A 72089-nucleotide genomic window follows, 5' to 3' on the forward strand; every position below is an offset into this window, starting at 1 on the left:
AATGATATAATGCCTGTGACAAACTTTGCTGTGCTCCTCCTGCAGAAGAAGCAGGAAGTCTGAAGCAGGAAGCATTTTTTCACTCTCATGGCTTATAATGTCACTAGAAGCCCTTGATAAAGATATAGTTGCATCTGTTAGTCAAGGACATTGTCAGCACTAAAGTCTGATGTTAGCAGAACGATGGGCCCGATCTGCTTTCCAATAATACCAATAGCTGTTGCGTTACACAGTAGACACACAATACTTTTTATTTTTTTCCCCTGTAAGTATGCATGCACAAGTACTTTCCAGGTATTATATATAATCCAACTTTGGTGCCTTTGAATTGGATATTTTTTATAAATGACTTGCCTTCCTAGAGACAGTCACAGTCACAAGAACTGTGTGAATATAATACTGACTGACTTTTACATTATAACTATTTCTGTCCTGAAAGTCAATGCAGTTTTCTCTCAGGACACTCCACCATTTATGTGATATTTTCAGTTAAGCAACTGCAAGAGAAGTGTAGAGAAAAACAAATGCCACTGTACATAGCCTTCTTCAATCTCACAAAGGCCTTCAATGTGGTTAACAGAGAGGGCCTTTTTATTGTTCTGAAGAAATGGGGTTGTCCTCCACAAACTGTTGAACATCATTTGTTCCTTACATCAAGGTATGAGGGCAACTGTAGTGTATGGAAATATAGAACCAAATGCCTTTGAGATTAACAATGGGGTGAAAAAGGGATGTGTCTTAGCTCCCGGGCTCTTTGACATCTACCTTTCATTCCTGCTTCTTCATGCATTTAAGGACAGCAGTGATGGCATTCATCTTCGAACCACACTAGATGGAGGCTTGTTCAATATTGCAAGGTTCAGAGTGAAAACCAAGGGGAAAGAGCTGGTTATGAGAGATTTCCTGTTTGCGGATGACGTGGCCTTGATTGCCCACAGTGAATCTTCCCTGCAAAATCTCTTGGGTAGATTTTCTGCATCATGCAAAAGCTTCAGGTTAACAATTAGTTTCAAGAAGACTATGATCATGTACCAAGGAGTGGAAAAACCAGTGCCTGATGTCACTCTGGAAGGTAAATCTCTTGCCATTGTTGACAGCTTTTGCTACTTGCTTTATACGATCAGAAGGAATCTTAAGCTTCAGACTGAACTGACTAATAGAATCGGAAAAGCAGCTAAGAATTTCAGGCTATTACACAACCGTGCATGGAGTAACAGCAAATTATAGACAAAGGTGAAGATGTGAATCTATGAGACGTGTGCAGTCATCCCTGCTTTATGGTTCAAAAACCATGACTACATATCATTGCCACATCAGCAAACTGAACAGCTTCTACATGAAATAGCTGTGTAAGATTCTGAAAATAAAGTGAGACGACAAAATACCAAACACAGGTATCCCCAAGAATATTTTGTACAGTGAGATTTGGGATGGCTCTTTATGGCAGTACTACTACGTGTAAAAATGATATGAAGTCGTTCAACATCAATACAGAAAGCTGCGAGGAGCGCACAGAATCCCATCCAATTTGGAGGGAATAGGTGGCACTGGGCGCAGCTCAACATGAAGTGGCTTTGTTCCAGACGATGGAAGCAAAGTGAGAAAGAAGAAAGTAGTGTTCTGCAATCTTGGACTCTAACTCAGACAACACACGGAGCTGTGAAATTTGTAACATGCTGTGTCACTCCTGAATTGTCAACCTTGGGGGTGGAGAGATAGCTCACTGGTTTGAGCATAGGCCTGCTAAATCCAGGTTTGTAAGCTCAATCCTTGAGGAGTCCATTTAGGGAGCTGGAGCAAAAATTGGGGATTGGTCCTGCTTAGAGCAGGGGGTTGGACTAGATGACCCCCTGAGGTCCCTTCCAACCCTGATATTCTATGAAATAAGAAGGTTCATCAGACACCTGATTAGACCTCTTACGCATATACCATTATCCAGTTTGGATTGACTGTGATATTGGAGGGATAAATATGATGTCAAAACCTCAAAGGAACACTTGTGGGCTAAAAAAAACCCATTTAGAAACATTTAAAATCCCTATGTAAGCTGTGACTAACAATATTTTAGATGAATAAACTGAAATAAGTTTGCATTTTAAATTAATTTTTCTCCGTATATTCTGTATGCAGTGTTGTTCCTCGGATATTAAAGAGACAAGGTGGGTGAGGTCATATATTTTATTGTACCAATTTCTGTTGGTGAGAGAGACAAGCTTTCAAGCTTACACAGAGCTCTTCAGACAAGCTCTTCAGAAGTTGGTTCAATATAATATATTACCTCACTCACAGTACATGCTGTTTATTTATTTATTTTCATTTATCACCAGTTAGACAGGAAAATGTGTCACCTTCATCTTTGTTTATAGTCAAAAATACATAATCCCTAGTATAAGTTTCACCTTTCTGGCTCTCACATATTAGTATAACACCTCAAGGTCTTCTCTGAAAAATTTTCTTCTTCCTGGTTTTTTTTTTTTGTTGTTTTTTTTTAAATCATGGAAATATTTCTAATGTTGGGAAGTTTTGGAGAAAACCTATCTTAGGAAAAACCTGAATCTGGGATAATATTTGACATGGGTGTCCATTTAAAAATATGTTCATTTAACAGAAAAGGCTAAAAGAAGGCAAATCTACCCAGGGATTGTTCTGAATAACAGCCTAACGTGAGTAGGCTGAGGGCAGAATGTCATCCTATTCAGTATACCTACCAGATTTGCAGAAAATCCCTAAGAGCCCAATCCTGAAGCATTATTTACCTGACTGGAGACCACCCTTGTTGAAACATTCTAAGCCTCAGTCCCGGAATAAACTCCCCCTTGGAGGATCTCTGACTCCAGTAAGCCTCCATGCAATGGGATTCTGCCCAACATTGCAGGACTGGGGCTCCCAACAACAGACACAGGTTTATGTTCACAAGAAAAAAAAATCTCTCTAAGCATGCTAGAACCTGGAGTTAGATTCACAGCTGCTATAAATTAGTGTAGCTCCACGAAAGTCAATGGCACTGCGCTGATTTGCAACAGCTGAAAATCTGGTCCATGCATATAATTAAAATGTTTCTTGCTGGCACCACTGCAACCATGTTTACACTAACATTTCCCTTCAAATTTCCCAGCCTTGGTCTCATGCTGACCCCGCTGCTGATAGCAATAGTGGGAACAGATAAGTGTAGACAAGTTTCTGGTGGCGTCTAGAGTTTTAAAGCCAGCAGTCAATCTACACTATTGTTCCTACTGTTTGTCTATACTAGAGTTCCTATTGTTGACACTACTGGTAGTCTTCTGCCAGTGGCAGTGTAACAGTGAGAAGTTAGAAGACAAATACTAGCGAAGACATAGCTATTATGTAAAGAGGAACTAGTATTATGCTATACTTACTGTAATTTGGCAAGTTTTTCCTGTGCTATCTTTCTCTCATAAAGTATCTGCATATGATCTGGGGTAATAGAAATCAGCTGGGACCATTAACAACATCTGTGCAGATTTTGCCTCAAATCTGTGCAATTGTGTGAGAGATTTGGGCCCATATCTGTGAGATTTTGTCAGGCATTATGGCTAAAATCTGCAATTTCGGCCAAGAAACTGCAAGTAGAACCTAATCTTTCAAGTTGCTGAGAGCTTCCTGGAGCAGCTAAGTGTGTTCAGAGCCCAAATAAAGTAATTTGATCTAAATGGCATTGCCGATGCTCAGCACTACTCAGACTCTTTATTGGAGATCTCTAGCTGTACAGCATTGCACATGCATGCCAGAGCATTATTCCTACAACTACAGGAAAGGGGAAAAAAAATCAAATAAACACAACAAAAGTACAGGAAAAGGTTCAGGTCACTAGTCAATCACCAAAGAAAACAACCCGTAATGTTCAGAAGCAAAGGGATGTGTGCCTAAGGTATATGAACATATATACAATCTTTTCAAAATGTGACATACATTCAATGTCTATGTGAAGTATATTTGAAGCAACTATCTCTGACTCTGATCAAGGAATACTTGTTCTCATTAACGAGCATTAGAAGCCAGTGGGATCCAACAATATACCATGCCTTTGTCAACTGTCATGCTAATGCCCCATTTTAAACAGTCACTCATCTCTTTATATCCTTTCAAATGCACATTTTTATCATATCAACTGCAAGGCATTCAAAATGTTCAGAAGCACCAGGATTTTTGCTGCATTGGAGATCTGAGACAGAAGTGCTGATGAAGGGACAGCAGCGGCTGTAAGAAGAAAAATAATAATAATAATGAAAGATAGAGCTCAGGGAATTCTTTCTGCTATGAGACTATGGGGAGAAAGAATGTTGAAGGCCTATGAGATGATGTGAGCTGTAGCTCACGAAAGCTTATGCTCAAATAAATTGGTTAGTCTCTAAGATGCCACAAGTCCTCCTTTTCTTTTTGCGAATACAGACTAATACGGCTGTTACTCTGAAACCTATGAGAATTATCGTGCCTCTTCAGGACTGATCAATACCATCTTACATTTATATAGTATCTTTCATTCTGTAGGATCTCAGTGCAGTTTACAAATTAACACACGATAGGTGCTTCTAGTTTATGAAAGACAGATGATTCATTTTTTTATATTGTGAAAGTTATTATTATTTTGGGTTTTTTTTTGGTAAAAGTGCCTCTTGCATCCCATCCTCTTTGACCTAGAATCCTATCAATAAATACTGCAGTGGCACTTCAATTGAGCAAGAGGGCAGCTTCTAAGGTAAATATTTTTCTAGAGTAAGACTAAAAACCTCACCACATTGTGTCTAACGCTAAGGATTGCATCTCATATGGCCTTGTGTAATCTTACACCTAAAGAACCTTTACAAAATGAATACTTTCTTTACTCTAAATTAATATGCACACATAATCTTAAAAAGAAAAGGAGTCCTTGTGGCACCTTAGAGACTAACAAATTTATTTGAGCATAAGCTTTCGTAAGCTACAGCTCACTTCATCGGATGCGCTATTTTAAAGTAGGTATATATTTGTTGCTTGTTTGAATTGGTGTCCTTGGTCCAGTTCCTAAAGATCTCACCCATATCACAAAAATACAATCACAATTAGCAATAATTGTTGCTTTTCTTTTCTTTTTTTTTTCTTGGGCAGTTTCAGCCTTTGAATGTAGAGTGAATGTACCATGAAATATAACTACAGCACCTTTTCATTTTCAGAGGTGGTTCCCCCAGAACTGGGGAGTTTTGTGAAATTTTGTGTGAATATTTCCATCATTTCTTCTTTTATGTTGTACATATTCTTGTAGATGTCGATGAAATTTTGACCAAAAAAAAAAAAATCTCTTTTTAACATCAAAGCATGCAAACAAAGCAAATTTTCACTTTTGCAGTGTAAGCCGTCAGTGCCCCAAAGGGAATCCAGTTTAAAAAAAGTTTAACTCAACAGGTTTTTTGGTGGAAACAAATCCATTTTCCAGTACATAATAAGAGAGGAAAAAAAGAACTGATTTTAAGTAGTTTTATATTTCACTTAGAGAATGATATGAGCTGCAAAATTCAGATGTGGATCCAGATGCAAACTTCCCCATTATTCAGGGTTGTTCAGATCTGGAATTTTGGTATGGACTTCTTCACTACTACTCTTGTTGTGAATATTACACATATATTGGTGGGATGTCATGAAGAACTCTGCACTGTGCTGTCTCTGTTCTGCAGACAAATAAAGAACTTCAGTGTACAGGCCCCTGAAACCAGTAACGTGTTAGGCCCTGTCATAAATATAAAGGGAAGGGTAAACCCCTTTGAAATCCCTCCTGGCCAGGGGAAAGCTCCTCTCACCTGTAAAGGGTTAAGAAGCTAAAGGTAACCTCGCTGGCACCTGACCAAAATGACCAATGAGGAGACAAGATACTTTCAAAAGCTGGGAGGAGGGAGAGAAACAAAGGGTTTGTGTGTCTGTCTGTAGTCGTCTTGGCCGGGGACAGAACAGGAATGGAGTCTTAGAACTTTTAGTAAGTAATCTAGCTAGGTATGTGTTAGATTATGATTTCTTTAAATGGCTGAGAAAAGAATTGTGCTGAATAGAATAACTATTTCTGTCTGTGTATCCTTTTTGTAACTTAAGGTTTTGCCTAGAGGGGTTCTCTATGTTTTTGAATCTAATTACCCTGTAAGATATCTACCATCCTGATTTTACAGGGGGGATTTCTTTATTTCTATTTACTTCTATTTTTTATTAAAAGTCTTCTTGTAAAACACTGAATGCTTTTTCATTGTTCTCAGATCCAAGGGTTTGGGTTTGTGGTCACCTATGCAAATTGGTGAGGCTTTTTATCCAACATTTCCCAGGAAAGGGGGGGTGCAAGTGTTGGGAGGATTGTTCATTGTTCTTAAGATCCAAGGGTCTGGGTCTGTAGTCACCTAGACAAATTGGTGAGGCTTTTTACCAAACCTTGTCCAGGAAGTGGGGTGCAAGGTTTTGGGAAGTATTTTGGGGGGAAGGACGCGTCCAAACAGCTCTTCCCCAGTAACCAGTATTAGTTTGGTGGTGGTAGCGGCCTGTCCAAGGGGTAATATTTTGTACCTTGGGGAAGTTTTGACCTAAGCTGGTAAAGATAAGCTTAGGAGGTTTTTCATGCAGGTCCCCACATCTGTACCCTAGAGTTCAGAGTGGGGGAGGAACCTTGACATGGTGGCAGCGGTGGGATTAACCTGAAATCATTTTGAGATCCAGTTGAGATTTTTTGAACTAGAAATACAGATTTTAAAAAGGAATTTTTAGGAAGTCCAGAAGGCAGCTTTGAAACTGAAAGCAGCTTGGTTTCTCTCTGCTTTGTGGCCAAGCAGAGACAAAAGGGGATTATCTTGTGAATTGCAGGTTTTCTTTGCCTGGAGGCAGGGTACTTAACTCCTGCAGGGAAATTCACAGTCTTCCAACCCAGAGGTTTTTTTTTTTTTTTTCTCTTTTCTTCCTAAAAGTAAATAGGGGGTGTGTGCTCTACCCATTTGCCTGGAGACAAAAGTGGCAGGGTTTTTTTTAGGATTTTGATTTTTTTTTTTTGTTTTACAAGGAGCACAGGTTTGAAAAGAAATTTTTTTCTTCTTTGGGCTGGGTAAGCAGGTTTCCAAGTAGTTGGAGGTTTTTTGCTTTAATTTGGGCCCAGAGCAGAGACAAGGGAATTGTCTTTTTCTGTAGGCTGACAATCACTATCAGAGAATAGGTATTCTATTCCAGCACAGCAAAATTTTACAGCCAAGTTTTGTTTGTTTATTTCTAAACCTCGGGTGTAAAGTTAGTTAAAAACAGAGAGGTTAGAATGGCCAAATCCTCAGCTTGACTACAGCTGGAATTAGCCAAATTTCAGGCTGAGGAAAAACAAAGGGAACATGAAAGACAGATAGAACTCATGCAGCTGAAGAAGGAACAAGAAAGGGAGGCAGAACAACACCAAGAGGCTGCCCACAAGAGGGAAATGGAGGCAAGGAAGCATGTGGAGGAGGAGAGGGAAAAAGAGAGGAAGCATGTGGAGGAGATGGAGAGGATAAAGGCCCAGCAGAATATACCAACAAACCCTAGCAATCCTTCTCCAGGTACCACTTCCCATCCCAGAAAGTTCCCCACCTACAAGGCAGGTGATGATACTGAGGCCTTCTTAGAAAACTTCGAAAGGGCCTGCCTTGGGTACAACATCTCTACTGACCAATACATGGTAGAGCTGAGGCCGCAGCTCAGTGGACCCTTAGCTGAGGTGGCAGCTGAAATGCCTAAAGAACACATGAACAAGTATGAACTGTTTAAATCCAAGGCGAGAGTCAGAATGGGGATAACACCCGAGCAGTCTCGTCGGAGGTTCAGAGCCCTAAGGTGGAAACCAGACATGTCATTTACCCGACATGCCTACCACATTGTAAAACATTGGGATGCCTGGATATCAGGAGCAAGTGTTGAATCTCCAGTAAATTTGCCCTTCCTAATGCAAATGGAACAATTCTTAGAGGGTGTTCCTGAGGAAATAGAAAGATACATCCTAGATGGGAAACCCAAAACTGTAATCGAGGCGGGAGAGATTGGAGCCAGATGGGTGGAGGTGGCAGAGAAGAAGAAAACTGGTCGCAGTTGGAGCGGAGACCAGAAGGGACCACCCCAGACCACACCCTATTAACGGGGGCCGCCCAAAGCCCCACCTACCTCCCAAAGAACCCTCCAGACCCCTTATCGTCCCACCACCCCGTTCTCCAGCAACCCTCCTCGCCCCAGTGACCCGTCAGCTGGACGATGTTTTAAGTGTAACGAGCTGGGGCATGTAAAGGCCAACTGCCCCAAGAACCCCAACAGATTACAGTTCATTGCACCGGAATCACACCAGAGGTCCACAGGCCCAGATACCTCCCAGATACCCTTGGAGCGGAGGGAAACTGTGAGTGTGGGTGGGAAGAAGGTCACCGCGTGGAGGGACACCGGAGCACAAGTGTCAGCTATCCATGCTTCCTTAGTGGACCCCAATTTAATCAACCCAGAGATCCAAGTGACGATTCAACCCTTCAAGTCCAACTCTTTCAATTTGCCTACAGCCAAGTTGCCTGTCCAGTACAAGGGCTGGTCAGGAATGTGGACTTTTGCAGTCTATGATGATTATCCCATCCCCATGCTGTTGGGGGAAGACTTGGCCAATCATGTGAAGCAGGCCAAGAGGGTGGGAATGGTCACCCGCAACCAGGCTAAACAAGCCGTGAGGCCTAGCTCTGTTCCGGAAACTTCTATCAGGACCCAGTCAGAGGTGATGGACCTGGACCCCAGGCCAATGTCTGCAACAGCAGTAGTGGATCCAGTCCCGGAGACCCAGACGGAACCAGTCCCAGAACCGGAACCAGCCGAACAACCAACACCAGACCCCGTGTCAGCACTGAATCCAGTACTTGCAACCTCAACACCAGAGGGCCCCACCGAACCTGAACTGGCAGCAGCCGATAACCCTACACAAGAGGCTCAGCCGGAGCCTGAATCCCAACATAGTGCACCAGCGGAGAGCGGTTCACAGTCAACAGAAACAGCTCCATCCCCTATATCGCTTCCAGAGGGACCAAGCCTAGGTCCACAATCCCATGAGGAACTGATGTCTCCAGCATCAAGGGAACAGTTCCAGACCGAACAGGAAGCAGATGAAAGCCTCCAGAGAGCTTGGACGGCGGCACGGAGCAACCCACCGCCTCTCAGCTCTTCTAATAGATCCAGGTTTGTTGTAGAAAGAGGACTTTTATACAAGGAAACTCTTTCTGGGGGACACCAGGAAGACTGGCATCCTCAGAGACAGTTGGTAGTTCCAACTAAATACCGGGCCAAGCTCTTGAGCTTAGCCCATGATCACCCTAGTGGCCATGCTGGTGTGAACAGGACCAAAGACCGTTTGGGGGGGTCATTCCACTGGGAGGGAATGGGCAAGGATGTTTCTACCTATGTCCAGTCTTGTGAGGTGTGCCAAAGAGTGGGAAAACCCCAAGACCAGGTCAAAGCTCCTCTCCAGCCACTCCCCATCATTGAAGTTCCATTTCAGCGAGTAGCTGTGGATATTCTGGGTCCTTTTCCGAAAAAGACACCCAGAGGAAAGCAGTACATACTGACTTTCATGGATTTTGCCACCCGATGGCCAGAAGCAGTAGCTCTAAGCAACACCAGGGCTAAAAGTGTGTGCCAGGCACTAGCAGACATTTTTGCCAGGGTAGGTTGGCCCTCCGACATCCTCACAGATGCAGGGACTAATTTCCTGGCAGGAACTATGAAAAACCTTTGGGAAGCTCATGGGGTAAATCACTTGGTTGCCACTCCTTACCATCATCAAACAAATGGCATGGTGGAGAAGTTTAATGGAACTTTGGGGGCCATGATACGTAAATTCGTAAATGAGCACTCCAATGATTGGGACCTAGTATTGCAGCAGTTGCTCTTTGCCTACAGAGCTGTACCACATCCCAGTTTAGGGTTTTCTCCATTTGAACTTGTATATGGCCGTGAGGTTAAGGGGCCATTGCAGTTGGTGAAGCAGCAATGGGAGGGATTTACACCTTCTCCAGGAACTAACATTCTGGACTTTGTAACCAACCTACAAAACACCCTCCGAACCTCTTTAGCCCTTGCTAGAGAAAACTTACAGGATGCTCAAAAAGAGCAAAAAGCCTGGTATGATAAACATGCCAGAGAGCGTTCCTTCAAAGTAGGAGACCAGGTCATGGTCTTAAAGGCGCTCCAGGCCCATAAAATGGAAGCATCGTGGGAAGGGCCATTCGTGGTCCAGGAGCGCCTGGGAGCTGTTAATTATCTCATAGCATTCCCCACCTCCAACCGAAAGCCTAAGGTGTATCATATTAATTCTCTAAAGCCCTTTTATTCCAGAGAATTAAAGGTTTGTCAGTTTACAGCCCAGGGAGGAGACGACGCTGAGTGGCCTGAAGGTGTCTACTACGAAGGGAAATGTGCTGGTGGTGTGGAAGAGGTGAACCTCTCCATGACCCTTGGGCGTATGCAGCGACAGCAGATCCAGGAGCTGTGCACTAGCTACGCGCCAACGTTCTCAGCCACCCCAGGACTGACTGAACGGGCATACCACTCCATTGACACAGGTAATGCTCACCCAATTAGGGTCCAACCTTACCGGGTGTCTCCTCAAGCTAAAACTGCTATAGAACGGGAGATCCAGGATATGTTACAGATGGGTGTAATCCGCCCCTCTGAAAGTGCATGGGCATCTCCAGTGGTTCTAGTTCCCAAACCAGATGGGGAAATACGTTTTTGCGTGGACTACCGTAAGCTAAATGCTGTAACTCGCCCAGACAACTATCCCATGCCACGCACAGATGAACTATTAGAGAAACTGGGAAGGGCCCAGTTCAGCTCTACCTTGGACTTAACCAAGGGGTACTGGCAGGTACCGCTAGATGAATCTGCCAAGGAAAGGTCAGCCTTCATCACACATCTCGGGCTGTATGAATTTAATGTACTCCCTTTCGGGCTGCGAAATGCACCCGCCACTTTCCAAAGACTTGTAGATGGTCTCCTAGCGGGATTAGGAGAATATGCAGTCGCCTACCTTGACGATGTGGCCATATTTTCGGATTCCTGGGCAGACCACCTGGAACATCTACAAAAAGTCCTTGAGCGCATAAGGGAGGCAGGACTAACTGTTAAGGCTAAGAAGTGTCAAATAGGCCTAAACAGAGTGACTTACCTTGGACACCAGGTGGGTCAAGGAACTATCAGCCCCCTACAGGCCAAAGTGGATGCTATCCAAAAGTGGCCTGTCCCAAAGTCAAAGAAACAGGTTCAATCCTTCTTAGGCTTGGCCGGTTATTACAGACGATTTGTACCGCACTACAGCCAAATCGCTGCCCCACTGACAGACCTAACCAAAAAGAAACAGCCAGATGCTGTTCAGTGGACCGGAAAGTGTCAGAAGGCCTGTAACAAGCTTAAAGCGACACTCATGTCTGACCCTGTACTAAGGGCCCCAGACTTTGACAAACCGTTCCTAGTAACCACAGATGCATCCGAGCGTGGTGTGGGAGCAGTTTTAATGCAGAAAGGACCTGATCAAGAATTCCACCCTGTAGTGTTTCTCAGCAAAAAACTGTCTGAGAGGGAAAGCAACTGGTCAGTCACTGAAAAAGAATGTTATGCCATTGTCTACGCTCTGGAAAAGCTACGCCCATATGTTTGGGGACGGCGTTTCCACCTGCAAACCGACCATGCTGCACTAAAGTGGCTTCACACCGTCAAAGAAACTAACAGAAAACTTCTTCGGTGGAGTTTAGCTCTCCAAGATTTTGATTTCGACATCCAACACATCTCAGGAGCTTCTAACAAAGTGGCTGATGCACTCTCCCGTGAAAGTTTCCCAGAATCAACTGGTTAAAATCGTCCTTGAGATGTGGAAAATATTGTTAGTCTTTATGTACTTGGTAGTATATTTAGAGATGCATGTGTCTTATTAACTCTGTTTTCCTAGAGCTCCAGGAAGAAATCCCAGCCAGTGTTTCACCCTAGCTGAGATTTGGGGGGCGTGTCATAAATATAAAGGGAAGGGTAAACCCCTTTGAAATCCCTCCTGGCCAGGGGAAAGCTCCTCTCACCTGTAAAGGGTTAAGAAGCTAAAGGTAACCTCGCTGGCACCTGACCAAAATGACCAATGAGGAGACAAGATACTTTCAAAAGCTGGGAGGAGGGAGAGAAACAAAGGGTTTGTGTGTCTGTCTGTAGTCGTCTTGGCCGGGGACAGAACAGGAATGGAGTCTTAGAACTTTTAGTAAGTAATCTAGCTAGGTATGTGTTAGATTATGATTTCTTTAAATGGCTGAGAAAAGAATTGTGCTGAATAGAATAACTATTTCTGTCTGTGTATCCTTTTTGTAACTTAAGGTTTTGCCTAGAGGGGTTCTCTATGTTTTTGAATCTAATTACCCTGTAAGATATCTACCATCCTGATTTTACAGGGGGGATTTCTTTATTTCTATTTACTTCTATTTTTTATTAAAAGTCTTCTTGTAAAACACTGAATGCTTTTTCATTGTTCTCAGATCCAAGGGTTTGGGTTTGTGGTCACCTATGCAAATTGGTGAGGCTTTTTATCCAACATTTCCCAGGAAAGGGGGGGTGCAAGTGTTGGGAGGATTGTTCATTGTTCTTAAGATCCAAGGGTCTGGGTCTGTAGTCACCTAGACAAATTGGTGAGGCTTTTTACCAAACCTTGTCCAGGAAGTGGGGTGCAAGGTTTTGGGAAGTATTTTGGGGGGAAGGACGCGTCCAAACAGCTCTTCCCCAGTAACCAGTATTAGTTTGGTGGTGGTAGCGGCCTGTCCAAGGGGTAATATTTTGTACCTTGGGGAAGTTTTGACCTAAGCTGGTAAAGATAAGCTTAGGAGGTTTTTCATGCAGGTCCCCACATCTGTACCCTAGAGTTCAGAGTGGGGGAGGAACCTTGACAGGCCCTGATCCCATAACAACTTACACATGTGCTTACCTTTACGCATGTGAGTAGTCCCATAGTTACGCATGTGTTTTCAGGAATCGGGCCTTAATATTAAAAGAAAAGAAATGGAGATATGTAATCATAAACATGTTTATGTTCTTGCTTTTCTATAGACAAAAGAAAGGATTTTATAAACTAACAGCAAGAGTATTGTAAACCCCAAACTAATCAGACAAAAAGGAAGAGCCGGAATTAATAGTCTGTTCCCAGATCTGACTCTTGATATCCAGAGTAAAGGCCATGTGATACTAGGAAAGAAAAGTCGGAACCTGACCAATAACAAAAGTTATCAGTGTCTCAGGTACTGATAGCTGAATGCATTCTGGGAAATAGCTGTGGTTTTATAATCTCCATTTAGCATATTTCATCAGGCAGACTTTTTTGCATAATTTACATTTTACCAATTTATTTGTATTAATTGCACAGGTGAATAAATAACAGACTCCTGACCCCAAATATCTTACAGTTTAAAAACACAACTCAGCAGAAAACAGAACATATGCAGACACGGTGGAGTGCTGCCATCACAGAAAGAAAGCTTTGGGGGATAGGTGGGTGGTCAAAAGCTTGAGTTTGCAAGAATAGCAAGTTTGATAGCTTGTAAATGTCTCAAAGTAAACATGTTTATCAAAGCTCTGCTTGCATTTGCTATATCATACGTCATGTACATTGTGATAAGTAAACAAGGAAGTTAGAGGACACTTAATATTTCAATCTGTTAAATAAAATTCATCAGAAAAAAATATCAAAGACAAATGTAAAGCTTCAGATATACAGTAAAGGTATTATAAACATACCTGCCTATACTTGAAATTATGCATTTTCATTCACAGCGTGTGTATATCACTGAAAGAAACACTACCGTTTATTTTGCATGATAAAAATAAGATGATTCATGTTAAATTCACTACACAATGTAATTGAACCCACACATTCTGGACAAGTATTAAAATACCTACAAAGTGCATTTTTAAAGACTGCAGTCCTTTTAGTCTACTAGAATGCCAAAAAAAAAAAAAAAAAAAAAAAAAAGCTGCTCCTGATTATAGAGCGAGACTGGTAACTGAATATGTGTTGAAGAGATAGTTACTAATGCAGCAGGGAGGCACATTCTTGGTGGGGGAGGGGACGTGTAACCTCATGCATGGTTACCGATCAGTAAAGAGGTACAGCATAAAATCGCTTCTTGGATTAATTGATGTTGCAAAAGCCTGATTGCTTGCAAGTCTCTCATCACTGTGTCATTTGGGTCTTCACTTAGTAAACCTAATCATGTAAGCATGTTAGTCAAATCTGACACCACCTCTCTGTACAAAACTGACTCTGTAGCAGGCATTTCCTGTAAACATAGTACTGTGTGAGGCAAAAACATAGAAGTCAGCTGACACATGATTGGCTTTTCTTTTACTCCTTGCTGAAATAAAAAAGCAATTTGTATAAGAGAGAGGTCAAAGACAAGTAAACAAAACATTGCAAAAGCCTTCATCACAAGAGTCTATGTATTTATACGGTCCCAATCATTATAGTATCTATCTGAGCACCTCACAAACTTAAGTGAATTTCAACACTAATGGGAAGTAGGGAAGTATTATTATCCAATTTTACAAATGGGATGCACAGAGATGAAGAGCTGTCTTGCCAACCCCAAATGATCAAAAACATGAAGAAGGCCCCCAAAATCATGATTTTTTAAAAAATACATGTCTTATTTTTTATTTGCCTTCTGATGTTTGAGCCTTTAAATTACATGAGTCACGTCTTCAAGCTTTTCTCCACAACCATGAGAGCTAGAAACAATACACTTTTTAAAAAAATGAAAGCTGAGATTCTCATCACTTGCCTCCAAGAGCAGGGGCTTTAGGAAAACCACCAAATTGTGCGAGACTCACAATAACGTTGTAAGAATTGGCAACACTAACAACACATGTCTAATATCATACAGGAAGTCTGTGGCAGAGTTGGGACTAAGCTCAAGTCTCCTAAATCAGTGTTTATCAAACTTTTGTACTGGTGACTCCTTTCACATAGCAAGCCTCTGAGTGTGACCCCTCTTATAAATTAAAAATACTTTTTTATATATTTAACACCATTATATATGCTGGAGACAAAGCAGGGTTTGGGGTAGAGGCTGACAGTTTGCGATCCCCACGTAATAACTTCGCGACCCCCTGAGGGGTCCCAACCCCCAGTTTGAGAACCCCTGTCCTAAATCCATTCCACTTTATCAGGCACAAGATAGTACAGCTGCCCACATATGAATCTAAAGTAAGGGAGTTCCCATCCAAAAGAGTGATCAGGCAGGTTTCCTACTCTGAGGTACAGAGTGGATAATTTAATTAACCTATGACAGACTTAAGTTTGGGTAAAGGCTTCCTGTTGCTCAAGCAGCTCTGATGTCAAGTGTCTCTCGGACAGTGTTTTCCCTTTGATGCACACACCCAGATCTTTACCAAAAGCTTTAAAAAGTGTTGCAATGCATTTTTTAAAATAAATTTAAAAATTATTTGTAGGGGGTGGGAAGTGGAACATTGAGGGAGGGAAAGCAACTTTATTTTATTTCTCTGTTCTCTTCTGGGTTTGCTGCAGTTTTTCTAGTTTGTGACTAAACTGAATTTTGTGAGCCTATATATCAACAAATAGCATGACACTACAAAGATTGTCCTATCAGTCCTCCCTGTGCATTAGACTAGAAGTTTTCACTTCACACATAACACATAAATGAAATGGTTGCAGTGATTGCAGAAAGACAGCAAATATCGTCAACATAAGACAAAACGAAGGGAAGAAAATATGATTTTTACAAGTTGCCCCTTGCCTGATATCAAACATTTCCAGACCCACAAGTAAAAATCATAGAGGCCATAGTGGCTAATCTGTAAAAATAAATATTTTCATTTCAGATTTCTAATGTAATATTATATGTTGCATTTAACAAAAGTGTTAACTTGTTCTGGGCTTCTTGATTTTCCTGAAACAATCTTTCTGTTTTCTTACTCATCACTATCTGCTGATGACCTGATCTCTCTGACCTGCATTTATTTCTATTTGTAATATTGATTAGCATGCTACAGTTTAGCCAGTCTCAAAAAAAAACCAAACCAAAACAAACAAAAAACAGGCCAAGTTGTGCCAGAAGATACATGGACCCAAATCCACTGATTTGGCACTTATTTGTATTTACATTGACTTCAAATGCTCACATATCTCAAGGGCAGAAGTTGACCATACATTTTCATTCTGTGGTGCTCTTCCACACATGTAGTAAAATTTGTTTCTTCAGCCTCGGGTTCTGTTCACATCAGCAGGAAGTGCATCTGCTTTACTGGACAGCTGAATGTGGTCCATAGTGGTATTCAAAATGTTAGGCCCCAATTCTGCAAACACATATATACAACTGCACAACTCATGTGAGTAGTGGCATTCATTTACAGAGGACTACTCACACCAACAAGTTATGCATGTGGTTGTAGGATCAGAGCACAGGTCTGAAATTTATATAGAAACAAATATTGCACTGCAACAACACAACCTTTTCCCCAATTATCACATATCATAATGGACACAAATATATGCAGCTTCTGCATTTCCTCTTAAGTCATATTTACAGTCACTATAGGTGAAATCCTGATCCCAGTGAAGTCAATTGCAACATCCCCCTTCACGTCAATAAGGCAAGATTTCATCCCAAAAGAGTTAAAGCTTAAAAAAAAATAAAAGAAAAAAGAAAGAAATAAAAAACCCAACACGTGTTCATATGTCTCTAGTGCAAGCAATGTTGCCAACTTTCGCAATTTTATTGTGTCTCATGACATATGGTATTTTCCTGAAACTTGCAAATATGAATGCGAAAAGCTTTAAAACATTTGGAGTTGGCACCACTGACATGTCACACACACAGCTTAAGGCTATTGTATGCTACTTAATGCTTTGCCATGCTTCTGCCATATTGAAGTACAAGCAACATGCTACAAAATTCTACAAAGATGCACAAACACCTACCTCAGGCACATCACAAAATAAATAAGAGTTAAAAAAACCCCTAACATGCTGATCCAGCAATTAAGTCTGAATGGGTCAACCACTGCACCCACACAGAACTTCCAGTGAGACTCCTCACAAAGTCAATAGCAAGATTGAAGCTTAAAGTTGCAAAAAACACATAAACAAAACCCTGAATTAACAACCCAAAGGGCCTAAATCCTGTAAACTGATACACATGGGGAAATTTTGACTTCAAGGGGCTCCATGTGGGCACGTGGGGTCCACCTATCTGACCAGTTTACAGGGCCAGGCTATAGGGATATAAATAAACTTTAAAGTTAGCCCTTGTTATCAAGTTATTGCCTTGGTTACACTAGAGGTCCTTCCCAGCTAGTGGCTAATGGAATATAGAACACAAGTAAGGAAAGTATGGTTCTTTAAGGATCATCCAGTAGTATAGCTCTCTGTTTGCCAGTGACCATCATTCCCTTTGCTCAGAGACACCTATGAGGTAAAAATCCAGGGAGGTGAGACAGCACATAAAACTTTGAAAAAGGTTTTTGCTTGATCCCATGTTTGTTTAATTTGCCCAATTGTCAACTTTCCATTTCCAGTTGAATATTGGGGCCCAGTTTAGACTAGGAAAACAAATTGTGGTTTAAAAACTGTTAGCTAACACACCAGTTTAAGTGCCTCCACATTAGGGATTTCCTCTGTTTAAACCAGAATAATTTTAAAATTGATTTAATTTAAAATGATGCAGACAGGGCCTAATAGTATCATGAGTCTGATCCAAAGCCCACTGAAGTGTGGGACTGACTTCAAAGAGCTGCAGCTCAAGTCTCTTAAACTGTCTCGAGGAAAACAAGAGAAGCAACATAACTGGGAACTCACCCCTCCCTTACACCATTCACTTCAATAAGGTGCTAACTTCAGGGTCTAACTGAGACTGCTAACTGCTTTGCTAACAGTATTATGCATTCTATTTAATTATAGCATCTAAACCACTCAGTTGGAGCTGAGACACTTAAAAATATTATTTTAAACTCCCCATTACTTGCTACTTTGCTGAGTTCATTCCGTTTTGGCATACATGCTAATATCTTTTTAAAGAAATGTAACAACCCACCAACTTCAGCAACTGAGCAAATATGTGAGCTACCATCACAACATGTTGCAAGAGTATGGAATAAGCTCATGTTCTCCCTCTCTCTTTTTTTAAGTGTTACCATTTCTTTCCACTAGGTATGTTCCAAAATCTTCTTTCATTAATTTTTCATTAATTTTCCTAAGTAAGGCTATGACTGGCAACACATTGTCTATCTGCTGCCTTTTTTATGTATGTGTGTTTCTCTATTGTGGAAAATGTGAGTTTGTTCTAAACTTTTATTTATGTAAACTATTCTGCAGTAGCTAGTGGTCAACTGGAGCGTACTAGCAAGACAGAAAAAATATCTCTAGCTGTTTTCCCAGAATGATCACAACAGGAAACTAATGAAAAATACTCATATGTATGTTATTTACATTTGCTAACTTCCATTAAAATATACCATAGTAATAGTCCAAAACAATGTGCTTTATAATACAGTTATTGTGGACTATTAGTCTAGAATATTGTGAGTGCATATTATACATAAAGCCTCACAGTATTCTAGAATAATAGTTCCTTTATATGTTTTGTAATTCAGGAAGTTAGCTATCTATCTTCCTGAATTACAAAACACATAAAAGAATGAAAACTAATTTGCTCTTGATTTCTTAGCTGTTTAAGAGAAATATAAAAGGAAGTAATCCCATTCTTACACAGCTCCTTCAAAATGGAGTTACTTGGTAGCACAAAGGAAACAACTCAAATGGTGTTAATGGTCCCCATTCATAGCAACATTAAAGACAATTGGTCTGATTTTTCAGAGGTGCTGAGCAGCACCCGTTGAAGTCAACAAGACTTGTAGCAGCTCAGCATCTCTGGGAATCAGGCCAAAAAGGAGCAATTAGATATTCCTTAGCACTTTAATGGTCTCAGGTCTGTTTCCATTGCCTCCTATTATTCAGTGTATTTACAATTTAAAAAAACATTCCACTCTGCATCTGCTCCCGCCTGCTCTCCCTCTTCTACTTCCTCCCTTTCCTGTGCCCCTGCATCCCTACTGTTCCCCATTTTACCCCCTCCACCTCCTCTGCTCCCCCCCCAATCGACCCCCGCAGCTCCTTCATCTCCCCTGCTCTATCTGTTCTGCCCCTGCTCGTTCCCTCTTCTGCCCCCTCCAGCTCACTCCCTGCTCTCCCCCCTACTCCAACACTTAGTGCCTTGGTTTTGACACCTCCCACTTGTCCAGCACGTTTCCCTAGCTCCGCCTCTGTTCGAGCGCTGCAAGGGGGCGGGTTCGGGGCCCCTGAGTGGGCGGGGCCATCGGGAGGGGGCGTGGCTCTAGGGGAGGGGGGAGCACGGCACAACAGCTGCAGACGGAGGGGAGTAATTTATTACAAACAGTGGCCCGAGCGCGCTGGCTCAGCGGAGTCCGGGCTCCTTTCAGCAGCACCACAGCGGGGCGGCTAGACCCCCCCTCCCCCTCAGGATGCCGGCTGGGGAGGCAGCTCGCTCCCAGGTGAGGGCGGGAGTTCAGCTGAGGGCACCCCCAGAGGGGTCAGAGCTGCTCGGTTGCCTGGAGGAGACACAGCCCTTACCCCCCCCCCATGAGGAGAAGGGGGGGAGGGGCTCAGCCCATCTTGAGGGGGGGGCGAGCGTTTTGGAGGGGGACTAACCGCCCCTTGAGACGGGGACAGAGCCCCCACCGTGAGAAGAGGCAGGTGGGGAGGGGGGGTGTTTTGCATCTTAAATCAGCAAGGTGGCCCATCACCGTGGTATCTTGGCACCTTCTTTCCCATGGAGGTGGGGTAGGGGTATTGGCCCCTCCCCAGGTGGGGGGGGCAGGTATGTCTGTGGGGGGACATAACCCTCCCCCCCACCCCACGGACATGACGCCTGAGCAGAGGCGTAAAGAGGGTCAGGTGTGTGGAAGTAAAGCACAGCAGCCCCCAATCCTCCCTGCCTGTCTCCCTCTCCTTCTTTCTTTCTCATTCAAGCCCCAACTCGTGTGTTTGTGTGTGTGAGAGTGAGAGAGAGAGTTTCATCCTCCACCAGGCAATGGAAGAGAAGGAGCAGCAGCAGGTAAAGAAACCGCTTCTCCTCCTGCCCCCCTCCCCCCCATACACTCTCCAGGGTCGGATCTTCATCCCAGAACCCCCTGGGAGGGAGGAAGAGGAGAAAAAAGAAAAGGCAGATGAAGAATGAGCATATCTTCTTTCGTCTCTTCCCTCCCACCTATAAAGTTGTCGCTCTCTCTGATTTCCCTCTTTGCTGCCTGGGATCACCTCTTCCCCGCCCCCCATTCTCTCTCTCCCTCTGTGTAAGTAGGTGCTTCAAACTTCCATTATATACCTAGGTATTTGTTTTAAATATTCAAAATGTCGACCTTTTTAATCGGGGCGGGGGGAGAGAACATTTCTTTGTGAGTCAGGGATGTTCCTGGAAGAAGGGTTTGGTTTGTAGTGTGTGTGGCTTATCGGGGGGCGGAGGAGAAGAGATTTGGTAATGAAAAGTTTATTGATCAGTCTTGTCAGTTTCTTTTTGTTTCATCTTACTGCCTGCTATGTGAAGTCTAAGAGCCTCCAGATCATTTATTTGGTATTTTTTTTCTCTTTCTTTAAACTAGGGGAAATAGGAAGTTTTAAAAATAAATAAATAAACCCCATCTGGTTTCTACAACAACAAAAGACGTTTCCAAACGAGGACAATACAATTCCTTAAGTGTTTGGAGATTTGATTTCACTCCCGATTCTTAATATTTGTTGGGAGGTATTGGATTTTTTTAAAAAAAAAGTTATATACCGTTCTATTCCTGGGCATGTGTGATGTATGTTTGTTTGTTTTGACATATAGAAATTCTAAAGCCAAAGCAAGCTCTTCTGTATGCGCTCTAGTGAGCCATCCCATAAAATATGGTGTGTGACTTCTTGTAAGTGTTTGAACTGAAGTGTAATAGTTTTGAAGTGGTGGCCAACAAAATCTGTTGGGTTATTGATCTACTGATGAAAGGCGTTTGAATTTGAAAAGGGTTTAGTTTAGGGTTTAGTGTGTGTGAAGTTTTTTATTATTTTTAATGTATAGGTAGTTTTTTATTTCTAAAATGACCTTGAGGGTTTAAAAGCTACATCAGTTTCTACTCGGTGGGTTTGAGGGGAGGCAGCACTAGAAGGATCTATTGCAAAGCGAAAATAGAAATAGGAACTAAAGTAGATGCAGTGAAATGTTTTCTCATAGAAGTATGTGAAAAGGGAAGTTTCTGTAAGTCTGTATGAGAAAGAACGGGGAAATAACGCAGTTTCAAATGCAATGAGAGGATATCATTCTTCACATTTTATTAGGCCTTTAATGCAGGACTGATATGATCTGGGAGACACAGAAATTAAAACGCCTAACTACAAGTTGAATAGCAAGCATTGACTTGCTGACCAACGCTTACATTGTTGGGGGCTGGTTTTGTGTCTGCAAAGGTAGCAGAGCACAGGGCTATGACAATAGCTTGCAAATGCTTTCACGCCATGTTTTATTACTCTTATGAGCTCTTTTATTAACTGTACTTTGATTCCCAAACCTAATACTCTAATTTGTGATCTATTTAAGCATTTTCTCTGATAATGTGAAGGGGCAGTTCCAAATAAGTAAGATAAACTGCATTCTTCAGCAAAGGGGGAAGGGTGAATTCCCCCCCCCCCACTAGTTTTGTGAACTGATGAGTCAATATTTAATATCTGCGGTAGCAATGCTAATGCGTGATGGATCATTAATGACTTAGTTAATCTAATATTAACGGTTCTTCTAAATTGCAGAGAATACTACATCTCTGATTTAATGCTTGAAATTCATTAAATCTTTTGGCCTTTTCTTTAAATCACTGAAATTTCAGGTTGTGTTGTAATTTTTATACTTATAAGGAGGAATAGCAAATAACTTCAGAAACGTGGCTATTACAGTAATTGATTGATCTGATTTACAGCCAGGAAACTTCTGCACATGCTGGAGTTGCTGATTTTTTTAAAATATATATTTATAACTTTTTGGGGGTAGGGAAGTTGGGTTTTTTTTTTTGGGAATCATTAAAGTGTACATAACTATTTTAAAAACAGTAGATCTGATTTTAGTTAAGGTTGATTCAGTTATGTCTTCATCACTTTGGAGTTGGTTGAATGACTTGACGTGAGATTAAGCACAACAAAAGAAAAGGCAGGGGAACAACAGCTGCCTTCTAGTACTGGAGCACTAGTGCTCTTAGAAGGAAGGCATTTTACCTTTTAGTATTGTGTGGTGTCAAGTAAGTTTAAATGTTAATGTTTATATTCATGATATATGAACATTCTAACAATACATTTCATAACAATACATTTCATACATAAGTTCTGTATGTTCATGTTGATTTTTGTCTTTTTAAAAACAATCTTTTAAGATCTGATATTAACTACTGGATCTATCTCATTAACTTTTCAGACAAAAAGTAACAAACGTTCACCACTAGTTTGTACTTGCTTAGTTACTGTGTGGTAAGAACTTTAAGGTGTGTCATTAATGGCAGCTGACTATTCTTGCAGAGAAGTCTTGTTTGTTTTAGGTAGGTGTTTTATACAGAATTTCCAGTGAGACAAATATTACTACATTGACTGGACTCATTCTTTCTGAAAACTTACTCTAAGGCCTAGAAGAATAATTTTACCATACTGTAATCAGAGTTTATTTTTAAAAAGTCATTAAGGATCACTGCACATTTTGAGGGCTTTTTCACTTCCTTCAACATATTCTTAGGTAATACGTATCATATTTGCTTTTTTTAAAAAAAATTATATTCTTGACCTACATTCTTATTTACAACAAAAGTGTGTTTTTCATTTTGACAAATAAGTGGGTGTGAAATTGTTTTCTGGGTTTATTTACGTTAAGTGGCCTATATTTGTTTCTTGAAAACAAGGCTACTATAACAGGCTTTATAGAATAGCTTCTAGGTTTTAGAAGTTTGGGTCAGGAATACTTGTTTTAGATTCTAAATGGATAGCTCTGGGGTTTTTGCTTTGTTTTGGTAAGGAAGAAGGGGGGGGCGAGGGCGGGTAGAAAGAGGAAGCTAATAAACTTCAGCACCTTTATCAGACCATCTGACAAAAGGTTACTTCATTTTGGCTTCTAGATTCCTTTAAACCCCATAATTACCTTCTGAACACTTCTTACTAATCTTCAAGATATTTGACTAGAGTATCTCCTTATTCATAATCTTGTGAATTTAGAGTTGCATTGATAGACGATTAATTGTTTGGTTTTTACATAAACGAAATCAAGTGCTAAGTTATCGCTGTTTTGCAGAGAAAGTGGTTTAAAAGAAAACTGGATTTCACTTGACTTTCAAAACGGTGATTTACTGTAAAATTTGAGTTACAAGAATCTGAAGCTTTGTAATTAAGAAGCTCTGGGGCAATGTTAAGTAAGATTTAACCTTTTTATGTCTAGTCTTTCCTGTCCTAATTTTTGTTGCAGTGAGTAATGTCTTAGTACAAGACTTCTGTACAAGATATAGAACACTCTATACTTAAAAACAAAACAAAAACATTAACACTATTGCTAATGTGTGGGAAGAACTGCTTTTTCTCCTTACCCCTTAGAGGTAAAATTCCTTTCTTTAGGGGAATCTGGAAGAGGAGTTTGACCTTTGAACTTGCATGCACACTTCCACACTGCTTTCAGGATGATGAAATAACTAAGGATATTTGCCAGTGTCTTACACTTACCTTGTTTCATCTTTTTTAATACCTAACTGTTCGGTTTTTAAATATAGTAAATGTAGCACATTTCTGCCACAGTGGGGCTGCCATTAGCCAGGCTTACCACCCTGTGTTTATTTTTTGAGACTCCTGATTAGAACGTCAGGTGTCTAATAAGATACTTGTTTCTGCTTCACATAATTACATTTGTAACTCCAAATTGTCTCAAACATGCCATTTACTTGGAATGAACTCCTGAGCATTTCTAAGGACTCTCTCACTTTTTGTCACGGAAGTTATCTTTAAAAAGTTAGAGTTTCTATTTCTATTGCACTAGCAGGATTAGGGCCCCATTGTGCTTGGTACTGTACAAACACTTAGAAGGACATAGTTCATGCCCTAAGAGCTTTACAACCTGAGATACAATGTGGGGAAGAGGATATATACATAGTTTAAGTCTAAAATATGTTATATAAATAAAAATTGCACATCAACTATACCCAACTGCTTCTCAGCCTGTATTTAGTTGTGTAATTTCTTGTAGGTGTCATAGAAGGAAGTGGCTCTTGAAGGATTTGGAATCAAGTTTACTTTACAAAACAAACTGCTTTAATTTCATTTTTGAAGTGAAAGAAAATATTTAAATTTTCACTTCCTTGCTGCTCAAAACACAATCACATGACAAGTTTGGTACCCATTAAATGGGTGGCTGCAATCTGTCTTGGGAAAACTTTCATTGTGGTCATATGACTTGATTAAGGACTAAGTTACTAATCTATTATGTATTCATATCATGTTTTATTCCTTATTGGTATATTTGTTGATGAGCCTAGAAAGTGATGTGAAGTACCCTTTTGATTTGAAATTAGACTGGTGATAAGGTGTTTGCAGCATATGTGTTCGGTGAGGAATCCTATAAGAATGAATACAGATGAGAAATAGGTTAAAAAGATAACAATTTAATTAAGTAGAATGAATTATCAAATGGCCTTTAAGTGTCTATTTCAAGAAAAAGCATAAGAGAAAACGTCACAATTGGATATAATATGTAGAATATTTGGGGAAAGCCTATTTTGATAAGTCATGCTTAGTGACTTGGGTGGATTTCTAAATATGGGATGTAAGTGAATAAATGACTGGATAACTACTTTCCTAATAGGTATTGTAGATTTTGTGCAACCAAACTAAAGTATCAAAGTCTAATTTTGTTTATGCACAATGGGCACTCTAACATTTTATTACACAGAAAAATGTTTAAGTGCAATTCATCGCTTATCACATCATATAAACTGCATGTGGAAAACTGAAGACTCATCATTGTCCTTGTATCCAAACTTTACTTTAACTGTAGTCATGTTTGCCTGAAACAGGTGTTGGGGAAATTCCTAATTTATGCCAAACTTTTTTTTGAGAGGTGTGGTGGTTTGGGGGAGGGGATGTACTAAAATCCACAATCTCATTTTGAGTATGGTGTTGGGGGGGAATAGTATAAGCTAGAGCTGAGGAAACATGGTTTTAACTGGTTGTTTGCGATATTCATTCCTCCTCTTTCCCCCCCCCCCCAAGTAAAATAGAACTTTAAATCTTAAATTGCTGTCTAATGCTTTTAAAGGTTTACATTTTTGGGGCCTTTCTTTAAAATCGTGCTCTTGGAAAATAGTAGACAATGTAGTTTAGCTTTGTAAGCTTGACTTTGTAATATAAAACTGAGAACTGCTACTATTCTTTTATTGCATATATCCATCAGTTTGACACTAGTAAATTGATGCTTCTGATATGAGGGGCAGTTCAGAATTGTCACATCTATATCTCTGTAGAACAAGGACAATCCATGAGTTTCTGCTATAAGATCTACTTCCTGGGTAGAAAAAGAAGGCTACTAGATGTCTTCTAGCTACATTTCTAGCATGTTTCTGTTTTCTTAACATCATCAGTCTCTCACCCTGTGCCTGATTTGTGAGGGAGAAAGTGTATGCCTTAGAGACCATGCACTTTTTTTATGGTGTAGCCAGAACACAATTTTGGATAAGCCTTGAAAACCATAGGTCCAAATTCAGGTGGTGTATGAAAAATGATCCTCACTTAAAGCTTCCTGTTTGAGTGCAGATTCTGCCTCTTCTCAGATTTCTGTTGAGGAAGGGGTCTGAGTTGCAGTCAGATGGCAGTATTGGGAGGAGATTACTTTTTGCCTGTGGAGGAACCACTGTTGGCAGACACTAGTTTCCCAAGGCAAAGAGTAACTCTGGATGCTCCTATGACCTCTTTAGCTGTACAGTGTAATGGTATGCAAGTTGCCCCATACTAGGAGCTCTGGAGAAGCTCTTGGATACCCTTGGCAGGAAAGCAGTTGTCTCTCAATAGAGTAGTAAGGCTTTGAGCCCAACTCAGGGAACTGCAGCTTACCAGCTCATCCACTGAGTGAGACTAAGCGGGGCTAACATCTTATGGCTAAGAAGCAGAGAAGTCCAATCCTGTTACATCCTTGTAAAGGATATTTCTCCAATTGAATGAACTGAATAAATATAATACACTCTCTATGAAAGATCAGATTTAAATTCTCTTGCTTCATCAAGGCTGCCTTGCGTGGAGAGAACAATATAGCTATTTTGAAAGGTAAAGTCTTGGTGCTAGTTTAAATGTGTGAAATTTTTTGACTTAATGGAATTGCATCATCTCATGGCAGCAGTGAAATTGTATCATAGGACTTATAAACAGTGATCAGTATAGTGCTTTCTGATGATTCTTAGTACATGTATTCACCTCTTCATGATGCCTAAAGTATGTTTTGTTTCATGGACTATAGGAAATCCTTCCATCCTTCTGCCCAAATCTGAGAGAAGGAAAAGTTGGCGGTCAGAACAACATTTGTGAACTTTAAGGATTTGTTTTTAACTTGTATAATTTTAGCCAAAATACCAAGAAGTGGACATTGACATTCAGTATTGCTCAGAGGATACTTGGATGCAGAAGGGAAGTTTGTGCAAACCTGTAACTTCTGATCTTCAGCAAGAGAGAACTTCTGATCTTCCTGGTTAAGAGTCATTTCATCCATTGAGTTGCAGAAGTTCTATTGTCTCTCAAAACATTAAAAAGAGATTCCACACAGAGATCTCTTCAGAGAGCAAATACTTGTTTCTATAGTATAGACCCCAAAATGGGTGGGAGAACTCATTCTCTGCTAGTTATTTCCAATTGGAGGACACGGCTACCTATAGGAAAATGTCTTTGACTTGCATTTATGCAGTCTGGTATACTCATGAACTTTATGTAAAATTATAGTATAAAGTAGAGAAGTTCACTAACTGTATTCACCAGTATTAAGAGATGTTTGAATATTCTTCTTTATCCTCCTTCACCCTCAGGTGCCTAGGTATCCACCAGTTTCCACCATGTCTTTGCTGGTTTGTTCAGGCTTCTGAGTGTCATGTTGATGGATTTGGCTTCTTTCTCTATTCTTCAGTATCACGTTTCATTTTCCTCTTTTCAGGTGGTGTCTGTATTATTTCTTGCCTTGGAAACCATGTTAGTGGAATCCTTAAAGCATGTCCTAAATATGTCCATTGTTTTCTTATCATATTTGATGTTTTAGATTGGTTTGTTCTGCTTAGAGTTTCTGATGTTGCAAAAAATGCTTTCCAATAGACTCCAAAGATCTTGCATGAGCATTTACTTTTGAATGAATTGATCTTATCAATTTCTGATGTAGATTTCCATGACTCTGCCCTATAAAGGAGGGACAGACATGATACTGGTGTTAAAAATTCGTATCAGCTCTTGTATAATGCATACTGTGGCGAAAACTTGTGTGGGTTGGCTTCTGCTCCCTCATATCCATATTAATATCGTTGTGGCAACCCAATGGTGTCAGACTGGACAATCTAATCATAGCTGATTTTCTAACAGTTCTTGCAAAAAAGAAAAACTTGAACCACTCTTAAGGGGGTTGGTTTAGTTAATGAGCTTTTAAATTTTGTTTCTAGAGAAACTTACACATGGAGGATTAATTGTAAGACCAATAAATAAAATTTCTCTTCAACTGTCCATGAAGCTTAATTTTATAGTTCATTAGGGCTGTGTCTACACTACATAGCTTTTAGCAACATGGCTGTGTTGCCATAGCCGTGCCACTAAAAATCGCATAGTGTAGCTGTTAGCTCTCCTGCCAACAAAAAACTTGTATCCCCAAAGAGCCATGTTTGCATTGTCAACAGGGGCGCACTGTTCGAGCATTTAAATTGGGGTCATATGTTGTAACTTTTAGGTTGAAAAGAGACAGTCTTTTATTGTGATGTCTTCTGCAGCTGAACCACCCCCTATCCCCAAATACCCTCCTTCCTCTACAAGTGCTCATATTGTTCTTTATCATACAAACTGATCTGTAAAGAGCTTTTTATTTAAAAGGACTTTTGTGGAATTAAACACATGGCTTATTTGAAAATCACCTTTTTATGTAGGTGAGAAGAATGTGTCAGAAATTAATGAATTAATTCATTTCCCAAAGATGGGGTTGGAGTGTATGAGCAATACTGTTTACCATGAAAAGATAGCCTACATCTTCTCCCATTATAAGCCCAAATTTTTGTAAATACTAACATTTGAACTTTCAATCTTACTTATTTAATACTATTTTAATAAATACTCATATTAAATAGAAAAGTTTATATCTTTCCTTCTGCAAAGTCAGTTTTTAAATATACTGACCTCCTGAGTCTAACTTTCAAGACATTTGCTTAAGTCATGCTGCTGGTGTCAAGCTGACTGCATGGGTTATGACCTTTGTCCTTGATACAGTAAGTGTATACCATTCTAGAGACTTGTGCTGCTGCTGTTAATGCTTACAAGATGAAGAAAGGATAACATTATATCCAAAATGCATGAAGTTTTTTTAATGTTTTGTGGTATGGGAGATGTTTGATTTCTGTTTATCTGGAGTTTTACTGCAGAAAGCAGGTTGTGGATTTGCCATTGGGATCCGAAGAGTGAAAAGACAGACATTTGGTTAACGTTCTGCTTGACGGTGTGATTACTTTCTAAATGTAGAATACCAAAATCTTCTTCTGCCTAACTCCTTGGGCTATAAATGAAATGCCTATGAGCATTCAATCTGATATGCATACAGTCCCTTGAACAATGGACTCTTGATAACTGATTGGACCTCCTGGCACTACACCATACAAATAATATACCCCTTTTTTCTTGCCCATTCTGAATTCTTTAAATATTAGTTTTGGCTACTATTTGGGGATACTTTATAAACTTAATGATCCTTTAATAATTAGAAGTAATGTGGCACAACTGGCTTTATAACAATCATGTACAAGTATAGTAAACAATATTCTCAGAGGTACTCTAGAAATATAGGACCAAACTGAGCCTTGGCCTAATCGGGTACAGTTCCATTGATTTCAGTGGAGTTGCAGTTACTCGTGCCTGGGCTGTATTTGGTCCATTTGTACTTGAATATCTATGTAGCATAAAGCGAAGTTTTAAGTAGCGTTACCATATTTGAACATTCAAAAAAGAGGACACTCCAACCGGGGGTGGGAAGGTTTGCTCATGACCCCCGGTCCCTCCCCCATTCCAACCCCTTCCCCAAAGTCCCTGCCCCAACTCCGCCCCCTCCCTGCCCCATTGGACCCCTTCCCCAAAGGTCAATCAGCACCTCCCTGCACCTTCCATCAGCTGTTTTGTGGCATGCAGGAGGCTCTGGGGGGGAGGGGGAAGAGCGAGGGCATGGTAGGCTCAGGGGAGGGGGTGGGAAGGGGTGGAGTGGAGGCAGGGCCTGCGGCAGACCCACGGGTTGAGGAGTGATCGCCTCCCAGCACATTGGAAAGTTGGCACCTGTAGCCCCAGAACTGGTGCCTATACAAGGAGCCACATATTAACTTCTGAAGAGCCACAGGTTGACCACCCCTGCTCTAAGATCAACTGGTTGGTGACCGCTGCTCTAGAAGGTGGATTAATTCGGTCAACAATGGAGAAGCTTTCCTTCACTTAAGTGCAATAGCAGGCACCAATGCACCCTTTTAAGCATAGACCTGTTGTGAGTGTCACAGCTAAATACAAGATGAAACAGATTGCTTAGCATAAATAGTTAATACATTTCAAGTGACTGTTTAAGGTGAAGTGGCCTGTTAACACCCGATGAGAGTATTAGGCTGTTTAGGCTCTCCAAGTTGTATCCAATAAACAACTGATTGTAATAAAATAGAGCGCCAGAGATGGAATAAGGTGATATCAGTAGTTTATCTGTGGATTCATATTAGTAGCCAGTAATACAAATGGTACTGTTTCGGTAGTGCCAAAAACATTCAGTTGCTTCAGATTACTAACAGGATTTTTTTCTATGCTGGCATTATAGAGGACTTTTGAAGCCCTCTAAGTCTGTATTAAGATAGCAAAACAAGCTCAGCATATCAAAGAAATAGAAGACAGAATAGCTTTGAATCCAGCTCTTGGATTTAAGGGTCTGTTAATTTTAACTGTTTTTGAGGCAATCTCCTGTATCTCCGCTGGGAAAACTAGAAGTGCTGGTATGGTCTTGGTTTTTAAACAGCTGTTGCGGTGTTTGTGGGATAAATAAAACTTTAATAGGGCTATTGATTGTTGTTCCTGCTTTAACTTACGTTGAACAATACATAACTTTACTAGTAGCATAGTATAACAACTGCTTTAGTACTAGGCACATAGTCATGCCTCCTTTTCTTCAGCTAATCTTTGGTGTGTGTTAAACTATAACAGAAAACTCAAAGGATGGTCTTATTTGACACGTCTCTTGGGGTGGGGGAGAAAGCATGTTGACTTATAGATAGAGAATTTTGAAGCAGAAAGGAGTAACAAGTGAAATGAAATTAATCCCAGTAGGTCATCTCTAAAAGAACCGTTTTGAATACAGTATAAAATAGTTTGTGTAACTTAATAAAAGGAAATCAAGCCTCTTCACTAGTCTTTCGGAAATGCTTTGAATGTCATCTTAATGCATTTTTATGTAGCAGCTTTTGTTTTATGTAGGTTAGGTAACAACAACTAAAATGAAAACACACTGATCTCAGCCATTCATAACCATAATCCTAGAATATTCATCACCATAGAATCTGGAAATCGCTATAAACCTGTAGACCTGATTTGTTTGTCTAAGGGTCACATAAGCAAATGTGTTGTGCACTAAAGTTTGCTAAACTCAGTCTCTGGTGGACTTTTGAAGGGATCAAGTTCAGTAGGGAGCATCCCTCAGGTGAGAGTAACTTGCTGCTGCTTTTGGTCAGTAAAACTGTTTTCACTGACCATTCCAAGAATCTTGCTTAGCACATCTTATCTTCTGGGATGGATGGGTGATGGAGGCGGTATCAGTCTATAAGGCGTTTGAGCTCTGACTGGATCTTGAGACACTTACTAGGGTTTGTTTAGAAGCTGATGGGAAGGGATGTCAGGAAGCCCAGATTCCCTTTGCCCCTCTGTTGTGAAGGTAGGAAAATACATATTTATCAGCTTTGAACTCAGGTTTCAGACTTGTAACTTTTCTCCCCCACCTATTAAAAGTAAAAACTTCCATTTCCCCACTCCAGAGACGACTACTGCTCTGAGGCTGCTAGGTCATTATCACCTCTCCCCCAGCCTCTTGGCTGCAGTGAGGAACAAATAGTGAAGAGAACTTAGCTACTGTATCCTTTTCTTAGGACAGGTCTACACTACTGCTTATGTTGCTCAAACTTATGTTGCTCAGGGATGTGAAAAAAAGCCATCTACTGAGTGACGCAAGTTACAGCCACCTAAGCACTGCATAACTTATGCTGACAACAGCATTCTCTCCTGTAGGCATAGAGCATCTTCACCTGTTGTGCTGCAGCTGTGTCGATGTAGTGCTTCTAGTGCAGACTAGCCCTTAGTCTGCATTTTGGCATTCCAGTCAAGAGCAACTCCTGTGCATATCTAAACTGCAGCTCATAGCTTTCCCAGATAGCACCGGTTTTAAACTGATGTGATTCTTGACAGTTTAACTGCTGCCCAAAGGATTCTGAAGAGCTGCAGTGCAGGGAAACATCATTTTTGGTCCTTGACTCTAAGACCTTATCTTCACTAGGGGCAAAAATTTTTTTTTTTTTTTTTTTAAATCACACATTAGCTCAAAAGTGGTTAAAAATCCTACCCTGGCCAAGGCAGTTTGTAGTTTTCACCTGTGTTAGCAGGTTACAGCAGACAACCGTTTACCATGCCCAGCAGACACAGGTGAAAACTACAAACTGCCTGGGCCAGGGTAGGATTTTAACCACTTGTGAGCTAACTTGTAGTCAACTCTTCCTTGGTGCTTCTGCTGGTGGAGTCAGCCATTTGGGGTTTCCTCCTGAGGAATGGCAGGTTGTGCTATTGGCCCTTTGTGATCAATGTTCTGTTGTATCAATGTAGTCTTATTCTGAAAGTAAGTACTTGTAAACAGATTCCATGTTTGTCCCTCACTGACTTCCTAATTTACTTAGTTCAGTTTAGAAGTAAAAGTGTTTTCATAACTGCCAGTTCTATTAAACTCAATCTACGATCTGAAAGTCAAACTGTATTCTTTGTTTTCTGTCTGATCTATCATCACAAGTATTAATACTATTGCCAACCAGATTCTACCTTGGGTTAATGTTGTTTCCAGTGGAATTGCCCAGTTGTAGCTGCAGGATTGGCCTTGCATTTGGAGTTCATATAATTTTGTTGATTGAACCAAAATGGATCCCAATTTAGTCCGTCTCTGCAGTGCTCACAAGAGTAAAAAGTAGTAATTGTATAACTAAATTAGATGGACAATATTCTGAATGTGTCCATGGACCATGAGTTGTGTGTCAGTTCTAGATAGAGTAAAACAATGCTTTAATTCTGATTTTAAAAGTACATTTTAATTTAATAATTGAATAATTTTTAATATTTTGATTCCTTTGGGAAAGGATTTCCTTCATTGCAGTAGGAAATTGGTGCTGCTATTTATCTGAATTAAACCCTTGTCTAGTATTGATTTATTAATACTTGGTTTCCAAACATAAAAGGCATGCCCTACTTTTAAGATCTTTCTGACTGATGAAGGAAGTCTGAAATGTATCAGCCGGAAAACTCAGTCTTGTTTTAAAGCTCACCTTTCAACTTTTTACTCTATTTATTTATTTTTTTAACATTTACGGTTCACTTATCTTTTCCAGGTAGATTGAATTAGATTCAAACTACCAGAGTCCACATCTTGTTTTTTTACCAAAAATGTTATCTGTGACTAGATTTCATGATCTAAAAATTACAGGTGAGAGGCTCTTTTCTAAAAGTAGCTCTTGTCATATTGAACCACATCTCTTTTGACAGCAATAATTGCCCTGGTGGCAGAGAAATATTTCAGACACTGAAATAGTAAGGCATGCTATATTTCCTCAGAATGATGTGTTGAGGGTTAGTAATGGCCAGATTTTCAGAAGTGCTCACATGGAAGCGCCCATTAAGAAAAATGGAAGCGACTAGGTGCTAAGAACTTCTAAAAATCTGGCCTAAATGTGTAAAGTACTTTGAAAATCACATCTTAAATCTTCAAAGGAGCCAGGTGCCATGGCAGTGAGTCTGAGCCTATAGACTTGGGCTTGTGCTTCAGCGCTTAAAGTGATATAGATATTCCAGCTTTTGCTTGGAGCTTGGATTCCGAAGAGTGAATTATTAAACTTGTGTTTGTGAAACTTCAAAAATTCAGTCCACTATTTCCCAACACATCCAGAGAATTCATTGTCTCTAAATGGTTCCAATCTGCAAGGAGTTTTTGGTTATCTTGTTGGATGGAAGTTGGGACTAAACTTGGCCCTGGAATTTGGTATGGAGGCCTTCACTTTCTACAAGAAAGTATTTTTCGCAGTTGGTGAAAGCAGGTTTTGGTCTGCTACTAGTTTCATGTTGGTATTTCTCAGTTATGTAGTACACTGCAAGAAGGATCAAAGGAAAGATGGAAGGAACATCCTTGTCTTCTGAATATTTGCTAAAATGACATGTAGATGAAACTACATGGAAAAGATGCTTTCCCTGTAACTGAGTGCTTCTAGAATTTCATTGCTACAGAACAAATTGAGACTGTCTAAATGAAGTAGGTTCTTAACCCGTCTCTGGCACTGACCGCTTGACCTAGAACATATGTCAGTATGTGGCAGTTGCTGTTTAGAATGATTCTCTCATACACTTCAGAGGAACTTAATATGTACACAGTATTAATGAATGGCAACTGTTTCTAAAATGGGCCAGTTTCTATACCTTGCCTGAATATTCACTAAAGAATTAGGGTTAAACATATTTTAAAAAATAAATAAATAAAAAATCCACACCTGATGATAGCCCTCTTACCTAAGTGGCTTGCTGATATTGTGCTACTAGCTGCTCAGATTTTCAAGCTGCCTATTCATCTGTCTTACAAACAACATACCTTCATTTAGGCAGCTTCCATTATACAACAAAGATCACATCTGAGCTCTGCCACAGAATACCGTCCTGTCCTGTTTCTAATAACAGTCCAGGGATGTTGCTGTGTGTGTCAATCCAAAGCCTAAAATGACCGAGTCCGTGTGAAGTGATGGCAGCAGCTATAAGCATAGCTGAGAGGTTTTTTTGTGTGTGTTCAGAATATCACCAGGTTGAATCATCACTGAATTTCATGGTCTGTTACCACCCAATTTTCAAGTTCTTGACCATTTTATTTTATGAATTACTGCAACTGTACGCCACACAAGTGTAAGGTCTGTACCAAGTAACTGTACCATGCAAAGAGTCTTAGACCACTGTGATATCAGTTAAAAGGCCCACCAAAGGCCTTTATTCTACGGCTAATTTGCATGCAACAGTCCCATTGGTTGTATGAAGGATACAGCACAAATGGTGAATTACTTTGCCCAACTGCCACACCCGTGCACTCAGTTGCCACCTGCGCAAATCCCCTACATGCAGATCAACACAACCACCTGCACAACACCACAAGCAGCAAACAAAATTGCCCCTCACAACAGCACATACCCCCTCATTCGCCACCCCCATAGATCTACACAACCAATGCACACAGTTACCCCAAACACACACAGCCCCTCACTGCAGCAGACCCTACTCATTTGAGATCCACGCAAATCCACACTTCTCCCATCACAACATATGCATTCACTCACCCTTCCTCATACTTACCATAAAACGATAAACTTGAATGGCAAAGCTGTGGATCCATCACTAGTATATAAATACAGCTTAAAAAATTACTGAAGACACTGAACAAAGCAACAAGTGGAAATATGAAATAAAAAGTTACTGGTGAGTTCACTTGTTTGTAATATATTTCAATATTTTATCTCCATGGAGAAATTTTGTGCATAGCACCAAAACTTTCTAAAAACAAAGCCGGCCCTATGTTACTATTGTTAGTGGACCTGACTTTTAACTGGAGTCAAAATTAATAAATGAAGTCTTTATGACTGAAGTTCACTCTCAGAAAAGAAAGAGAATTAAAATTTAAGTTTACCATGTCATAGGTTCAACCTGCTTAGTTATTACAAGAATTCCAAAACTGTATTTAGACAGGAAGAGTTGCCTCGTGGCAGTGATGGACTGAGAATTGGGACCTCTGAATTCTATTTGAGGCTCTGGAGCCATCTTAGGCAAATAGCTTAATCTTTCTTACCTCAATTTCACAAGCGATAAAAAGCATAAAATATTTAATTTACAGGAGTATGTTAAGGCTCATTGTTTATGAAAGTGTTCTTTGAGTTTTTCAGATGAATGATGGCACAGTAAAGCATGTTACAAACAGCATGTGCTAGAACACTGAAGGCGTCAAGTACATTCGGGGAAAAAATGATTAAATCCAGTGCAAGTTTAGGTTGGATTTAGGTAGTGCATTAGTTAAGTCCAACCTAAATTTGACCACTTCTCCTCATCCAGATAAACTCCTGGAAGTGTAAACTCAAAAAAACTATTTTCAGGATACCGTTATGAGAACTGACATTATGTGGGGCATAATAATGTGCCATGCACAAACTGTCTGCTTTGAAGCATAGTAATTCAAGTTGTAACTTCTGAATCTCTTGTGGGAAATTCTTGATAAATAGTGGTAACTTGTGAAACTTCATGGTTTAAGGCAAACAAAATAATTCCAGAACTCCGCACATCTGAAGAAAGCAGTGCATTCAAAATAAGTAGGTGGTGTGTGTTAGTTCCTTTTTTTAAAAAAAAAAAAAGAGTGCTTTGGACTCCGCTATATCATTTTTATTTTGACTGTTCAAAGAAGGTGACTTATTGCAGTGAATAGATTTAATTTGGTATGTAATTATGTTTACAAACTTACAGTAAGTATAACTGGTTACATCAAAAATTTTAAATACTATTTAAATGGTAAATGAGATTAAAAACATACAAATTATTTTAAGCAATTCTAAATTGGAAGCATTTGCGTTTACATTTAGACGTTGTTGGGGGTTTATTGTGTGTGTATAATCTAAAATAGATATGTAAAATGGGATTCAAAATGAAGTGTCTGCAGTTTATGCACTTAAACACAATACCTAGTTCATTTTTGTGTACAATCTAATTCTTTAAGATTTTTGCAACAGAGTGACAGACTTTTAAATAGTGGTATTAGTGAGGCTATTGTTAGTACAGGAATTTATACTATCTGCCAGTAATGTGAAAATAACTTCAAGCTGATTTAAGTTTGGAAAAGTTTAGAATTCTCCTCCTTCCTTTTCATAGGCCATAAGGATAAAATCCAAAGTGTCTCTGTCTCTGTCAAAGGCAGTTTTCACAGCACTAATGTGTAACTACTTCAGCTTGTTGCATCACTTAAAAATGCATTAATATATTCACTGAAATATGGATTCAGCAGACTTGTAATCTGAAATATGAGACATTGTGAGTTTTTAATGTAGCTGGGTAAAACACTTTTTATATAACAAATTAGTATAGAAATTAGCAGAAAAAAATGAGTTGGTGTTCAAGATTATGCTGCTTATTCCCAGTAGGTCAGGGAAGAGATGTAATCAGGTATTTCCCTAACCCTTCTTTATGGCATATTGGAAACATAGCTTGTATTTTGAATGAGTGCTAAAGACTTCTTCAATATAAAACTTATCTGTGTATTTGAGATATGATGTTTGTCTCTTTAAAAAGTCTTGTTTCATTTTTTATTTTTTTAATTTTAAAAGCTAGTTGTGGTTCTGTTTCTATAGGTGCCAGAGTTCTCTGTTCTACTGAGCCTCTTGACTCTGTCCTGCACAATAGAAGTATTTGAAATATTACGAAGGGAGAAGTAAGTACAACTGATGACTTCTACAGATTCTCTTTAAAGTTAAGTGAACTTAAACAGCTGAAAAAGTAGCTCAAGGAAACCAAACCAATGGGTATACTTTTAATGGTGTATGAATACAGATAAAAATCAATCTCCTTTGACGTGTAGCAAGACTTCCATGCAGTAGTCTTCTAGCCTAGCATATCTGCATGCATATGTGAAGAGAAGCTTACAAGTGTCCTTACTGTGACCGGAGAACGTCCCAGGAAGAACTGAGACATCACGTTAATACATGATAGGGAACGAAACCCCGGAAATATGCCAACTCAACCCCTTTTAGTATATATGGATGGACCGGATGGGATAGCCAGTACTGTTGGTGTGCAGATGGAGAACAATGATGCCTCAATGCTGATAAAAGGGACCAACACAATTTCTTACAAAAACGTGCAAGAAAAGTTCTTGATGCAAGCAGAAGGGTGTATGCCTTTGGATTGCATGTTTTGTGATCAGACTTTTAAACACCCTGAAGAACTTGGTAAGCATGTCTTAACTCAACATAGACCAACGCTTTGTGAACCAGCAGTTCTGCGTGTCGAAGCAGAGTATATTAGTCCTCTCGATAAATGTCAAGTTAGAACAGACTTGCCATCACCAAACAACAATGAGAAGGACAATGAAGAATTTAGCTGTGAAGTTTGTGGGCAAACATTTGATGAAGCTTTTGATGTTGAGACTCACATGAAAAAGCATAAGGACTCTTTCACATATTGGTGTAATGTATGTGGAAGAAGATTTAAAGAGCCTTGGTTCCTCAAAAATCACATGAGAACACATACTGGTAAACCTGGTTCAAGAAATAAGCTTCAACAAGGTTCTGAAAGCCCAGTAACAATAAATGAGGTGGTACAGGAGCATGTAACTGAAAGTGTAACATCACCTTACAAAATCTGCATGGTTTGTGGTTTCCTATTTCTCAATAAAGAAAACTTAATTGAGCACAGTAAAGTGCACACCAAAGAGTCGGCATCCAATGGTGAGAGCCCACAAGTCACTGATGGAGCCAATAAAGGAGGACTGGCTCAGAGAGAAGAATTTCTGCAATTTTTGAACTTAAGACCAAATGTGACTTCAGAAAAGAGTAGATCAGTAAAACCTGTGAAATGGATAGCTGAACTGGATCCATTCAATACATATCAAGCATGGCAGCTCGCTACCAAAGGTAAAGTTGCTGTTGGCCATGGACAGATTAAAGAACCAGGGCAAGAAGGAAGTACAGACAATGATGATTCATCATCTGATAAAGAAGAACTTGGTGAAATTTGGAATACAAATAAAGGTAGCCAAGTTAGTCAGACTGAAAGTACTGGGAGGTCAAAAGTAAATAAAAGTAGCAGTTGTCCAGGAAATGGTACCCTGTCCCAAGACAAACTGAAACATCCCAATGTTGAAGTGCCTTCTATGGAGATGGATCCTAAATTGTCACAAAACAAGGAGAAACCAACACACTGCTCAGAGTGTGGCAAAGCCTTTAGAACATACCACCAGCTAGTTCTTCATTCAAGAGTACATAAGAGAGATAGGAGGACTGATACAGAGACTTCAGCCACTTCTAGAACATACTGTGCAGACTTAATTGTAACCCTACATGAAAATGGAGTAGTAGATCGAACAGAGGGAGGCTCTGAAGATGGATCTGAAGATGGACTACCAGACGCCCTTCATTTAGGTAAGAAGTATATATGAACATTTTAGATTAAAATAGCATAGATATCTTTGTTTTGTTTTTTTTGTACTAAGCAAGGAAATGTTAAATTATCTGCCTAATTTGTCCATCATAAACAATGACCAGACGATGATATAAAATGCCAGGGGGTGGTATCTCCATTTTGAGATCTCATTAACATATATAAAATATTTAATGTCCTTCTGTTTATGCTTTGGGTTTAGGAAATTATGATGGTAAATTAATTTACCAAACTGGATAGCAAGTGCAGGTAATGGTTAGGGAAAAAATTTACTAAAATAACTGGTTTAAAAAAAATTTAAAAAAAAAAGGTTTCAGAGTAACAGCCGTGTTAGTCTGTATTCGCAAAAAGAAAAGGAGTACTTGTGGCACCTTAGAGACTAACCAATTTATTTGAGCATGAGCTTTCGTGAGCTACAGCTCACTTCATCGGTGATGAAGCTGTAGCTCATGAAAGGTCATGCTCAAATTGGTTAGTCTCTAAGGTGCCACAAGTACTCCTTTTCTTTTTTTTAAAAAATAGACTTTTAAATAGTTGATTGCCACTGGAAAAAGAATTAGTTGTCACTGCAGGCTTAAAATGAAATGCAGTGTAATGTACAGTCTTAAGTTAGTACTTTTTTTTTTTTTTTTTTTTTGCACTATCTAGGAAGAACAGGAGTACTAACTTGTGGCACCTTAGACTAACAAATTTATTGGAGCATAAGCTTTCGTGGGCTACAACCCACTTCATCGGATGCATAGAATGGAACATATAGTAAGAAGGTGTGTGTGTATCTACATATACACAGAAGGTGGAAGTTGCCATACAAACTGTACGAAAGAGGCTAATATTTAATTAGCCTCTTACAGTTTGTATGGCAACTTCCACCTTCTCTGTGTGTGTATATATATCTTCTTACTATATGTTGCATTCTGTGCATCTGATGAAGTGGGCTGTAGCCCACGAAAGCTTATGCTCTAATAAACTTGTCAGTTTCTAAGGTGCCACAAGTACTCCTGTTCTTTTTGTAGATACAGACTAACACAGCTGCTACTCTGAAACCTATCTAGGAAGCGAATTCTTCTTGAGAAACTGCTTAGCAACTATAGTCCAAATATAGTGACTTTCTTTTGAAAAATAATCATAGAAATGTAGGGCTAGAAGGGACCTCAGGAGGTCATCTAGACAATCCCTGAAAGGTGTTTGTCTGTCCAGTTTTTAAGAACATGCAATAATGGGGATTCCACAACCTCCCTTTGTAACTTTTCAGTGTTTATCTATCACTATAGTTAGAATGTCTTTTTCAATATCAAACCTAAATCAGCTTGTTTTACAGATTAAACCAATTACTTGTTCTGCCTTCAGTGGACATAGAGAACAGTTGATCGTATCCTGTTTATAACGGCCATTAACATATTTGAAAACAATTATCAAGCCCGCCCCTGCCCCGTCGTCTTGTCTCAAGACTAAACCTACCCACTTTTTTAACGGTTAATCATAGGTCAGGTTTTCTAAACTTCTAATTTTTGTTGTTCTCATCTGGATTATCTCTCCATTTTTTTCACAACTTAAAGTGTGATGCCAAGAACTGGACACAATATTCCAGCTGAGGCCTCACCTCTACTGAGTTGAGAGGGACAATTACCTCCTGTGTCGGATTTACAACACTTCTGTTTTTGCGCCCCAGAATATTAGCCTTTTTTGCAACTACATCACATAGTTGGCTCAGTCAATATGTGATGCGATGTAACCCCCCAAATTCTTTTCAGCAGTACTACTGCTACTACTAGCCGGTTAAACCTATTAAACCCTGCACTTGTCTTTGCTGAATTTCATCTTGTTGATTTCAGACCACTTCTCCAATTTGTCAAAGCTGTTCTGAATTCTAATCCAGTCCCCCAAAGTGCTTGCAACCTCTCTCACCTGGTGCCATTCTTAAATTTATTAAGCATATGCTCCACTCCTTTATCCATGTCATTTAATGAAAATATTGAATAGTGCTGGGCCCAGGACAGACCCCTGTAGGACCCTACTCAATACAATTCCACTGTTTGACAGCGAACCACTGACAACTACTCTTTGAGTATGGCCTTTCACCCACCTTATAGTAACTTCAACTAGACCACATTTCTCTTGTTTGTTTATGAGAATATCACATTGGACTGCCAAAAGCCTTACTAAACTCAAGATATATCCCATCTACAACTTCCCTAATCTACCAGGCCAGTAACCCTATCAAAGAAGGAAATGCCATGGTTTGGCATGATTTGTTGTTGACAAATCCATATTGGCCATTCCTTATAACTCTGTTATCCCTTAGGTAATTACAAATTGATTGTTTAATAATTTGTTCCAGTATCTTTTCACGTATTGAAGATAGCTTGACTGGTCTACAATTCCCAAGTTCTTTGTTACCCATTTTAAAGATAGGTATTATGTTTACCCTTCTTCAGTCTTATGGGACGTCACCTGTGCTCCATGAGTTCTGAAAGATAATCGCTTATGGTTCCAATATTCCTTCAGGTAGTTCCTGACGTACTCTAGGGTGCATTCAGTCAGGCCCTGCCAACTTGAGTGCACCTAACTAAAGTGTTCTTTAACCTGTTTTCCTATTTTAGCTTGTGTTCCTTCCCCCTTGTTGTTAATGTTAATTGTGTTAAGTGTCTGATCACAATTTACCCTTTTAGTGAAGCCTGAAGCAAAATAGGAACACCTCAGCCATCTGTTGTTCACTCTTCTTCCCTGCTAAGTATAGGACCTACACTTTCCTTCATCCTTCTCTTGTTAAGTATGTGTGTGTGTGTCATTTCTTACTGCTTGTTGTGTCCCTTGCTAGGTGTAACTTACGTTGTGCCTTAATCTTTCTGATTTTGTCCCTACGTGCTTGTACTATTCTTTTGTACATATACTTAACAATGTGTCCGTGTTTCCACTTTCTGTAGGTTTCCTTTTGGGTTTTTTTCCTCCAGGTTGTTAAAGTTCCTAATGAGTCCTACTGGCCTCTTTCCTCCATGTGGGAGTAGTTTGCTTTTGTGTGTCTGTCTCTTTGAGAGCTGGCAGTTTCTCCTGAACTTCTTTTCCCCTTAGATTTTCTTCCCATGGGACCTTAACTACCAGTTCTCTGGGCTTGTTAGTTTTGTTTTTAAGTCTGTTGTCCTTATTTTGGTGTTCTCACTCCTTCCTTTCCTTAGAATCAATAATTTCACGATCACTTTCACTCAAATTGCCTTCCACTTTCAGCTTTACAACCAATTCTTCCTTGTTAGTCAGAATGAAGTCTACTTAATTACTACTTCCACCTTTAGAAACAAAAAGTTGTTCAAGAATGTACTGGGCATTTTGTATTTTGACATATTACTTTTCCAACAGATGTCTGGGCAATCAGTCCCCCCTTACTATCAGATCTAGTGTTTTTTGGATATTTCTATTGATTGATCTAGAAATGTCTCACATAACCCCTCCTCCTCATTTGGTAGTCTATACTAGACTGACCATGACACAGCCCCTCTTTCTGTTTTTGTTTTGTTCTCTTCTCTTATCTTCCTCAGACTTTCAAATGGTCTGCCTCTAATCTCCTTCTAGACCTCCAAACAAATGTGTATTTCTGAGGTCTAATGCAACACCTCCTTTTTTCCCCCCACCCATCCTTCCTGAGCAACCCATATTCTAGCCATGAGATTTCTCACCCAGTCTCTGTGATGCAGTTAAGTAGTAATTTTAGCTTATGGACTGATATTTCCAGTTTTTCTTCCCCATATGGTCTTGCCATATTGTAAAATGAAAGTTATTCTTCATTTTCTGCTTTTGTGGAGGCAGGCAGAACAGTCTAATGTTTAGTATCTGCAGATATTAGAACTTTAAAAACTGAAGAATTAACTCTAAACAATTTGGTCACTGCTCTTGTATGTAGCATATTCCCTTGAATGATGTGACGTTAGCAAAATTCAATGTTATGGACCAACATCCTTAAATTACCAGAAAGAGGAAAGGTAGGCAAGTTACTGGCATGTGAATTGACTAAGAGACCGGTATGCTTAAATACACTACTTGGAAGAAAAGTGCTAACACAGTTTCCTTGGCCAGAGTAGTCAGGATCAAACTGTTTGTTACTGCTGAGATTCAAAGTTCTAATCCTGTGTAGGATGGGAATATATGGAACATTAAAACTTTAACAATTCCTCTAGAGTTAACATTTATTGTACTCTTTTGGGGATTAGGGTAAAAAAAAAAAAAGCAAAGATGGTATTTTAACTGGTTAGAATTTCTAACTGTGGTCTTGCATCTTCATCTTACATGTGACATACTTTGTGTCTGCATTTAAAGAAAGGATACTTGCATAACCTCAAGACACAGTGTACAGAATGTCCTGGCACACACTATTGCATTTTTTCCAATTTTAGCAATGTACAACCCTTAGTTTGGCTGCTGTTACTGATTCAATTAAGAAATGCTAAATGTACTTCTTGTTGCTCCTTCTCAGTTGCTGTTATCTTCCTGCATTAAAACAGTTATCATGAGATGTTGAGTCATAGTTCCAATGCATATATCAGTTTGAATGGGTGTGTTTTAAAACTATCACAAAATTTTCTACTATATATAAATATAAATTTAAAAAAGAAAAATAAAATACTTTCAGCACAAGTTTGAGCCATTTGAAGCCACTTAGTTTGTCAAATACCGAAGTGATTAACCAAGTAAAAGGATGAATTTACTAAAAACAAAATCCTTTCTAGTCCATTTTGATCTGAGTGGTGACAGTTGGTGTTCTCAAAGGTGTACTTAATGCAGCCTGATTTAAAAAAAAAAAAGTTGACTGACTTTTATAGTATTCATGAATAAAACTTTCTCCTCTTCCTTGTTAGACATTATGCTGCACTTGCTACCCTCTAGTGGTAACTATTGGTGCTTACACTTACAGAAAGAGACAAAGTTTCTCTAACTGCGAACTTGAAAAAAATGTTAAATTCTGTGAAACACTAGTCATGTCACTTCCTTTCCCCTGTATGTTTGCCAGATCTCAACTTAAGTATTAATAATTCCTAGGGACAAAAAATGAAGACCATTTTACCAAGACCTGTTGATACTAAAATGGTCTCCACCAGCCATGATATTCCATTGATTAGTGCAAACTAATTTCTGCGGTAGTGTACTATAAGCCTGTATCTTATCTTGTCTAGTTTAAATTCCTGTCTTAAAGAAAACATTTGGTCTGTTTGTGGGCCATAAAGGATTTATAAGATATGGTATACACAATGGAGAGAGGCATACATGATTAAAGTTAATGAAATGTATTTGTTCAACTCTTAGGGCCTAGTTTTGGATTTTGTTTAAATCCCAATGGATCCTTCATCAGTCACAAACCACAATACTATCTGACGCACAACTGGAAGTCTCTTAAAACTCTCTTGACAGTCAGATAGCAGGAGTGTGCAGTAAAATAGATCAGAGGGGTTTTTGCCGATCTATATTGGGAGCTAGCCTCCCCCTAATTAAATGGGGGGGGGGAGGTGATTTCTAGCAGACACTTGTGCTTTTGAGGTTGAAACAAATGGAGCCCAAATTTACATTTACTCCTCATAATGTGGGTTTGCATGTTTTTTTTCCTTACAAAGATAAAAATGAAGATGGCTTGGAAAGAGCAAAAGTTAAAAACCTTGGGGCCTCAAGAGAATGCAGCTATTGTGGAAAATATTTCCGCTCAAATTATTACCTCAATATTCATCTCAGAACTCATACAGGTAAAGGATTTTAAATTCTTCAGGAGAAGGTCTGCTTAAGCGAGATCAGAGGGAACTTTAGATTCCGGTTAAGAACAAATTAAAACTAAGATCTAAAATCTCCAATGTTGCAACTGAAGTGTAAATGAAACATAGCCTTAAACAGCGATGCATATTTATTTTAATTTCCTAAACTCAAATCTACTGTAAATTAGACTCACGCTAGACTCTTATGTCTCTGCTACACTTTGATTTGTAATGTTGTATCCTGCCTTTCAGCCTTGTCTAATTATCACACTGCTTTTAAAAATCCAGAATACAACTCCCAAGTATGTGCCACTGCTGCTGTGTCAGAGACTGTTGTCCCTGTTTTCAGTAAAGCTTCTTTTCCATACCCCATACATACTCCTCCTCCAAAGAAACTGTCTGTCAGTGTATTTAATGAACGGAAATGTCCCTATTTTTTTCTCAAAGGACTGTTTATACATTTGGCTAATATTATTCCCATTTGCTGACCAGCCCGTGTTGTCTTTGGCCATGCTGACATGTGGCTGGAATTGATCAAACGGGGTCCCTTTAATTATGCTTATTTCCTTTATCTGTGCTCAACAGATTGCTAACTGCCATCCGTACACTTTCTGAACATGTAGGAAAAACTCTCATCCTAACCAGAAGATGTCACTGTAGTTAACAAAAAGACAAACAAACCGCCCACAAACAACCACTAGGTATAGTTCTTTAGGGGTCATGGATCAATTTGGAGCCTGCATAAGAAATGTGTGTGTTTTGAGCAGGGGGAGGAGAAAAGAACAACACTATATTTTCTTAGTCTTGTGAATTCTAAAACTCATTGAATCATTTAATTATGTTGAAGATTTTAAATCAATATGCATCAAACTTTTTCTCTGATGAAACTGTTTCAGGTGAAAAACCATACAAATGTGAATTTTGTGAGTATGCAGCAGCCCAGAAAACATCATTGAGGTATCATTTAGAGAGGCATCACAAGGAGAAGCAGGCTGATATCACAACAGATGTGAAAAGTGACAGCAAAGTTTTGTTACAGAGTCAGGGGATGGACCTCCTGCAAGCCACTGATGGTGCTCAAGAAACCAAAAACTTGAAAAAGTTTATTGATGGTGCCAAAGATGCAAAGGGCTGCCCACCTGTAAAGCAACAAAAAGAGATATTGTCTTCCTTTCAGAGCATATTGGGTGGTCCAGTCATCTTGACCATGAAAAATGATACTCGGGACTTAAAGAAGAGTGCAGTTGGTAATAGCTCAAATCAAATGAATGAGAACTCAGACGCTCCTTACCTGGATAAGCTAAAAGCAGAGGGAAAAGCAATGGAATCTCAGGCAAATGATCCCATTGATAAAAAAGAGAGAGATGCTTTAGTGACATTGGAGGGAGATGATATCCAGTTGATTGGTGCCTTAAAGGACATAAATAATGTGGAAGAAATGAGAGAGAGCGCCGAAAAATGCAAACACAAGCATATAATGGGTTCTCAAGAAAAGCCGTTAAATTTATCTACTGGGACAGTGCAAGAATGTTCAGTGATCTCAACTGCTAAAGGCTTGTTAGCAACCAGCACCTGCCCATTTTGTACTTATAGAACGTTTTATCCAGAAGTCCTTATGATACACCAGAGGTTGATGCATAAATACAATCCCGACACTGTTAACAAAAATGGTTACAGAAACAAGGCTTTGGCTAAAGCCAGGCGTACTGGATGCCCACCAGCTCTTCTTGGTAAAGATGTGCTTCCCCTGTCTCTTAACCCTAATAAAAGCAAGGCTTCCCTATCTATGCAACCAAAACAGTTGCATACAGAGAAGACTAAACAGTGTCCCCCTCTACAGAGCAAAGTCCCTGTTTTTTCTACTGTAGATCCCAGCAGTTCAGCGCCAAGTAACTTGAAGTCTTACAAACCACAAAGCATTGGCGCTCAGGCGAGTAGCTGTCGGCAACCACAGCAAGATATGTACTCAAATCCTAGTATTTCTTCAGTAATGGATAGAGTAAAAAAAGCTGAACCTAAAGCAAAAATTCTAAATATATCAGCTTCTCAACCTGGTGTAGTCAGTAGCAGCATCAATTGCTCCTATGATTCTCCTCTTAATGAATCTGCCTGGCTCAGTAATCGAGGAAGAGAATATCTCTGCAATAGATCTGTGGGTCACATAAACTTAGAATTTGGTGAACCATCTTCTAAAAGAGTGAAACCTAATCTGTTAGCTCTTGAACACGTTGACTCTGCAAGGATTAATTACAGAAGATATGACATGAGCAGATCTCGTGTTGCAAACAGATATGCAAATCTGTTACCTCAGGAATGTTCACATGCCAAACCTGCATCCTCTGTTTTGCCAACCAAACAAGGGCTTCTGAATTCAGATGAAGTTGATTCTCGAAATGTACTAACTATTCTGAAAACCTATGAGCCATATAGCCCTGGACCACTTTATGGTTCTTTTGGACCTAGCAATGGCCAAGCAACCAGCTCTCCAATAGAAGGTACTGTATTTTCTCTGTTTATACTCAACTATAACTCTGGTAAAACTTAAATTTTTGCTCTAACTTGAAGGTAAATGATTCAAATCAGATATTTAAATGCACAAAACTGTCTCTGCATCACTAGTATCTACTGGTGCAAATGATGGTTTGTCAGCATTTTATTATCTTACTCAATGGCTTATGATAAACTTAAGGTCACAGGAAGTATTCAGACTTCAAATTCAATCAGTGTAACTTGTTGCTTCATATACACAATAACAAACATCTGTTGCAGGAAGTTGAGTTTTCTAAAAGGTTAATTTTTAAGTGTTACTATGACAGCTATTCTTATTCTTTGATGTCAAATATGTACTACTGTTAGTACTCCCAACCTTCATTGCAGATGGTCAGTTAATGTTTCTAGAGTATATTAAAGGATTATAATGCTAAATGTTAAACATTTAGCATCTCATGCAAAGAAACCTTGGACCCCATGGAATGTTTATCAAATTTCTTCCAAAGAGCATTTAAAAAAAAAAAAAGTCCAACCTCCAAAATATATTAAATCCTGTAAAACTTACTTCAGGTCTGCCTTAACCCTATATATTCTACATCTGAACTAAAAACTTCAGTGGGTTACATTAATACGTAATTTTTAATAGAAGCTGAACACTTCATTAGAAATGTGTCTGTCTAAATGTGTCTGTTGAATATTCAAATTGAAAAGTCCCATCACTAATCAATAGTATTAACATTTTATTGTAGTAACTTCATTTGGTAAATATCACTCTTAACCAAGATTTTCAAAACCAGGAGCCTAAAGTGAAATGCATGAATCCATTTTTAGGCACCTACCTAATTTTACAAAATGTTGAACATGTGAGAGCTCCCACTGAGGTCAACATGGACTTGAGACACTAAATTTACTTATGGGGAAAAAAAACTTGAACTTGGGATCTTGCCATTTCTATCTTCACCTATTTTTATTTGTACTCTTGTACTGCAGTCTAACACAGCCACCAAAGTTGAAATGCTGTACTATGTAGAACTCAGTGGCTTTCTATTTATAGTCTGACATACGATTTGAAAGATGTATCTTTGCAACTTATCTATATCAATTGCTTTTTACAAAAACTCTCAAAATGTTGTAGACATAGAAAGAATTTCTTAACTTTAATTATGCCTCATAACCACTGAGCTCCATGGAAGCATGCATATGAAGTACTCTTTAAACTTTGTCAGCAACTTGTCCTCTGTGGAAATAAGGTAATACATTTATAGTATATTGTGGTGTGTAACCAATATTGCTGAACCAGTTCAGGTTATAGCAGATGTAGTGATGGCAACATATTAAACCTGCATTTGGAAGTTGAAAGGTATAGTGGGTGTTGGTGTGGGTGGTTTTGGGTAGAGATGTGTAAACCTAGTCTCCACTAGTGGGAATATGGGAGGAAGAGTGACAGCTTTATTTCTCATCTGATGGATGAGAGGTGGAATGCAGTATCTGATTCATTTCTGAGTGTTTGAAATTATATTTGTGATTCCTAGTCACATGGGCAGTGTCTTCTGCCATGTGTAGGCTACAGCAGCACAGCTAAGGTGTTGGATATTTCTACACTACACTACATCGATGGAAGGGGTTTCTCCATCAATGTACCTAATCCACATCTCTGAGAGGCAGTAACCAGGTTGAAAAAGGATTCTTCCATTAAGTCGATCTAACTATGGTGCTCAGGGCATGACATTTTTTCACAGCCCTGAGCAACATAGCTAGGTTAATCTAATTTTTAAGCATTCAAGCCCAGGCCTTGAATGTTAACCTTGGCTGCTAGGGTATGTGACTTGCTTTGGAGACACATGAAATAGTGAGTTGGGTATGGGTTCTCTGGGTTGGGAGGCTGTATGTCTTCATTCTTATATAAATAACAAGAAAGGGAGTAAAAGGGGGGAAATAGTCTGATGGATGGGCTTTTTGAAAAGAGAAATATATCGAAATACTTTAAGTAACCTGGCTTTTCACAGAAGTTATTGATAAAATCTTAACTTTAGCTGAGTACTGAAGTTTTTTAATGTGGGAGTTTACTTTTAGAAAGCATTTAAGCCTTAATTTGATGTGGACGTTATCTGTCTGTAAACGTTACTTTGCTACCGTTATGTATTTTCAGTAAAACACAAGACCGCATTGGCAGCAGAGGTAGAGCCTGTAACTTCTTTGACCAGTTGATGGCTAGACACAGAAACAGCCATCCACTAGTCACATTTATAAACTCTGAAACAGTCTCGGCCTTTCATCTTTTGGTTAAACTGCTTATTGTGAATAATGTTCAGTTTACATGCTCAGAAGAAACTGATGGTCTGTCCTTCAGTCTAAATGAGGGCCTTCTGTGGATCTTGAAGCCATCATTGGCCATGCAACGCAAGGCCTACATGCAATAATCCAAAATTTCAAGAAATGTTCTAGGTATTAATGAATAGAACCCTACTGATTCTGGTGAAATCCAGGAGGAGGAAATTGAGGGGAACACATCAAGCCCCTTGCTCGCATCTAGTAGCGTATGCGTGTGCACACATCTGTATATATCTATCTCAGGTCTGCCAATCCTCTCAGTTTAAAATATTGACAACCTGAATGGCTTTTTCTGCCTGAGAGGAGATAATAAGAATAGTGACATGGAGTAGAGGATGGGAAGGGAGGCCACATGGCAGAATGGGGTACAATGGGTTGGCAGGAGAAGTTATGGAGGTGAGACAGACACAGCCAGAGACAAAGGGAAATGAGGGAATTTCAGGGAGTCCCTGAAATAAAGGGATGGGAATTTGCAGGGGTTGGGAATGCAACAAATCCCTTTTGTGTGATTGAGTTCAACTTACAGAAGCAACAAAGCATGAGAAACTCTATCTAGATTCCTGTAATGCCTATGTTGGAGTTCACCTGGATTTTCTCCTTCCTTTATGCTTCTTAAAAACATCTGCAAACCTAGCCCTCTTCCTATGCTAAAACTTTATGGCATCTGATGGAAATTCTGCTTCTGAAATCTGAGCTTGTGGACATCATAATACACACATTGCAGCATGTGGCAATTACTATATCTGTAGGAACAGTCCTACATGTGCAGTTTTCTGCACCTCGAGGCAGTAAGGTCTGTAGCTTGCAGCTGAGAATGTAAACTTCATCAAATAAATTCTGTAGTTTCCACTTCTTAGTCATCTAAACCACCATTTTCCCCCATAAATGGTCAAAAGGCCTCAATTAGATACTACATTGAAGAAGCCTTAGAAGTACCTAGATAGAAACCAAAGGTAGACTTCCTAGGCCAATACATTTTTGAGATGACATTCAAAAATAATTAAACCTCTTGCAAACTCTCATCTCATTGACTTGTTCCATTAGCCTCCAACTCTCAGATAATCCTCTTGATGGTGCCCCATACATGAGTAAATTCAGATGGATTTGTTTTTGGGGCTGGGGGAGGAGGGGGGTTGGGGTTGGGAAGAGGAGACAGCCAAATTGTGATAAGTATTAGACACTTAATGGACAGGTTGCAGATTGAAAAGAAGTCTAATGTTGTTCTGTGGTATAAGTTACAGAGAAACTTTCTTACACATTAAAAGTATGCAGGTGTACCTAAAAGTAGTAACAACTAGCAACTCTTAAGGGATATGTTTTATAAGATAGCATATGCAAATAGTTTGCAGGTGTACAGCTGCAAGTTCTGGTACCCTTATTTCTCCCTGATGTTCTAAAACATGATGTTAAACCCCTTTTTATGGCCTGTTTTGTCTTGTGGAAACATTATTTAGGTCCTATGAACATGTTATATTACGTTAAATGCTGGATCAAATTGTCATGAGAATATGTTCCATTTGGCAAACTTGATTAAACCACGTTTATTGCTCGTAAACTGTGCCAGTTTGCATTGCCCTGAAGAGACAGAAACATTCTGAAACTGCTCAGTTTGTGTTACTCTCAAATTAGTCATCCTTTGCAGTGGCAACACTCTATCAAGTGTAACCTGTTGGCTGATAGATCTGGCCGAGACTGAAAATTGAAGACAATTGCTCAGACACATTCCAGCAATTTTGTAGATTATGTTGAAATTAATTTAGTTTTGCCATTTAAATTTAATTAAAGCCTTACTGGTTTTTTCACACTGCATTTAAGGCTTTCATGGAATATAGACAGTAGTTTAGCTTTTGTATCCTAATGGAGTATTGGTTCTTGAAACAGACATGACCTTTTTCTAAGTTTTATTAGCTTAGGTGAAAAACATTGCATAAGATTTAATATGATCAAGTATTGATTTAAACCTGTATTTAGAAATCTTAAGTGATCCCTTTAGTAATTAAATCAATAAGCACAATACTGCCTTGGTAATGGCATTACAAAGTCTGTCCATGTAAATACATACAAAGATTTAAAAACAAAACAAAACCCTAAAGCTTTCTGTACACTTACTATCACGTTGAAAAGAAACTTAAACTTGAAATGCAGCCTGTTACCATGGCATAGTAAATTATCAAAAACTTCTATTTGAAAATGATGCATATAAAGCATATAGAGGAGGTAGAAATCCTGTACCTAGCACCACATCATTAAGACAGATGACTTGTTCAGTTTTAAAATAAATTAAATTGAACACGTCTGTAAAGTAGTTTACAATGCAAGCCCAATAAAAGTTGTTGTGATAGACATAAGGCAATGTAGATTCTAGTTCATTGTAAATATTCACTTTTAGACTAGTATACTGGTCTTTCAATAAATAATAGCTGTTTTGAAAAAACTTGTGTGTTATATTGTGCTTACATGTTGCTGATCTGTGTAAGAGGAAAACTTTAAGCCCTGGTCTACATGGGAGTGGAGGGGGAATTAACTAAGTTACACAACTTCAGTTACGTGAATAACGTAGCTGAAGTCGACATACTTAGATCGACTTACTATGGTGTCTCTGCTGCGGTGAGTCGACTCTCCCTGCGGCACTGGAGTACAAGAGTCGATGGGAGAACGCTTAGGGGTCGATTATCACGTCTAGTCTAGACGTGATATATCTATCGATTTGCTGCCCACCTATCCAGTGGGTAGTGACTACATACGCTTAGTAGAATGAAAGGGTGATGGGACCTTTATGTGTATATGGGAGTGATGTTTCATATAAGGCCTTAATATTAAGTTTTTATTTTTTCTTAGATGCCTAAAATTCCATACCACTTTTTTAGGATTGTTCTTCTGCAATATGTCTTTATTGTACCTCTAAAATTGTTGTGCTGTGCATTGGTTTGAGTGCTGTCTTCTACTCCATAGCAGTCTGCACTTCAGTGGCAAAGCGTACCTACATAAGTAGTTTGTGTAAAGCACTTTTGAATCATTGGGTGAAAAGGCACTATAAAATCACTTCACTTGCAAATGAAAAGGGCATTGAGTAAATTGTATGATGAGCCTTGTTTTCCAACTAATCTTGTTAATTCCTCTTAAAATTTACTTTATCAGGAAAAAGGCCGGTGTCATACCAACACTTATCTAACAGCATGCTACAAAAGCGAAGTTATGAGAGTTTTATTGGCAATGCACGTTTTCGACCAAATGACAAGAAAACTTGATTATTTACTTCAAGAAATGGTAAACAATCCTGTTAATTAAATGACTTTACTTTTGATATTTGTTAAATCTCGCATCAAATATAGTGGTACGTGAAATTATTAGAAGAGTTATGGAAAAAAATTATGTGAATTAGGTCAGTGAGAAGAATACAAAAGTCCCCTTTACTATGAAAAATTAACTAAGTATCATGGTCAGTGTTTAGTATTGTATTTTTGAAAAGTCCAAATGACTTGGTTTAGAACCTTCACCCTTGATAGTAAATGTGGAGGAACTTGTTTTCCAAAATAAATGGGAGCATTAACAATATTTAAATTAAATCTATTAAACTAGATTTAAAGGGTTACAATATCAGTCTATTAAAGTGTTCAAGGGAAGGATGTACACAAAGTTAAAATGTGAGTTTAAAAACCTACATGGAGAATTAACTTACAAATGAGGAGGCAGCTGATATTAGCTAGGATTCATGCACTTATGAAAACTTGATCTCTAAACTTGATATCTAAGCTATCATGTCCGACAAATTTCCCTGCCAGTTCATTGCACTGCATTTTTGAATATTCACAAGATGGTGTGAAATAACTAAAGTTCCACTGCTTGAGTCAAGCTTTAACTGTTTTTCTGGGTAGAGATTGCATGACATCCTGTGTATCATTCCTCTGGAAACACTTCCTGATGTTCAACTCCTTGACATTGACACCTCATGTATTATATGTGCTTGGAGTTATATAACCTTATTAGTTCCCCAAGAGGGGTAGGGGGAAGTCTTTTGTAATCAAGGCAGTCGGCTGTAACTCTGGAGTTGGGATTTCTATGTAACCTTGGTCAAGTCACATAATCCACCTGTCTCGAGTCACTAAAATCTAGGGTAGTTCTTACCATATCCTCAACAGTGAGAGGGAACTGTTTTTGACATGTTTATATGCTCAGTTGATGAACATAAACAGTTCTGTATCCAGTTTTTACTCTTGCTTTATATATTAATTCTCTCTAGTCTCTGTTTTTGTTCCTCTTTCTGGAATTTCTTCCAGTTCAGGTAGATGCTGCTTGAATGCTGCAGTGTCCAGACCTATACAATAATTTACATATTGTTCTACGTGCTCTAGAGATCTGAACTATCACCTCTAGTCCATAAAGCAAAGCTTTTATATCTACTGCACGTTAGATTGTTTTGCTACAGCACTGTCTCTTGGGTCTCTTTTGACCATTTTTTGCTAAATACCTCCCACTCAAGTTTCTCTTCCTCCCCCCCGCCCGGATATCTGTCTGTCTAACTTTATTTCCTGCTTATATTTCTATTCATGGTTTGAATGTCTTGAAAAGCTGATTTAATTGCCAATTTTTAATCTACCAAATAGATGCCACATTTCATGTGAAAACATTGTCTAAATATGCCTATTAAAGAACGTGTATATAAATTTCAATTTTAATATTTAAAGATCTTTCTCTAGCTGCATTATTTGAATTTTATTAGTTTATAGCACAAAACTATTTTTGGTTTGTTCTAGGTCTGAGGACGCAAATGCAATTTTTGTGGAGTTATTACTTGCAGTTCATCCCTTGAGAGAAATGAATGGTGAAAGCTACTGAACTAAGCTGTGATTGTACTGTATATAAAACACTACAGTTTTATAATATTGGTTCGGTTAACATTTGTACCAAATAGTCATAAAAAATTGTAGTCTGAACAGTTGGGTTATAAAGGTGTGGAGAATGTATATCTCAATGTTGGTCTTGAATAATATTTTTCTTTAGAATTAATTGACCAAATATTAGGTAGGAATTATATTTTTATGTACTTGAGTGCTGCTGAAAAGAGATCCTCTTTGAAATAGTATATAATCCTTGCACCTCAGGTAAACTCTGTAAATATCTAAGCATGTTGGTTTAACTACTGTTCCTTTTTCATAGAGGTGGCAGTTTCTCATTTTGCGTTTTTTCTGCTATTACTGTTAGTTTTTAAATAACTTTTTCAAATGAACTATGACATTAAATTGTTCAGTTTAGAAGTATTGTGATCATCCTAGCTAAGGTGCTAACTCTTTGCTGTTCAATCTTGCACATACTAGGACCATAATTTGTTGAAGCAAACTCTCTGCTTCTGTTGAATTGATGTTTCCAGCAACTTATCTTAAAAAGCAAAAGAGAGAAGCAGTTCTTGTCACATCCTGTTCAGGATCTTTCATAGTGTTCCTGGGACAGTCAGAATTCTCTCCTTATGTTAATTTCATAGTCTCTGAAATGAATATCTCCACCAACTGTTAAAAACTCTAGTAGCAGAATGTACGGAGGACTCGCAGGACAAACAGGAAATATTTGAATACTTCAAGTGTTTAGGTTTTTACCAAATGTAATACACTTTCATTTAGGAAAAACATAGTATCTTTATTTTTGCATCATTTTGTTCAGACTCAAAAATAACATAAATATGTAACAGGCTTATAATAAAAACCATATGGAACTGCGAAGTTTTCTTAAGGGGATGTGGCTTATCATGGTTTGGCCTGCTTGACTGTGCTCGGAAGCTTCTTGAAATCCCTCCTAGCATCTTAATTACAAACTGAAGTGTTGGAAGTATACTAAGGAACAATCTGCTATGGGAGAACTGTGGTCCCTGTATTTTTATGAAGACAGCAGGAGTTTTTTTCTAATGCACAGGCAACTAAACTTGTTAGAGGATGACCAGATATCTGCCAGTTGAGCTGTTGCATATTTTGACTTTTTTTGTTTCTACATAAAGCCTGTAATTGAGACTTGATTCTTCTGTACCTAATTTTGAATTCCATATATTTTAGTAAAAAAAATTTTTTTTGCACTGTTCATTTTGCTCTTTGCCCTTCATATAGCAATTGTAAAATAGCCAAGCATAGAAATTCTTGTTTTCATTATGCAAATTGAGACTTTCTAGTTGTATGGCTTAGTTCCTGTAATTTAAATGGAACCTAATTTTAATGTCTCTGTAAACTGGCGATGTAATGAAGTGCTGTGTATCAGGAAATTGTACACTATTTACTTTTTTTCCTGTTCATAAGCTGAGCCATATGTACATAATCTAGATTGTTGTCCTAGTTTTGCACTTTTATAGCTTATTTTTTTGAAGACGAATTCACTTGGAAGATGGCTAATCTATTTTTTTGTCTGATCTTTCAATGAATCTTATAGAATGCATGCTGGAACAGTCTTTATACGTTTTAAGGGATATGTGATTAAAAATTCCACAGGGCTGCATTAAGAATGAAATCTGAATTGCCAAATCTGTCTTTAAAAATCTTTTTTTCATGCTGGTACACTTTTTCAAGTTTTATTTTTTGGCCTCCTCCTAAATCTCTCGGGAATGGATTAGAGAACAATGTACCTAAAGATTTGCCCATTTCATGGAGTTACAGCCCTGTACTTCAAAGTATACTTTTGCCCATCAGTATTAACTATTGGGATACTACTGGTTTTTATGTTTCTTTGGAGAGAACAGTGCATGTATAGAGGTACAAGTTGTTGATTTTGTTTTATTTATTTCATTCTATTTTGTCTGATTTTTTTTAAGATTGTTGAAACCTTAAGCTGTCAAGCAGTAGACACATTACTCATTTAATTTATAATGTATTTCACTTTAGCTGAGTATGTTATTACATGTGGATGTAAATATATATTTGGTGTTTTGCAAATCTGGCTTTTTGTCTTGTTTTATAAACTTCAGAATATTTTAATCTTCACTTGAGTGACGCTGGATAGTGAGTATAATATATGTTTAAATGATCGAAGGTTAGTTGAATACAAGCTTCCAGACAACTAATTTGAAGAATGTCTATTTAGCTGTCTTTCTAGAAAGATTGCAAAAGAAGCCCATACTCCCCTTCAGTTAGCTCCACTTGATTACGTCTCCTAGATTTACACTCTATGCAATGCATTCTTAACGGTGGATGGAAGAGATCAGAATCCTCCATAGATAATTCAGATAATAAGGGGTGATCTTTTAAGCTTCAGACTTGCCATGGACTTAGTGTTCACTGAGGACAAATGCCTTCTGAAATAATTGTGAAAACTGGATTTGGGTGTATGGGGGGGGAAGAAGGGCAGGAGTTGGAAATATGATGTGTTTAAATGCCTGACTCCCTCTGAAATCAATGTGAAGTAAGTGCCTAAACTCATTTGAGGATCTTGGCTTTAATCGTCAATGAAGGGGAAGGCCATGGAAAGCCTGGAGCTTAAAAATAAGCATGGGAATCAGAGGAAAAAATGACTTTCTTTAAAGTAGTACGAGTAGGGACTAGGACTGTTTCTCACTCATAACTAAAATGTTTGAAAATGAGAACCTCAGCTGTGTGGTTAAGGCTTGTCTACACTGGTTTTAAGGTGTGTTTAAGGTGACTGTCATTCACTCTAGCAAAGGAGGTCTGCAGTAGATCCTGTAGTCTCCTACTGAAGCACAAATGGGATCTACTTTAAGCCCTACTGTACAATCATTAAGATGTAATTACTATCCTTTAATATGAACAGCAAAATAAACCCACCCTGGTGTATGAAGAGTGGATAATATATATGGAATGACTAAAATACTTAATTTAGGGTTTCTTGCTCTTCTAAAGTCTGAGATTTTTTGCAAGTCTGTGGTTTTGCTATTCTTCCATTCTCTCTCTCCTGCCCCACCCCACATTGCTAACTGGAGTGAGATATCTTCTGCAGGTTTTAGTTCCACATAGGGATACACTAACTTTCTGTGAAATAGTATATATGAACTAAGACCCCAGGTCAGGTGTAATTCCAATGCCTGGGCACAAAGTGCCCAATATATTTCTAAGATCTCCATTTTAACGGATACTGAGCTGGGACTTGACAAATACAGCGGAAGATTTAAATTGACCAGGAAGGGAAGCAAATATGGAGATTCTGCAGTCTGATGGTGTGCAGCCTGTGGTCCAGGAGTCACGTGTGCCTCTTTGGGGATCTAAATTGTGGCCCTCAAAAGTATGTGAATGTGAATTTAATTATGATGTAAGGGACCAGACACCAGCTATGGGTGAAGTGAATAAAACTGCACCAACCATTCCTCCTTCCTGACCCTAAATCCTCTTTGCTGGGGATTGTGGGGAAGGAGGTACCGGAAATAACTATGCTTGCTGGGAATCAAAGCATGGGAATTTCTGTGGCTGGTTTCTATTCCCTTTGTAGCACCTGAATTGAACAAAGGCAGTGGACACCAATGCTGAGAATCTGCCCCTAAATAATGTTTGTGGTCCTCTGACCTTTTCATGTATTCATTCCTCAAGTTGAAATGACTGGACTGCTATGGTACCACTTAGTGTTTTGGTGCTTGTCGCTGGCAGCTATATGGGGTGATAGCTCTTGCTTTTAGATGTGGATAAAAATTCTTACGAGACACACCAGAAAAATATAATGGATTTAAACTGGTCAGATTCAGGGGACTCCTTTCCAGTGAAGGACTGGAGCTCTTTGTTCACATACAGGTACTCACAGTGGGGAGGGATGTTGATGCATTCTCCTTTGCACCTGGTTGGACAAATCTTGTATGCAGTTTCACTGCTTTAATTGTTTGTTTGCTTTCTGGTCTGCAAGGGCCTGCTGCCATCGAATAAGTATCAGACCCTTATTGGGCTGGCCAGACGAGAATTTCCTTTTGTGAAAAATAGAAATTTTTCACATTTGGCAACACAACAAAAGAGACCTTTCAAATTTTTTCTTGAAAAAACACTGGACACCAATCATTCTCTTCTCAGTCTTTCCTGTGGGCGCTGCTCCACTTTGTGTAAATAAATATTTATGGGACCAGAAAGAAGACTGACTTTAGTAGACTAGTAATTAGGGAACTTGCCTGTTCTTTTCCCCACCTCAGAAATTCCATGTTGCACCTGAAACCTTCCAAGCACACTTTGTCAAATTAAGTTTCCACAAAACATTTTAGTTTTGACAAAATACTATTTTCCAAGGCAGCTGTACTTATTAATTTTGTGTATTCACCATGGCTTGCTTATGTATTTGTATCACTAGAGCACATAGACGTCTTGACTAAGATCAGGAGCTCCTTCAGCTAGGCACTGAAAATACATAATAGGCTGTGCTTATTCCAAAGATTTGTCTAATAAATAGGAAAAAATTGAAGTATTAACCCCATTTTTCAGATAGAACTGAGGTAGAGATTAAATGGTTTACCTTTTGTCATACATGAACTCCATGTCATAGCTGGGATTAGAACTCTGCATCTCAGTTCAGTGCATTAAGCACAAAATCACCCTTTTTCTCCAGGTAAGAACTTTTTCAGTTATTTTCAGCCTTTTAAATATTGCTTCCACCATTACTGAAAGTTATCATGACCCTGAGACTAATATCACTGTAGTGATGATGGGAGTAGGCTCGGAAAGTGTGTGAGATTGTGCCAGCTGATATAAAATTTATACTAGGTACAATTTTGGTTAGAAAATACCATATGCAAGAGGACAAAAATGTCAATGCAATTTTCAGGTCTATTATAAACACGCCTTTTAAAATGGCCTTGTTAAGCTTTTTGTATTATAAATCGGTGATTAAGGTAAACAGCAAATGTGCTGAATTGGGGAAAAGATTTCAAACTGTTTTTCTGGATTATTATATAGTAGGCATCCATTTTAGCACTTAAATACTGTATGTGCTGCACTGTTTTAGTCCTTAAGGCATTTCTTGTCCATGAAATGTACTAATATACAGATAAAGCTGGCCTGGACTCTTCTGATTGAAACTTGTGGGGGGATGAGAGGGTTTGTTTTGGCAAATTCCTTATTTTGTGTTTTTTCTTCAAAATAAATTGTCCCACTTTGACATTTTTTAAATGAAATTCCACTTTGGCATTTGAAATAACTTTTATTTTCAAATTTAATAAAACTTGAATAGAAATGTAAAAGTCCCTTTGAGATTAAACATTTTAACTGACCCATTCTGAAATATTTTGATATTTAGTTCATGAAAGCTTTTCAGATTTTTGACTCAGATTTTGATACAGGATTTTTTTTTAAGGTGTGTCTCATGATACAGGAAAACAGTTTCTCACCCAGCTCTCTACATATAGACACTGAATTAGACCACATCAGTGTATGCAGCCTATGATTTCAAACCACTGATACATACCAATTCAACTCATTTAGCGAATTGTTTTTTCTAAAGATGGAACATTTGAATTAGGGTTTATATTAAAGGGATGCAGTGGAAAATACGGTCCAGAAGAGAGTGTGGGGGTGTTTGATATCATTACAGTAAATCAAAGCCAGATCTTTGGTGTTCTGGAATTTATTAATTTGCAGTGTAAGCCCTTCAGTTTTAACTGTGGTGAGTTAATATCTTTTTACTTTACACTGTTACTTGATGACCTCCAAGGTCTTTTATCAATATTATTTAAGCCTTTCCACTGTCCTATGAGAAGTGAGCACTATCCCAGGTGAGAGCTGAGGAAGCAAAGGAGTAAAGAACAGGGTCACTAAGGGTGCGGCTACACTAGAGAGTTTACAGTGATGCAGCTGCACCAATTCAACTGCACTGCTGTAAGTTCTCTAATGTAGCTGTTCTATGCTGATGGGTGAGAGCTATCCCGGTGGGTTAAATACTCTAGCCCCTACAAGCCACGCTAGCTATTTTGGCAGAAGAAGCTCTCATGGACATAGCACTGTCCACAACGGAGCTTATGTCAATGTAACTTTATATCACTCAAGTGGTTTATTCACACCCCTGAGCAATATAAGTTATGCAGACATAAGCTGTATGTAGATATAGCCTTAGTCAGGAGCAAAAATAGAACAGATTTGTTCACTGTGCTCCATTTGTTACACCAAGATAAATCTGGAATGGCTTTATTGCGTGCTATGAAGTTCTTCTGGCTCTATGGAGAACAGGAACTAGATTCAGGACTTCCTGCTTTAGCCACTAAACTAGCCACAGTGTAAACTAAGAATTTATATGTAACAAAATTAAGCCTTCTGAGTTCTCATAGTAACTGTTTTTCCTTTTATGCAAAGCACTATGTTCTGTTCCACCTACAAGCAGAGTATCATTACAGGGCTTTGAGTAATGTCTAAAATGCTGGAATATAGAACAAAAATGTATGATTTCACTACTGTAATTATAACTGTCAGATCATTTGGGTGATAGCATTAATAGTAATATTTTGTTTGGAGAAATTCACCCCTGTGCTTTTTAATAAAATTGTATAATCAAAGAAAATGTTCTATTCTTTGATTTAAAATTATAAGGAAGGAATTTTCATTTTCTCTGACTAGGAGGGTTTAGTACTGACTTACAAAGCTTAACACACTTGCCCCCCCCCCCCCCCCCCTTCTTAACAGTAAAAGAAAACATGGGGAAAATTGGCAATCTAGTACACTGAAGCTCAATCTTTCCAAGATATAAAGTATTCATTCACTAATTTGTGCACACTTAAACATACTACATTTAATTAGGATTAGCAGCTTTTTTAATTGCAGGTGATTCATGGGGAAAAGTCACTTACTTCTGAATGCATTCATGCATAATGACATTAAAATAAACTAAAATAGGTTTAAAAACTAGTGAACTTCATTCATACTTCATTGCTCCTAAGAAAAATTAGTTTAGAAAGTGGATCATATATAGTAAAATCCTTTTATTAGGGAAAATATGGTCCACATTTTCAAACAGGAATGCCACTGCAAATGTATAATTTGTACATCCAATTATACAAATTGAGTGCACAGTAATCAGGCATGCTCATATGCACTTTTCAAATCTGTAATGTCACTGCAATCACAGCAGTGTATGTGATTTAAGTGTGAAATTGTTTATACACTTTTTGTATGTATGTGTTTCTCACTGGCAAATTTAGTGAGACTTAATCTCTGAGAATTCCTCATGCGACGGAACATAGGCCTTGAACATAATTTTTTTTTTTAATGAGGCCGGGCAATGTGAAAGAACAGGGGAATATTTTTTTAATTCACTAGTTGTGGATCCCTCTAGTGTAGTGTCATGTCCATGCTCCCCGCAGGCACCACAGTGTACTGAACCGCGCACACGACTGGGAATTAGCCCCTAGTACGTTGTCACCTTGGTCTCCATTTGAAAACACTGCCCCCAAATTATAATATATGAAAGTACTGTAAAAAGGAGTTAAAGGTAGATTAAAAATAATGGCATAGCTCCTGATTATGGATTGACCTGTGTTCTTCCCTATCACCATCCATTCATGTCATCTATGTCATGCTTTGCTGTTGAGGCTAATTTACAGTAAGCTCCCGGGGATAAGGACCTGCCAGTTTTATGTATCTATCCATCTATGTACACATCTGTTACTATATAAATAATGGGCCAAATTGTGTCCGTATGCAGGAAAAATCCCTATATTGGTCCAGGAAACTCCATTAGATTCCTCTAGTCTTCCATTAGTGATTCTCTCCCCGCCTCCACCCCCCGCCCTTCATGGATGAGACAGGGCAAAGCTGCAGATCCCTCACAATCACGAGAGGCCAGGCCCTCAGCTCAGAGTGCTTGTGGCTAATGAACCTGTTTTGATCTATCCCTGAGTGTGGCTTAAGTGGAGCCAGACTGACAGGTCTTCCTCTGATGGAGCAACCTCTGGGACTTGTGAGGGGCTGCAGTGGTTCTCCTGACTGAAGGGGGTTCTGGTTAAGAGTTAATGCAGCTGCTGGATTCTCCATATAGTTGGGGGGATGGTGCACAGTTCAGCCACCCTCAGTCTGGCAAATCGCTAGCCCTGAAGAGGGCCACCCAGGCAGAAATGGAATGACAATAGATGTTCAGCCCAGCTGTAAATGGGCTTCCACTTTTGTGAGCACAAGTAACTGCAGATGTAATTTTGTTCTGGCAATTATTTGTACCCCTACGTTAGGTTCCTTGTACTTTTAAGTACCTTATTTGCAGGTGGTGCCCCAGAGTATTTATGGGTGTGATTTTCAAAAGTGCTCAGCATCAGTCTAACAGCTGCAAAAGAAGTTAATGGCAAAACTCTTAATTTCAATGGGATAGATGAACACTCGGCATATTTGCAAATCCCGCCTTAGATGCCCAAGTGGCTTAAATGGTGTGTACAAATACATAGGGCAGAAAAATTGGAGGCCTTCTCCTGATGATCCAGTCCTAAATGATTTGGCTGACTGTCAAAGGAAGTCTGTCAAAACCAATGTTAGTACCTGGGGTCCTTACTAATGCCTAAACTACTTTAGATTAAGTAAAAAGAAAAGGAGTACTTGTGGCACCTTAGAGACTAACCAATTTATTTGAGCATAAGCTTTTGTGAGCTACAGGTGCATCCGATGAAGTGAGCTGGAGCTCACGAAAGCTCATGCTCAAATAAATTGGTTAGTCTCTAAGGTGCCACAAGTACTCCTTTTCTTTTTGCGAATACAGACTAACACGGCTGCTGCTCTGAAACCTTTAGATTAAGTGCTAAACATAGTAGTCTGTTACCTTGTACCATTACCGCCTGTTTGTTGATCCACCTTAAATGATCCAATCTTTGGGACAGAGACCATCTTTTCATTCTAAAGTGTATACTACCTAACACAATGGGGCCCTAATCTCTGTCTGGGGCCTCCAAGTCCTACCATAATAGAAATATAACAGACAATATAATAGAAATAATGTCAGATGAGAATGGGAACACTTGATTTCTTTCCCAGTTCTGAGCTCAGTCTTTTTAACTGTCTGATGTCTTAGGGCTCTCTCCACAGTGTGGAAATTTCCTAAAAATTACCTGCCATTAATTCAGCAGTTCACCAGTGTTAGTGGTAGAAGCATGAGAGGAGACAAACTGATGATTGCTAACATCATTTCAGTCACTGGGTCAAGTAGATAGGGCTGAAGGGGAACTCTCCCTTTCATTTCATTCACTTGAAGTTGTATCTTAGCTACCCTAAGTAACACACTGGGATTTCCTGTTTTCCAGTAAAGGCTGAGAATGTGTTTGAGCATTAGGTGGCAGTACTAGCATGCAGTAATCATCTGGAACAGATGCTAAATGGGGAAAGATTGGGACTAAAAATGTTGAAGGGACTGTATATCTGAAGGCCAAGCTTATGCTATGTTACTAAATTAGTCGAGAGCTGCATGAGTCGTGGTAAAAAACAGATGAACATAAAGCCAACCCAGAACATACCATACACACACAGCTTTTGATCTATTTGACTGACTTGTGTTTAAAGGAATCACAGTACATAACCAGACACCCTCACTTACAAGTGAGATGAACCAAAAAGGAAGCCCGCAGAGACAGTAATGTTCTCTGATTTAATCTCTTCAGCTTTTCAATATTTACTGAAATGTGTTGCTGCAGAACACACTTAGTGCACAATTTAGCTCCTGGCTACCATTATTTTTGGCTGTTCAAGACATGTAAGATTAATTAAAAGTATTATCTAACAATACATATCGCTTTGTGACACACATCCCTCTGACTGGATTTTAATGAAAGCTCTCCCTGTTCATTGGCAGAGCTGGTCAAATTAACTGCAAGTAATAATTGTGGTGTACTCAGACATTAAAAAAAATCTAAGAATTATTCAAAAATGTTTTCATTCGTAAGCCAGCTGTCGAGATTGTCTAATAATGTTCTGCAAATAACCTGTGATGCATTTTTTCTTCATTGAATAAATTTTGCAAATACACTTTCCATGATTCCAGCTCTTCTCTTGTGACTTCCGGATCACTGGAAGGGGAGGCGAAAAGGTTGAGTGGGGAGAAAGGAGGAGTGGACTATGCATGTTTGTAAATGTGTGCTATTTTCTGGGCTCTGTTCAGAAGTAGTAGCTGTGCACTTTGTTTGAAGCTGAAGAAATGAAGATGAAGAAAAACAAACATTATTACCTGTACTAAAAATGCCACCTTAAATGACTAGAGATGCAACAATTTTACAACTGTACTTTATTTTTCACTATTAATACTGTTGGTTTTATTCTCTGCATTTCACTCTGCGTGGACGGAAAAATTAGGCTGGCCAGTATTTGTTCTCTTGCATTAACTCAAAACTGTTGGTTTTGGGTTCAAATCCTCTGTCAGAAAGTATTTAATTGAAAATTTAAAAAGTAACTGAACAAAACATTCCTATTCAAATGAAGGCATGTAAGAATCCTTTTAATCAACTCTAAATTTCAGGCTTCGACAATTTGACAAGATCCTACCTCAAGTTTGTTTCTTCCCTGGTAAGAATTTGTGGTATTTACCTCTCTGACTCCAAAGACCTGGATTGATTACCTTTAAAACACCAACTGTTTAAAGAAAGAGATTTTTTTTTTTGGGGGGGGGGGGAGGGTGTCATGTAAAAGGTCTGACTTTTCCCATGGGCAGCTAATCCATATTGCAGTTCTTCTAAAAGCTGTTGCTTTTCTAATTTGATTTAACCAAAATGCATTCAGTACCACAATGATAGTGTTCATGCCCAAGCCTATTGATATAAACTTAGCTGCATCAGTTAAACAAACAACTTGTTATGCTGCTTGACTATTGTTAATAGGAATTTTCAAATCACTCATTACAAATATGGACCTACAATTAGTTTCAAAACTGACAGGTGATTTTCGGTGCCTCAGTTTTGAGTTCCCAACTTGACACCTGAAAGAGGCCTGTAGAGTGTAGAGCATGTGTCCTTTTAATATGTCTGAGCTGGGCACTCAAAATATTAAGTCTGGAGATTTCAGCCCATGTATTTAGTCTGAGAATATATTTTGTGAATGTTATAAAATAGAGATCAATGATACTTGCACACAATCCCAGATTGCTTAAGTTAATGCCTGTTCATTGAGGAACCATGGTAATAAATATGTAGGTGTTGCTTGTTTTAAAGTATCTGCTTAAAAAAAAGAATAGGATATTTAGGTCAGAAGGGACCGTTATCATCATCTAGTCTGACCTCCTGCACAACGCAAGCCACAGAATTTCACCCACCACTCCTACAAAAAACCTCACACCTACATCTGTGCTATTGAAGTCCTCAAATTGTGGTTTAAAGACTTCAAGGAGCAGAGAATCCTCGAGCAAGTGACCCGTGCCCCATGCTACAGAGGACAGCGAAAAACCTCCAGGGCCTCTTCTAATCTGCCCTGGAGGAAAATTCTTTCCTGCCCCCAAATATGGCGATCAGCTAAACCCTGAGCATCTGGGCAAGATTCATCAGCCAGATACTGTCTGGACATTGCTGTTTTGTCTAATTACTTTTGACTGTGTATCACAGAGCTCGTAAAGCCTCTGAGCATGCTAATCATGTAGGAGATATTCCTTGCACCAAAGAGGTTAAATACTAATACCCTTTTTATAGTACCTTTTGGATTAAAAATAAATAGTGCGACTAAGGCCAGGTTTACACTGCTTAAGGACTGCCAGTTTAGCTATAATAGTTTAGCTAGACCAGCAAATGCTCCTAGCGTAGACAGAGCTTCCACAGACAAAAAAGGGCTTTTCTTGGTATAACTTTTGCCGTTTCCCTGAATTCAATAAACTAAGCTGTCTAAAAGAATTTTATTTAGATTGTCTAACTGCATCCACACTAGAGCTTTTTTCTGGTATAGAAATGTTATTAAAAAATCACACCCCACCAGCCATTACCATACTGGCAAAAATTTCTATTGTAGACCTGACATCAGGCTCCTAAGTCACTTAGTTGTGTTTGAAAATGTTGCCTTCATCTGTAAATCTCAAGGAGCTTCACAAAGGAGGTAAGTATTATCCATTTTACTGATGGGTAAATTGAGGTACATAGGGATGAAGTCACTTGCCTAAAGTCACCCAGCAGGCCCGTGGAAGAGCTGGCAATTGACCCCAGTTCAGTTAGACAAGATAAATATATGTTCAGAGGAAAGGAAATAGTATCTCAATTTTAGGGATGCAAAATTAGGATAGAGGGAGTATGAGAGTAAAAAGTCTCAAAGGGACTGGGGCATTGCAACTCTGAGCTTCATAGCACCTAACATTTAGCCACCTAGAAAATCACAGGAACATCACTGTGCAATCCACAAAGCCAAGTTAGGTGCCTAGGATTCCTATAAAATGAATGGGGAGGGAGAGAGGCACCTAGCTCTGCTTAGCAATCCACGAATCCTGCTGCTTGGAATTTGGTGACTTAGGCATTTCTTGCAGGGCTGCATTAGGTGCTCCATACAAGCAGTGGCTGGAAGTAGTGCTGCCAACCTTATAACTTGTAGCCCAGTAGTTAGAGTACTCAGTGGGGCTACAGGCGATGCAGGTTCAATTCCCCCATCTGCCAGAGGAGAGGATTTGAGCAGAGGTCTCTTACCTCTCTAAATACTGCTTCAATTACAGACCTATGGGGTATTCTGCCATGGGGGTTCCCTTCAGCCTCTCCCATTGAAGCTGTTGCACTCTGGTTAAATAATGATAGAGTGACTGGAGCATGGTGATGATTGGACCCAAATTCTTCCACCTCCTAGACAGATGCTCTAAGCACTGGACTACAGAGTCTGTCTTTCTATTGATCTCTTCCATTGACTAGTTAAGTGGATACCTGGGTAAATGGCACAGAGGCCGCTCAGCAGATAGGCCCCCTCATGTGGCTTAGGCACTAAATATGCTTGTATTTCCCTGGGTTGTGAATTACTCAGACTTAGGTCCAAGATAGGTATCTAGATGCTTACAGTGAGGCAGGGGCCGTGTGCATGCCCTGAGGCAAAAGAGTAGGTACCAACAGAACTTTTACTCTGAAAATTTAGGCGCTGAGTTTAGAATTTTAGGGGATTGCAGGGGAACCAAAACTGGGACTTACATTCCTAGGTACCTTTGTGGATCCCACCCTAAGGTCACAGAGTCTGTAGCAGAAGTGGATGAATTGAATTAAATTCCTAAGACCTAGTTTAGTTCCTTAACCTCAAGATTATCATCCCATTCTAATTTGATATTAGCTTGTGCATTTTAGGCATATCCCAGAGTCAGGGGTGGTATGATGTAGGCTGCTTCTCCAAACCTCTCCATAGGCAGCGAGTAATATGGGCCCGTGGTGTCCGCCTTCCACCAATATTCAGGAACGTGGGCCTGGCTCCACCAGTGTTTGGGCTTATATTTTCAGAGCCATCCCATCATAGGACAGACCGGGGCAACCACCCCGGGTCCTGTGCTTTGGGGGGCCCTGCACTTCAGGGAGACGAGGGTTCTGAGGGTTAGCAGGGGGCCTGACATTGGTAGCAGTGAGCAACCCAGCCCATCCTGCTCCACCTTTTCCTACCCCTGCTCCACCCTGCCCCGCCCCATCTCTTTCCACCCCTGATCCGCACACTTCCTGCTTCTTCCCACCCCTGCTCTGCCCCTCCCCACCCCCATTCCATCCTTTCCACCAATCCCCTGCCCTGCCTCTTTCTGGCTTCTGTCCCCTCCCCCAAGCAACACCAGGAGCTGGCAGGACAGGGTGGGTCAGGCTGGGGATGGGTCTCTCACTGCTGCCGGTGTGAGGCCCCCCGCTTATCTCCCAGGCTGCCCTGGACCTTGCATCCCACTGAAGTGCGGGGCCCTGCAAAGCACTAGGCCTGGGGCGGTTGCCCCGGTCTGTCCTATGGATGGGATGGCTCTGCTTGGATGCATTCTGGGCACCATCAAAAATTATACAAACCTGGCGCCCATGCCAGGGAGAGCTGTGGGGAGTGTACTTGGGACAATATCCCTTTATGGGGGTCTAGCTTGCTCCCCTTGCCGAATCCCCTGCTCTCCCTTTTGCACCACTGCACTCCTCCAGATCAGTGGGGAGTCTGTGAGCTCTTCAAGGCAGGGATGTAACTAGCCCATGTGGGCATTTCCTTCTCTCACATTATGCCCCCATGTTAGGGCCAGGCTTTTAAGTCCCTTGAAGCTGCAAGCACATCATCTTCCTTGTTTGGTACAGTGCTGCGTATACTGCTGAGGAGCAAAAGTTTAATTGAAAATCACGTAAGTTATTTGCACAGCCCCTCTGCTCAGCCTTCAGGGACACTTGTCCTAAATTTCTAAGCTTATTTGCTTTAGCTGAAGGTCCTTACATCATGTTGAAAATCATGGCTCACTGAGTTGCTGAGGATATATAATGATCCTCCTGTTTGATACATAATCTGGCTATGAAGCAGCATGTGAAGCAGGAAGACAATGTGGGTAAGGCACCGTGTGACCTATAAAATCCCAGCCACTCATTCTAAACTGGGAAATTCCAGAGTAGGGAGCCTGTCGCTAAAATTGGTTCTGCTGACAAGCAGGCCCAAAAGCAGAGTCCAAAGTGCTGAGTACCCACAATTCCAGTTAAAACCCATAGGGTGCGAGGGTGTGCAGCATCCCTGAAAATCAGGTCCTTGTGACTCATTCCCCAAAACTCTGTTCTGTCCACAAGGAGGAACCTCCCACAAATGGGCAAGAACAGGAAGTTCCACGTAGCATTGAAAGACTGAAACTTGTGGTAATACTTTGTTCCAACACACAGCAGACTGTAACTTCCATACTTGGCATTGGATTTTTTTTCTTGCTCTGTTATTTCTTCTTCTGGGGGCAGGAGGTGGAATCTAGTAAAACACACTGAAAATTGGTTTGTATTAAAACTTCCTCTGTACTTTGGCAGTAAATTATCAGCACAGGATTCAATGTAGGACATAAATGGAGTATTTTAGTGTAAGTGAAGTAGCATCCTGTATTCCTTTTTGGATTAGAGTTTATTTCCCAAATTTGTTTTCCACCAAACATAAATCTTTTCAACTAAGTGGTCTAGCTGCTTGACAGCAAAACACAAACCCTCTCAAGGCTGCAAGCTGTTTCTAAGGTTGTGGTTCACTCATCAGCTATGAACGGATACTAATTTTTTACCAGACCTTGATGACTGTTCTGTGTAATCCAGTTAAAATTTCAGAGCAACTGGAGAGAATGCTGGTTAATAGGGTTTGTGAAATGTAAAGCCAAGTCTCAGGCTCTTGAGTCCAGTGAAGTTTCACTGGAGTATCTGAAAGTACAATCTGGCCCCCTCTTTTTAAAAAAAATTTGCACATGATCTAAAGATGTTATAAACTATTGGAATTAGTGATGCAGTCTTCACCTCTTGTGTTTAGATAGGGCAGATCACATATGGTTCCTATGGAAATGTTTTTCCTGTTGGCTGTTACTGAAGTTAGTTCCAGATGCACATGCTTATTGTGTAGGCATCTGCTATGTTGTAGTTAGTTTGCAAAGAAGAAGAAAGACTTGTGGATCAGTGAACCTCACCCAGTTGTTTAATTCGGTTTGCATATGTTAGCTTCCATATGTGCAGATGCTTATGTCAACTTCCCAATCTTTTGAGGTGTCATTCTCATCTTTGGAGGTTGGCAAAGGGCCTGACAAATGTTCTTCCTTCAGAGGTCCCATGGACTTTTCCATGGCCTCCCACCCACTGACCCACAATCCCCTGATCTTGGAGACATCCCTGAGCTCTACAGTCTGTCAGCTATGCCTGGAGTTTGTTTGCACTTCAGATTTTTATGGCTAATATATAAGCCCTTCAGTATAGGTAGATATGAATGAAATGATCCCTAATCAGGGAGGGTACTTGCATGGTATAAGAATACTGGTGTAATGTTAGTGTTGTGTATGGAAGAATCACAAAACACCGAGCTGGATTGCCTTAAGAAAATACTTAACGTTTATTAAACAAAGACAATTTTAAGGAGTAACAGAAATCAAAACCAGCAATCAAAAACTCTCTCTCAGAAATTGCCCTTCAGCAGAACTGTTGTCCAAAGTTCTCAAGTTTCTCTTTTGCCCAGGCTTATCTTCAATATATTTCTTAAATACAGGGGCAGATTAGAACATTATTGCAAGAGTGTATCACCTTTTTGCCTTTCCTAGACTCTTTTTGTCAATAAGAACACAAGAACTTCACTGGATGCTGTATTAGATGGATGTGTGAAGCTTACACATTGCTTCCTAAATACATGATCATAAGTATCTAAACAGAAAGCAGAAATAAAATTTCAACTTGATCAAGAGCCAAATTTTCAAGTATGGTCACAAAAGGTGCAAATACTTAAATGAGTAGACACGCAGGTGCAAATTGACTGGGGCTGGTTTGACCCCACAACTGGCTGTTGCGTTTTGTGGGTGCACATATATTTTTTCAGGTATTCAGTTTTCAAAAATTTGGTCCAGAATATATATTTAGATGGTTTGGTCTTGACTACAGCTCTTCTTGAGGTCAGTTGGATTGCTGTTGCAAACAATCTCTATCTTTGTATACCTGGGTTGGAAATGGGTTGTTTCTTGTTGAAGCAAATTTGGATATTGTTGAACTTGTTGAACTTTATGGAATGGCTGCAAGGCCCAGGATCTATCCTCTCAGACTTTTGCCTCAGGAAGTGGGGAAGAGTAGATTATGAATATTGTTGAATTTATGGGACAAATCGATTTCTTCTGCTCTTGCTCAATGTATTGGCATTCACCAACATTTTTTAAAAAAATTCTCTGACATCGAGTGCCTCAGTGTTTTGTGTGCCTCATGTGTTGCTCGATTTTCAGAAAAGCTGAGCACCACAACTCCCATTACTCAACATCTTGGAAAATCAGGTCCTGGTTGGCTCAGGTAGAGCCATTAACAGTGAAGACACCCAGTATTACTGGATACTTGAAAATGTGACTCATAATTTTCTTTTTAAATATATTCAGGGGGAAATGATGTAATGTTTATAAATTAAATGAGAAAGTATAATAATAGCTCCATTCAAGTTTTTAGCTCAAAGAAGCAAAAAAAGTTATTAAACGAAGATGTCAGATATTTTTCGTGTTATAAACTTTAGGCCATCCCCATTAAAAAGGAAGTCACGTGAATAAAAATAAAGGTTTTCTTTATACCTTCCAACCTGATATTTTACACTTTTAGTGAAGGGAACTGGGAAATATGCTGTAAGGCCACCCTATACTAATGGCCACAAACTGAAACTATGAAACCTTGTTAGTTGTTACCTGATGAAACTTTAATAGCATCTTCTAGAAATGATGGTTTGAAACATTTTATTTTGGAGCAATATTTTTGCCAACATGTCTGAATTTCTTAACTACTTTTTTCTTTCTTTTTTATAGAACCAGGGGGAAGAAATGCTGTCTGAGATGTCAGGAGGAACAGCCTAAGGGGAGGGGGTGCAAAGGTGGTTTTAAGCAACTTTTGAGACTCCTAATATAGATTAGAGCTGCCTCCACAGTGCTCTAGTTTGCAGCAGGCTTCTAATGGCGGCTTATGGGCTGCTCTACAGTTTGGAGTAATCCAGACTCTATAGCAGTGTGTGCTACATAGACTCCTGCTGTCCCTGGGCTAACCCTGACATGCAGCCTTGCAGCAGGACTCAGAGAAGCAGTGTAGGGGTTCTTGTGACACACTTACAATTGTGGCACCCCACATGCTTTGCGGGTGGAGAACACAATTCGTCTCTTGGTCTACCAATGGAGAACATGGCAGTAGGTTAGCCTGTAGGAGGTTCTTTCTTTTCATAGAATCCGTACAAAATACGTTGGGTCAAACCCTATAGTTTAGTTCATATACTGGTGACACTCCCATTAACTTCAATGGGAATCTCACCTGAATAACAGCTACA

The 72089-nt window shown here is 39.4% G+C and overlaps 1 protein-coding gene across 6 annotated transcripts; it reads left to right on the top strand.

Annotated features, from left to right (window-relative positions):
* Nucleotides 1-19430: 19430 nt before the first annotated feature.
* Nucleotides 19431-56213, top strand: ZNF217 (zinc finger protein 217). Of its 6 annotated transcripts, none has more exons than XM_084645604.1 (6): nt 19431-19557; nt 36952-38739; nt 44353-44478; nt 45381-46979; nt 52444-52572; nt 54060-56213. In XM_084645604.1, the coding sequence occupies exons 2-5, from the start codon at nt 37329-37331 to the stop codon at nt 52551-52553; spliced, it is 3246 nt and encodes a 1081-aa protein (XP_084501730.1). In that variant the 5' UTR covers nt 19431-19557; nt 36952-37328; the 3' UTR covers nt 52554-52572; nt 54060-56213. The 6 variants fall into 6 exon arrangements, with proteins under 6 accessions (XP_084501730.1, XP_084501735.1, XP_084501732.1 ...); XM_084645606.1 differs by lacking the exon at nt 19431-19557 and adding an exon at nt 20052-20120; XM_084645605.1 differs by lacking the exon at nt 19431-19557 and adding an exon at nt 20255-20358.
* The last annotated feature ends 15876 nt before the right edge of the window (nt 56214-72089 follow it).

This window comes from Lepidochelys olivacea (assembly GCF_965140295.1).
Source record: "Lepidochelys olivacea isolate rLepOli2 genome assembly, chromosome: 13".
In the NCBI taxonomy this organism is placed as follows: Eukaryota; Metazoa; Chordata; order Testudines; family Cheloniidae; genus Lepidochelys; species Lepidochelys olivacea.

Coding starts and splice junctions, on each gene's coding strand:
- ZNF217 (XM_084645604.1), top strand. CDS start 37,329: ATGCCAACTCAACCCCTTTTAGTATATATGGATGGACCGGATGGGATA. Junction 38,740..44,352: donor ACCAGACGCCCTTCATTTAG/GTAAGAAGTATA, acceptor TTCCTTACAAAG/ATAAAAATGAAGATGGCTTG. Junction 44,479..45,380: donor TCATCTCAGAACTCATACAG/GTAAAGGATTTT, acceptor AAACTGTTTCAG/GTGAAAAACCATACAAATGT.